General features: G+C 43.9%; 1 long non-coding RNA gene across 1 annotated transcript; it reads right to left on the bottom strand.

Annotated features, from left to right (window-relative positions):
- Positions 1-24,843: 24,843 nt before the first annotated feature.
- Positions 24,844-25,954, bottom strand: LOC310827594. Its single transcript, XR_014556452.1, has 3 exons — positions 25,849-25,954; positions 24,957-25,137; positions 24,844-24,916 (listed from the first exon to the last, which is right to left on the bottom strand). It is a non-coding gene; the product is annotated as an uncharacterized lncRNA (long non-coding RNA).
- Between the last annotated feature and the right edge of the window lie 46,135 nt (positions 25,955-72,089).

Here is a 72,089-nt window from a genome sequence, read left to right as displayed (position 1 = left end):
ATGCTACAAACAGCTCAACAATGCAGGTGTGGAAGGTGGAATGCTCTCCTTTGTGAGAGATTTTCAAGCAAAGCCTCCAAACAGTGGATTTCCTGCATCGGCAGGAGGTTGGATTAGATGCTCTCTGAGGTCCCTTCCAACACTATCAAATCGCACTTCAAGTGCATAAAAAATTACGTTCTTTAACAGACATGGGAACTAAAAGGCCAAGAAAAATCACAAACAAAATGGGAAGGGTAACCATCATCACGGAGGAATAACATCCTAAACCCTAAACCTAAACCCACTTGCAATCCTAAACCCACTTGCGTGTTCAGATCTTTAAACCTTCCCCTTAAATAAATTCAGACAAGACTCAAAATTTTGTTTTTGTTTTTGGCAAAATTTAGGCCACAACTTTATTGATTACAGCAAGTGAGTGGTTGCATGGGCTCTGGTTCGACTAGCTCCCTGCACCATTGCAGGTAGCGCTGACCCAGGGCACCAGCATGGGTCAGCCTAGGGTGAACACCCGGATAGGCGGAAAGCCGGGAACAGGCTATCTCCACCACCCAAATGTCCCCCTGGACTCAGGCACGGGCACAACCCCCTCACAGGGTTGACCAAACCATTGAGTCCCTGGATTCCTTTAACAGAATACCCTTCACATAGGGATGGCGAGAGCGTTCCCCCATCCCTATCACCTGAACCAGAGCCTATCTGCAACCTTACAAGTTGTGAAGATTTGCTACGCGGCAGGTGAAACCCAAATGGCACCAGCCAATCAGCCAAGTGGGGGAAATTCCTGCTGTGCCCTTGTCCCAACGACAGACAACACATGACAGCATAGCAAGGTCAAGCGCATGGCCCTAAATATAGGGAGAGGTGGGCGGGTGTTCCGATGCAGGCACCAAAAGAGGAAGCTCTGGGTCACTTGCATATATAGGTCCCTTGATCCGTTTAGCTTGCATCCCATTGGTCTGATTAAACCCTGCATCAAGGGACCTACCAATTGGGTGTTGTGGCTATCCAAACGTACCCACCCACAACACAGGGTTTGGTTGCCAGGTCTCATTGCAACACGTGCCCTCTTTAAGGGAGGACCCGATTTACCAAGGAGTCAACACTGCTGAACTAAGTGAGACTTACTTATTCAGAGGCAAGCAAAGAATTACACTGAAAGTATACCTACCCAGTCTGTGCAGTGAGCACAGCAACAAGGTTTTATTGTTTGGACACAGATGTGAAGACTGGAGGCAATGAACGTGGTGAGAATGAGCAATATTCCTCAGATGCCTACATCGGAGGTCTCCTGAAACAACGCCTGATCCACTACTAAAGAACTGGTCAGGGATGATGGGAGTTGTAGTCTAACAGCACTAGTCTCCTCTGCCTCCGCTTTTAAGACCTATGGGAATGAGAATGGAATGAACGAAATACATTGAAATAAAATTCACATGGGCATGGATTCTTAGTGACTGGGTTTGTCATGTGAAATATGGAATCTGTTACATGGGTGTCACACAGTTAAAAGCATTTTTAGTCGATGACTCGTTGGATTAATTGATTACAAATCAATAAATGTGCACATTACCCAGGCCTCACTCTCCTGCCACTTGACAACAAAAGCCTTTAAGGTGGCTTACCCAAAATATAATAAATCATGACTACCACCGCCACAACTAACATTAATGTTAATGAAATCTAGTAAGCATATTAGGGTTGGGCCCAAATCCATCCTTCAGTTTCTTAAAAGTGTTCTTCCTTTGTGAAACTGGCTTCCGTTGTTCTGCCCCCTTCTCAAGGCAATTGAAGGTTTCCTTAGAATCAATGGGTGTGTGGTTTGGAGCTCACTTTATCATTGTTAGGGTGAAGGATGGAGGCAGGAGGAGGGCAAGGAGAGGGTATGTCCCTGGCCAGCCCAGTAAACATTTTTTCCAGCACTCTGCAACTTCCCTGGCTTCCTTATCTGAGGAGACCCCATGGTTGGGCTTGTCCTCATGATGTCTTACCCTGGGAAGTGGGAGCACCTGAGAAAGCTAAAGAGAAGAGACCACTGGTGAAATGATCTGTAGAATGAAAGACAGGACACTCGCAAACACCACTTGGCTACATCAAAACTAACTTAAGCCTAAGGAAAGTCCTAAGGGACATGGGTGGCACTGTGGTCTAAACCACAGAGCCTAGGGCTTGCCGATCAGAAGGTCAGCGGATCGAATCCCCGCGACGGGGTGAGTTCCCGTTGCCCGGTCCCTGCTCCTGCCAACCTAGCAGTTCAAAAGCACGTCAAAGTGCAAGTAGATGAATAGGTACCACTCCAGCGGGAAGGTAAACGGCATTTCCGTGCACTGCTCTGGTTTGCCAGAAGCGGCTTAGTCATGCTGGCCACATGACCCGGAAGCTATACGCCGTCTCCCTCAGCCAATAAAGCAAGATGAGCGCCACAACCCCAGAGTCGGTCATGACTGGACCTAATGGTCAGGGGTCCCTTTACCTTTACCTTTAAGGAAAGTCCTGCAACTGCCTTGTGGGAATTTAACCATTGTTTTCTCTCAATGTTGGCAGTTCCTGGATGTAATTTATTTTCTCCATAATGGAGATGGTAAAAGGAACAACAATATGCACTGAACTTTTTGTCGCAGCATTAACATTAGTAGGAGGCAATATCTGAGGCAGTTTTAAGCTTCAATCCAAACACCACCTACTTAGGAGAAAGCTCCACTGAAGTCAATGCGACTTATTCTGAGTAGAAATGATTAAGATTGGGCTGTGAGTTCCAAGCTCAAAAGCCTGGTGAAATGAAACTTGTTCTCTTACCTCTCCCACAGAGCTAAAAGTGCTGTTCTGACATACCTCCTTCAGAGGGAAGTCCCACAAATAAAACTCTACTCCTGAAAAAGATTTCAGCCTTGTTCTCCCTAGTTTTGCCCCAGGAGCAGATAGCAGCCAAAGAAATATCTACCAATCTCATTTTATGGGGGCAGCATATGCTCCAAGATTTCTCTGATGGAAATATTTTGTTGTTGTTGTTGTTGTTGTTGTTGTTGGTTGAGTGGCTTCCAAAAACATAATAAAACATTAAACATTAAAAAGACCTTCCCTATACAGGGCTGCCATCAGACGGCTCAGGGGTCGGAAAACTCTCTAACTACCCTCCAACTAAAGGTTGTATTTCCTTGCCTCAGGGGTCACATAATTCCATACCCTCCAACATTTCTCTAATGAAAATACGGTGGTACCTCAGGTTACAGACGCTTCAGGTTACAGACTCCACTAACCCAGAAATAGTACCTTGGGTTAAGAACTTTGCTTCAGGATGAGAACAGAAATTGCACGGCAGCAGTGGGAGGCCTCATTAGCTAAAATGGTACCTCAGGTTAAGAACAGTTTCAAGTTAAGAACGGACCTCCAGAACGAATTAAGTTCTTAACCCAAGGTACCACTGTAGGGACAGCCTAAAGAAAAGCAGGATATTCTAGGATCAAATCAGAAACTGGGACAGCATCTGTAAATCTGGAACTATCCCTGGAAAATAGGGACACTTGGAGGGTCTGAGGCAGCGAAACATATGTGAGCAGACTCTTCTTTAAATTTAATGTTCATTTCCCTTCTCCATTTCCCACTTCACTAGCTCCCCATAACTAAAATATGCTTTTTTAAAAAAGCCATCCCTATCACACCAAATCAACCTAGCCCACCTTGATTAATTGACTAAAACTTCTACTGATTAAAATGCTAGACTGAAAGCCTTTGTTCACTTAATTGGGAGCCATCCCTATTGAATGCAGTGGGATTTACTCCTGAGTATACATGCGTAGGATCGAGCTGCAAAACAATGAATTGAAAAAGGTACTGTACTTAAGTACACTTTCCCTAAGAAACCAGAGGCCTTTCTTCTGGGCATAGTTGGCCAATTGGTGTCAAAGAAGGATAGAACTTTCTTTATGTATGCTACAACAGCAGCAAGAATACTCATCGCAAAGTACTGGAAGACGCAAGATCTACCCACCGTGGAAGAATGGCAGATGAAGGTGATAGACTATATGGGACTGGCAGAGATGACGAGCAGAATCTGGGACCAGAGAAGAGATACGGCGGAAGAGGATTGGGGAAAATTTAAAGAACATCTAAAGAAATACTGTAAAATTAATGAATGTTAGAAAGACGCTGGATTATAAATTAAGGGGTTAAGTGCGGCAAAGGGAAATTTAAAGAAATTAAATAATATTAAAATTAAGTCAAAAGTAAGGGAAGAATTTGCTGACAATTTAATCAGAAATTAGAATACAGAAAGGGGAGGTATGAGGAAGTCGGGAAAGTAAGTTACAAGAAAGAAAAATCAGAATTTATACGTGTTTTATGTTTGTATTTTTCTTCTATATTGTCTTTCTATTTTGTTTTTTTTTATTTGTGTTGTGTATAAATTTGTGAAAATCTGAATAAAAAAATTATTAAAAAAAAGAAAGTGTGTAGCTTTAATAAATACGATCAAAAGGAATAGAGTTGTAAAATTATGTTAAGATACCTTGGGCTCATAAATGAAGGAAAGAAAGAATTCCTACTACATTGTCTATTTCTCTCAGGAATTATGAGTTTTGATTGTTTTGTCCTCTCTCCCCCCCCCCCCCGTCGCCACCTTTTCTCTTGTATTTATCTAGGTGTCCAAGATGAAGAGAGCAAAAATACTCGACAAGAATAGTGGGTGATGAAGTTGAATAGAACTGCTTAGTGATTGACCATGGCAGTGGTCAAAATTCAGAGTGCCAAATCAGCTAACTGTGGCGGGGATTAGCACCCTGCAAAACCGCTGATTGATGAGCACCCTCCTATTCTTCGTATCCAACACAACATGACACTTTCTCCAGCCGGCGAATTTGAAACATGAGATTGTTGAATGATCTTGACTTGAAGGGGAAGGTGCTCTTCTAAGGAAAAGGGAAAATTAGAAACAAAAAGGCTTGATGATAAGCACCATGATTAGAGGGTCATGAGAATGATAGCACCCAATGAAAGGTTAGTCCTTAGTTTCCTTTTCTATACAGCCATCACAGGCCATCAGTACAACGTTATGCTGTGGCTGTGCATCTTTCTCTCTGTGTGTCTCTGTCTGTTCCAAGGGGAATGTATCTCTCCAGCAATTGCTTTCTCTTTCTTTCTTTCTTTCTTTCTTTCTTTCTTTCTTTCTTTCCCAATCAAACATACGGCACAATCAAAGCAAGCCCCATTGAGTTAGGAATGGGTGGATCTGTCAATTTCAGTTTCTCTCGGTTTCTAATTTTTCCCACTCTTAAGTTGAGTCTCTGCATTTCCTCATCAGTTGTGCTTAAAAAAGAAAAACAGAAACCCTCCCTCATGAAAATTCATCAATGTTTAGCGCACATTTCTCCTCGTTTATGCAATATTTGCCTGCAGTTTTGCCTAATATGTTTATTTATGTCATTATTGATCCAGAGTAGATTCCAATGTATAGTTAGCAGAGTAACAACTTAAACATGTTGCAGGATCCCCCCCCCCCCAAGAAAATAGACCAGAGGCATTTTATCCAGCAGAGCTTTACTGCTACTGAAGGCAAATGTGCATAATGGTCACAAATCCAATATATTCAGGATCGGCACTGTCCATAAGAAATCCAGTTGCAGCAGACTTAACTTAAACTTACAATAACTCCCCCCCCAATATAGTCTGGCCCCCCACAAGGTCTGAGGGACAGTGGACATGCCCCCTGCTGAAAAAGTTTGCTGACCCCTGGACTAAACCTTAACACTACATACAGAACACCACACCAGAAGGAAAGAAAGGCAGAAAGAGTGAGCCAGGCTCCTTCTGCCCTATTATTATAGTCAGCATGAGCTTGACAGAAAGAGATAAGAGAACCATTTTAAACCAGCTGTACTCAGCTTCTCTGAAGGAATAACCCAAACATCATGAAGTTTCTTTCACACAGAGAGGCTTCCAAAATCCTCTTGAATTAATTAGAATAGGAAAAACCAATCACGTTGGCAAAAGATGGGACTCCACAGCTTCATCTGATGTCACAGTGTTATAACGCATATAAAACACTTTTTCTTTACTAATGTAGCTGAGTCCCAGTTGTGCTGCTGCAGATGCACCATGACGTTTCTTTTCTCTGTGCTCCTCCCAGTGGTCATTCCTCCTGTGGCCACTGCTATGGATGCATGACCTAACTATCTGTCTCCAGGCACTGCAGTCAGTTCAGATTCCCACACAGCAGATTAGGTACGGTCACCTTTTAATGTGAACTGAATTGAACTTTCCCCCTATCCCTACTTTCAATAAACTGGAGAGCAGATGTTGGCATAGCATTTGATCATGTAACTTGTTCCACATGCCTGGTCATTTTTGACTCTAGATTCAAAACTAACAGTAGCTAAAAAGGAAATAAAACAGGTGTAACTTCTATGTGTTTGGGAAGGCTTGCCTAAACAAAAATGTTTAAGTAGGCATTGCAAAGAGCAGATTGACAGCACCTGCCTGGTATAATTAGGCAAGGAGTTTCAAAGTAAAGGTTCTGCTACACTAAAATATCTTTTTTTCCCTTGCCTTATTTTAATGGAAAGAGAACTAAAAGCCATACCACCAAGAAATCTTGCTTTGTAGATCAGTGCAATAAGAAATAACAGGGATCATTTCCCCTTGCATAGCTAGAAATCTCTTCAAAATTGTTCTCTTTTATATCATTCCTTCATCCTGAGGTCACTTCAAGAAAAAACAGTGAAACATCCAGGATTTATCTGTGGATCAGACATAGAATATTTTTGGAGCGCTGCCCTGAGCTAAAGTCCAAAAGATAATTGTTTTTTATTAGTAGAAGTAACAGTAATATTTTGTTAATTAGCATCTAACTTTCCTGGCAAAATTGCTTTGGGCCTGACGTTAGAGACAACTGCCTTTTGTATGCCCTCCCCATCCCCCCCTTACTAGACTACCACCTACAAAACGCTCTTAAACTAGACATAGAACAAAATAATAAAGGATTCCAGATGTTGGAGAAACAGCTTGGCTTGACTGAGAGGCACTATGAAGGTGGAAAGTACCATTTCGTTTCCTGGAGCTTTTGCACAAAAGATGCAAGAAGGCGCATGCCTGGAAGCGAAACCTGTCCAACCCGTTATACACAAAGTTGTAAGCCCCATACGTTTGAACAACTCTATTGGTAGGCGACTGCAATGAGGAAAGAGGAGGATGAAGTGACAGTATGAGACATACATTATTGAATGGGCATGGCTAAACTGAAAGGATTCTGGAATTCTGCACTATGAGTTGGAGCCAGCCTAAGACTGCACAAGACTGCACACATTGACTCAGATACTATACATTTAAAGCAGTACAGGCATCCCCCCATGCGCATTCTACTCACATGCAACTGCATATATGTGCAGGATTTTTTTTTCCAGATTTTACAAACAATTATCAAAAATAAAATTCCAGAGAATCTCCTAGACTTCCTTCCTCCCCTTTGTGGGCCCTTGTATTAATCTTTTCCCTCCTGCATCTTATATAATTTACCTTAAAAACCATTGTAAACAATTAAAATTATTAGTAGGGTTGCAGTAACACTTGTAGTTTAATGTTGAGATTTGGGTATAATGGAGACATAAAAGATTTGGATTATCATAAATTTTCCCCATTCCTTTTTAAAATCCTGGTCTTTCAGGAAATAAATAAAGATAATAGTATACCAGGAAGTGGCGGGAGAGAGCTGGAAAGCCCTCATGCCTCCAGAGGAGACCTTCCCCAGAGCCTGAAGAGGACGTCAGCGAGGGCGGAGGGAGCTCCAAAGAGACCGGAGACACAGTGGGACTTTGTTTAGGCTGCTCAGCCTCTCCGCCTAACAGCTGACATGTGGGGTAGCTCAGCTGCTGCTGCTGCTTTCCTGTGCATCGTCCAGCTGGCCCCAGAGATTCAACTCTAGATATTTTGGTCTGGACTGGAGAGAGTGTGTGAGAGAGAGCAGGGGGCATGTAGAGGCTTTTTAGAGGGTGTTCCCCACTTTATGCAATTTCATTTGGGGGGGGTCACCATAACGTAACCCCTGCATAAGTGCAAGGAGGGGCACCCGTATCCAGTGGCGTAGCGTGGGGGTGCAGGGGGGCCAGCCGCACCGGGCGCAACATCTGGGGGTTAGGGTTAGGGGGCGCAAATCCACGGGTTAGGGGGCGCAAATCCACGGGTTAGGGGGCGCAAATTACTTGCCTTGCCCCGGGTGCTGACAACTCACGCTACGCCACTGCCTGTATCATACCACTTTAAACTGTACTGGCTTCCCCCAAAGAATCCTGGGAAGTTCAATCTGCAAAGGATGCTGAGAGTGGTCATTCCCCCTCACAGAGCTACAATTCTCAAAGTGGTTTAACAACCAATTTCTCTTCCCAGGAAATTGAATAGGGGCGTCCTAACAGCTCTCAGCACTCTTAGCCAACTACAGCTCCCAGGATTTTGGAGGGGAATCCCCAACCTTTTAAAGTGTTTTGATGCAGCATTAACTGTATCATACAGATGGGGCATGAGAAGTAAGTCTCATCTAATTCAATGGGACTTACTTCCAGTCCCAGGTAAGTGGGATTAGGACAGCAGCCCAAGTTACTTGCTCCTAAGTGAGCAGAAATCAATGGGACAAGTTAGACATGACTTAACAAACCCCACTGATTTCAGCTGGAAATAAGTGCAACTAATTTACCCTCCATATTATGTGATTTTATTTATTTACTCTGTCTATTTGTATACCACTTATTCACAGAACTGTCCCTAAGTGGCTTACCAAACAAACAAACAAACAAACAAACAAACAAACAAACAAATGGTTGTATCCAACTGAGCACTATCTTAGGGAAGACCCACTGAAATCAGTGGGCTGAGGTTAGCCATGTGCATTATTCTCTATAGGTCTGCTCTGAGTAGGACTAACGTTGAAGACAATAAACGAACACAATAAAGCCAGCACACACACACACCCCAAAAGCATAATGACACACTTTGAAAAGAGTCCTGGAAATGCCTCAGCAGCTTGGCCACAAAGTCCCTGTAAGGTGGATGAAGGCTCAGAGGCACATATGGTCTTCAAAATGCAAATGATATAAGTTTCTCTCCTTTTACTTGCTGCACTTTATCCCATTGCATTATACTGTTTCTAAACCCATAGCAGAGACTATTTATAAACCATCACCCCCAAGGTCTTGCAGGTGCCCCGGACACTTGGAAACATATGGACCACTGATGCTCTCAAACATATGTGGATTAACCGCTTTGATACCAAAGATCTCCTTTTCTGTCCCAGCTGGAGTTCTGTGCTCCCTTGCTAATCTGGGCATAGTGTCCCATTCTACGATGTTGTAACCAAGCCATTTAGAACAGTCTCTTCCATAAAAGCAAGGTAGAAACAGGGATAGGGGAATTTGTAACCCTCAAGATGTTGCCAGACTACAATGGCAAGAAAAGCTGATGAACTATGCAGAATTGGCTAAGCTAACAGATAAACTAGAGAGAAGGGCAAAAAGGACTTCAAAAGAGTCTGGGAACCATTTACAGTTCATTTGCAGAAACAACAGAATGGACTGGATTCACTGGCAGGATTTGAATAAACGTTCACAATTTCAGAGATGTTTTAGAGAAATTATAAGGGATTTTATTTTTGTGTGGGAAAAGCAGGATACAATAAATAAAACTAAATAACTCAGCAGAGGGGGAGTTGAGGGAAGTCCAGAGGAGGGGAGGGAGAATAATTGTAAATAACATGATGAATGAGATTTGCATCATTATTTATTATAAAATTCAATTATTATTTTTTAAAAAAAGATGTTGCCAGACTACAATTCACATAATTCTTTTCATTTTAATGCAAACCTAAATTCTCATTTCCTAAGACAATACACAAAGCAAAATACAACTACCCATTGAAATATCCCAATCTCTGGATTTGGCAATGCACTTCTCCAAACTCCCAAAATGTGTACAAAAATGAGTCTGGAAGCCACCAAGTTGGCTGGCTACCCCCATGGGTTGATGATGCATTTTGTCACTAATTGGCTCAAGTGTCAGTACGAAAGCAAGGCTCACAATTTACAAGTCTTTGTCATAGCCATATGTTCAAAATGGAGCTAACCACATGGCTTGGAGACCACCCTAGTGAGAAAATGAAAGATTAGCGTGAAATGCCATTGCAGTCCCCATTGGAGCTTCCAGTTTAAAACCAAGCTGGTTCTTTATCATGACTTTCAATGCATATTGTATATCATTTTCAGATATTTCACACGTGTTGATTATTCCTGGGAAGGCTTCCAAACATTTAGGAGTTCATTTCGGATAATCATCAAAAGCCTGGCGCATGGGAAATTTGTAGTCTGGAAATCATAGTGAAACTCTCACAAGCTTTCAATTTTCTTCCCTTCAATACTTCTTAGTTTTGCTTGTTTCTCTTCTATTTTACACAACAAGCAACGCAGTGACTTAAAAGTATACATCTGCTACCAGACCTGACCACAGGGAGCCATTAAGCAGATCCCAGTCCCAGCCTCCTGCTCCACAGCAGGTTTACATCTGCTCTGTACATGTTTTGTTTGCATGAATATTAGATACAAAAGGAATGCAGGAGTTTTAATCAGATGACCAGCCTTGTTGCCTGGACATATGGTGGAAAGGAAAGTACCATGTCCAGTCTCCCTGACTGCCATCTCCACATGCTCCTTGGGTTTATGCAAATATAAGTTGTATGCACATGGATTCTAAAATGGGAAGCTCAAATTAATGCAGGAACACAGTGGATGCAATCCTGCTCCTGTCTAGGGCTGTATACACACCATACATTTAAAGCACACTTAAAGCACATCCCACTCACAAAAATATCCTGAGAACTGCAGTTTTCTCCTCCAGAGCTACAATTCCCAGCACCCTTAACAAACTACAGTGTGTCCCCCCCCAATTGATGGGCATAGCCATTCAAATTGTGTGTGTGCACCATGTCATGTGATCAATTGTGGGAAAGTTGTGGGTAAAAGGAGAGGATATACAGTGGACGCTCAGGTTGCGAACGTGATCTGTGTGAGATGCATGTTCGCAACCCGCAGCATTCGCAACCCACATCTGCACAGCTGTGCATGCGCGGGTTACAATTTGGCGCTTCTGCGTGACCACTGAAACCCAGAAGTAACCCGTTCTGGTACTTCCGGGTTTCGGCGGTCCGCAATCCAAAAAAAACACAACCTGAAGTGGCTGTAACTCGAGGTATGACTGTACAGTGGTACCTCAGGTTAAGAACTTAATTCGTTCCGGAGGTCCGTTCTTAACCTGAAACTGTTCTTAACCTGAGGTACCGCTTTAGCTAATGGGGCCTCCACTGCCGCTGCACCGCCACCGCACGATTTCTGTTCTCATCCTGAAGCAAAATTCTTAACCCGAGGTACTATTTCTGGGTTAGCGGAGTCTGTAACCTGAAGTGTCTGTAACCCGAGGTACCACTATATTCATTAATCCTTCCTAACTTGCACTAGCAAGTTTCCTTATACATCAGAGTGCTTTCCCCCTTTTACACAGCAGGAAACTGGTTGCAGACTCGTGTGAGTCTTTTAAGATAATACAAGCTTGCCCAGATTGAGATATATTCGATTGTTCCTGGTCAGACCCCTTTGATCCCTCCTAAAAGAATAAAGACACAACAGTCTTATTCATAAGTAACAAAAAGAAGTTTTACTCGTGATCAGGCAGAGCACAGTGTGATCCCTGAAGGCAGGCTTTAGGCTTAAAGTTACAAATATGTACAAACAGGTTTCCCCCATATGGGAGATAACCAAGGGATTGCTGGCTGACAGTGCAGCAGTGCAGTCCAGGTGAAGCAGGCAGGTCAAAAAGGAAGGGAGGTGGCTACATGACTTGGTGTTTTACCAGGTCTGGAAAGGTCACGCCCACCTACTAGTCACATGCAAAGGAAAGGATGCTCCAAGCCAGGTGTAACAGGAAGTTCAGCTAGCAGGACCAACATTCCCCTGCATATATACTCTAGGCAAACAGGAAGTTTTGTACTTGACTGCTCCAGAGGATTGCATCCCACATCAATTATGCAGGGCAGGGCTTACCTGGCCCACCCCCCAATATTTTATCCAAGTTGGCACCCCTGTGCTGATGCGATCACTTGAAAGCTGGTTGGCAACCTGAAATATACTCAGAGTCGAGAGTGGATTTCATGCTCTTTATTCAGCTCATAGTGGTGAGGAGGAATGAAAGTTCCCCCAAAATATCTGCTTTATATACATTATTTATACAATGGGCTGCACATGATTGGCTAATTCTGAGATTCTCCTGTAGGCCAATCAGGTTGTGGATTCACTTCCACCTGGAGCTGGATTGGGTGGCTCCTGCGGACCAATCATACTGCTGCATTGTTCTAGGACCAATCAGACTGCTGCGTTCTGAATCCTATTGTTCTAGGACCAATCAGACTGCTGCATTCTGAATCCTATTGTTCTAGGACCAATCAGACTGCTGCATTTTGGAACCTATTCAACTCAGTACATAACACCACCAATGTTTCAGTAGAACCATTTCCCCCTGACGGAATGTGCAGCGCCAAATGTGCTTGAGCTGCCTACATAGCTAATCTATCCCACCACCGTTACAAAAGCTGAGGCTCCAAATTCACTGCGGATGCAGGCCGGCTGAATTGATGCTCTCGCAAGGATCTGGAAAACATGCTTGAATCCAAATCCTCATTTTACATTTTAGTTGATTTGGAAATCGTAAAGGTTGAGTACAGTCAGCTCCTGCATCTTTCCCAGTCCCCCGAGCTTCCAGCCTCTCCCTAGGATGCCTGCCAATTGAATTGCAAATCTGGCAGGCCATGATCAACTTCTTTTGAAGCCAGGCCACCCACTTCACCACCAACACTTTGCCTTGGAAATAACACCTATTAGGGAAGAGGAAGACCTCCTTGCCAAGAGGAGAGAGGAAACACACCTTGACTGCCAAGCAGCAATCTGCAAAAAGTGGGGGAGTATTTGGATCCAGGAGGAGGAAATCCCATTGTCCTTGAGGGATTATTTTTTCCCCCAAAACAGTAAAAATAAAGCACTTCAGCTCAGCCTTTGTGACCTGAAATCAGGGCTGCAGGTTTCAATTAGCACATATGTGCAACTCCAATAAAGATCAAGTCTGCACTGCAAATTTTAAATATTTTCATAGATGTTCAAACTGCCCCCAGTCAAGAAAACCTGGAAAACTGTCATTCTTTGGAGGGTCGGGCATATCTAACACAGAATTCTTGGCATGTATAGAACTGCATCCCCACCAGTGTCAGCTCCAGGTTTGGAGTGTAGGTGGGGGCTTGGCAAAAGACTTTCGTGAGTAGCCTCATCTTCCTGATTCTGTTGTTGACTTGCCCATCCTTGTAAACCAAAAATGACATCATCATCATCTAGGGCAGGGGTGGGAAACCTCAGGCCTGGCAAAACAGGAATTGTTGGTTTGACTGCAATAACATCCCCCAAAAGGAGCAGGGTAAGGCCAAGCAGAAGCTGTTTTTGTTTCCCCACTGTCCTGTTACTGGTCACTTACTTAGAGAGGGCAGGTGAACAGGAAGCAATATGATGGTGCTCAAAGTTGCCTGCTTGGTTGCAAATGGTGCAGGCTGGCTCGCCCAGTTCATGTTCGTATCACCCGATAGATAAAGTATGTTTGTTGCTTTTTTGGACACTTTGTTCCTGTGTCAGACGTGGTCCATGAGTGGAGTGGAACCACTATGCTAGCGGTGCAGTTGGCGAGGTGCAAACACACCAGCAGGAGCACCAGATTAGCTCCTTCGCATCTTTTGCACTGCAATGACCTCTATGCTCTCTCGACTCTCTTCCTCTGCCTTCCAGTACTCAACGTTGACTCACCTGCTAGAAAGCTACTCCAGCAGTTCCACCCCCATGTAGAGAGCCATTTCTACTTCCTGTACTGCCATTCATGTGCTGGACTATGGAACTGGAAGCTCAGGCTAAGGAGAAGTGTCCTCAGATAATGCCTCAATTCTTCCCCTCCATGGCGTGTTCTCATTTCATCTGTAGAATTTTGCTGATTTATGAATTTCCTTTCACATAAGTCCCAAGGCAATTTACAACTGTGCAATAAATATGACTAAAAATATGTTTGAAAAAGATAAGCTCCCTCGCCTCTCAAGATAGATACTTCCGCTGGTGGAAAGATTGAAAGGGAAGCACATAGCCTTTCTCCGGCTAGCAGTGCAACACTAAGCCAATGCCAGCTATACTGGTGCTTCCGTCTATTACTCAGGCTGCCCTCTGAGTGATTTCTACAGGAAAACGACCAAACTTCACAACAGGCAATCAGAGGAAGGCGTCTCTCCTTTTGAGCATGCTGCAATCCGGAGAATGAAATATTTCCTTTTTAAAAAGTAACTCTCAATCACACACACAAACTGAAAACGTTTTTTTTAAAAAAACAAAACCCATCATTCAAAAATGTAGAGCTGCAGACGTTCCCATAATAGTGGTGTAGAAATTAAGAGCATCATACTAGGTGTCCACCACCTTCTCAAGTACTGACCTAGCAGGCTTGATTTAAAAGAAAATTTACAAAAATGTAAAAGGTTACAATGAATTCTTAAAAACAGGTGAATAAAATCAGCAAGAGCTAAAATGAAATACACTGGTACCTCGGGTTACATACGCTTCAGGTTACAGATGCTTCAGGTTACAGACTCCGCTAACCCAGAAATAGTGCTTCAGGTTAAGAACTTTGCTTCAGGATGAGAACAGAAATCGTGCTCTGGCGGCGCGTCAGCAGCAGGAGGCCCCATTAGCTAAAGTGGTGCTTCAGGTTAAGTACAGTTTCAGGTTAAGAACAGACCTCCAGAACGAATTAAGTACTTAACCCGAGGTACCACTGTAAAACAAATGTAACTCCTATGTGTCTGGATAGGCTTGCCTAAAACAAAAACCAAATATTTTAAACAGGTGATGGAAAGAATACAGCAAAGGGGCCTGCCTGATGTCAATAGGCAGGGAGTTCCAAACAGCAGCTGCTGACACACTATTTGAACTACCACACACAGAAGTCTTGTTCTTTGTTGCTCTAGATGTCAGGAGGAAATGGCAAGGAATCAGATTCTGGCTCACTATTAGAAGCTGCTTGACCGTGGAAAAGACAGTGTCATGGGACATGGTGGACTCTCCTTTGTGGAGAGAAAGAGGGCCTTCTCAGTAGTGGCACCTGCCTTGTGCAATGCCCTCCCATCAGATGTCAAGGAAATAAACAACTATCTGATTTTTAGAAAACATCTGAAGGCAGCCCTGTTTATGGAAGTTGTTTATGTTTGATGCTTTATTTTATTCATTTTATTTTTAATATTATTAAATATTAAAAACATTATTTTAATATTAATATTTTGTTGGAAGCCACCCAGAGTGGCTGGTGAAATCCAGCCAGATGGGTGGGGTATAAATATTATTATTATTATTATTATTATTATTATTATTATTATTATTATTTCATGTATTCTGCACTGTGGAGCCTGTACTGTGCCTAGGGTTGGGCTAGATTACTGCTAAGGTTCCTCCAAGCTCTACAATTCTGTGATCCTAAGATAACATTCCATGTGCCCAAAACTTGCAGAAGTGCACAGGGGTGGAAGTGGGGGACAGAATGAAAATAAATAAAAGAGGGTGGGAGGAAGAAAAGGCAACTGGACCTAATGGTCAGGGGTACCTTTACCTTTACCTAAGATTTGGAAAGAGTCCTGACCAAATCTTGGTGTAATGAACCAAGCAGGGGTGGTTTAATCCCTGTTTGGGGATCCCACACACACCCCAGCTCTTGGAGACCCCACCCACTTTAGTGTGTGGGGGGGGGAGAAATAGACCGCTGGGTTGGGCAGCAAAACCCACCTAATTCTGCTGCATGCACAGCCACACTTTATGAGCACGTTTCTTTGCTTAACAGCAGAAGCGAACCGTCCATTTGCCTCTCAGTCCGCTAAGGGACAGCATCGCTCCGCTCTTAATCGCCTGCTTTTTCTGAGCCACCATTCGGGTTCCCTGGGAATACGCGCTCTGGCCGCTAAACCGCGCTGTTACACAGGTTTTCCCAGCCGCGCAGATCCAGCCTTGCGTACGATAATAGCTAGGAAACTCGGTATGTAGCAACCCAGAGCGCGCACCCGCCGCCCATCCCTACCCCGGAACGTCGCTCCTTTTTTTTCTCCAGTGGAGAAGCACATTTAAACACCTGTCCCATAAAGCGGCTCTTTCAATATGAACGATGGGGCTATTATGGGAGGAAGGGGGCCTCCTCCCACCCACATCCTATGGATTTTACAACTTGGATCCACAGGTCTGGAGGTTGCATGCATCTCCCCCCACCCCGAGAGAGAGAGAGAGAGAGAGAGAGAGAGAGAGAGAGAGAGAGAGAGAGAGAGAGAGAGAGATTTGGGGAAATAAAACCGTCGCCAGCAACGCGCAACAATGGCCACATTAATCTTGCGCAATTAGCGTTATAACCCTTGGCAGCTCTACAGACGCGAAAAACAAAGCTTTATGCAAATAGACCCTCCTGTCTTCCATCCCCCCCCTTCTTCTTCTGTGAGTGGAACTCTTCGCACCCCCGAACTCCCCCCCCAACTCCCCCCCCAATCATCTCCCTCCCTCCCCTGTGTCTCTCTGGCGCTGCTTTTTCCCCCAGACTGTTTTAATGATACGGTACATTGACTAACTTAAAATTAATTATAAGGTTCTTGACCGAGAGAGAGAGAGAGAGAGAGAAAGGAGGAGGAAGAAGAAGAAGAGGAAGGGAGTGGGAGAATCAAAGGGAGAGACAGGCTTGATGTGGGGTGGGGAGAGGGGAGGCTGCGCTATTCAGAGGGTTTGGTATTCAGAGAATGAGCCACCTGCGCTTGGCAGCGCTGCCCAGAGAAAAACAGACAGTATTGTGCGCACCTCGGGAGGGATGGAGGGCACTTGAGGGATGGATGGAGCCCGGCTCAGTTTGGCTGCTGATGCCGCGGATGCAGCGGGGAAGGAAGGATGTCCAGGAGGGCTTGCAGAGAGAAGCGATTCTCCGCGGGGTGCGCACCGGTGCTTCTTTCTACAGGCCACCGGGATGAAAATATTTCTTGAGCGCCAGAAAGGAAGTTGCGGTTTAGATCTGTATCCAAACTGCCCAGGAGCTGTGGCGCAAAGGGACTGAGGGGAGGGGGCTTCTCTGCAAAAGTTTTTGGCTTTGCTGGGAACCGCTCCTGACCCAGGTGCCCCGTTGGCTCGTCGCTCCCTAGCGCGGCTAAGGAAAGGCTAGCACGACCAGGTCAAAGTGCTTGCGCCATTTGTCTCTCTCGACTCCATTGCAAGGGGGCGGTGGGGGGGGGAGGAGCACACAGTAAGATTCAATGGAGTGACCGGATTTTTTAAAAATGTGTGTGAGAGAAGTGGAGGTAGGACGAAAGCAGGGGCATTTTATGACGGGGGGGGGGGGTGGGCAGAGTTATAATTCTGCTTCTGCACGGAAAGTGGTACGCGGTGCCTTGCCTAGAAGGTTCGTCTGAAATGAGGGATTGAAAGCGATGTGCCGGTACCGGGGTTGGGGCAGATAGTCAAAACAGGGCAGCGGAAAATAATATCTGAATTTCCCCGCTCTTCTTTCCGGTCGATACTCCGATATTGTCTCTCTCCCTCCCTCCCCCCCCCCATGGTTCTGCTGTCAATTGGCTTCCGAAAGTGGCGGGTTTTGCCGCGCAACCGGTAAGTATAAATGAATCTGATTTTTCCACCACCAAAAGAGAGAGAAAGAAAGAGAGAGAGAAAGAAAGAAAGAGAGAAAGAAAGAAAGAGAGAGAGAAAGAGAGAGAGAGAGAAAGAAAGAGAGAGAGAAAGAAAGAGAGAAAGAGAGAAAGAGAGAAAGAGAGAAAGAAAGAGAGAAAGAGAGAAAGAAAGAGAGAAAGAGAGAAAGAAAGAAAGAAAGAAAGAAAGAAAGAAAGAAAGAAAGAAAGAAAGAAAGAAAGAAAGACGAAGTGGAGGAGTTTGCCTTCCAGCAGCAATTGAAACTGCACCTGTCCGCTCCGGATTGAGTTGCCCGTTTCCTCCCTTTGGCGCTGGAGGGGAGAGTTTGGGTGATTTGGCGCAGGGCCTTGATTTATCCCCTTTCTATCAGTGATTAATGCGGCTTAATTAGCTAATCTCCAAACCATTATTTACAGCTGGTGCGGACAAAGGGAAAACCTGATGAACCAGCACTTAAGTCGCTTTGAAATTATGGAGTTGGAGGAAGGAAACGGGCGTTGGGACGGGAGCCACAGAAGGGAAGGGCTCCTGATTTTGAACAATTTGGGGAAGGGGCATCTTCTGAACGCCCTGACCAAAGTGGTCATGCGCTTCCGAAAGGCGACTTGCTGCCTTTTTTAAAAAAAGGAAGCAGCAAAATTGAAACGACCGTTCATGTGTCCGGCTTGCAGCTCGGGGCACCCCTTACCTACGAGTAAGTCCCACTGAAATAAATATGGCTTCCTTACTCTGAATGAGAAAGCATGTAGAGAGACAACGGGCTCCATAATCGGAGCCATAAAGAGTGTGCAAAGGTACTTTTGGATCAGTGTGCGAGGCGCGCATTCCTAGCTTACAGGTGTTTGACGCACACCAGAGGTATATAATTAGGCTCGTATAGGAGTGTGTGTCCCATCCATGTAGGTTCGGTAGAAATGGGAAATGCCCTTCCCTGGGAAATGCAAACAATTTCTAATGTATTGTAGTATGCATCTGTGTGTTTCCAATTTTAAAATCGCCTGCCACTGGCAGATTTCCTCTTGCCAGACTTTCTTCATGCGCTATCAACTATTTAAGATTTGTGACTCAGAATTGCAAAGCAGAGAGGGGCTCCCTTAAATTGCGCTCGCTTGTTTTTGGGATTTATTTCTTTTTTTTTTTTACCTCTCCCTCCCGTATATCCCCTTTTGCCTTTCCTCTCTCTTCCTTCCCAGGTTTTGTAAAATCGTCAACTCGGTTTCAGATAAGAATCTCCGGCATCAGATCAAATCGAAACGACCCAAGGCTTAGCAGTGATGCGGAGAGTTGAGTCCTTCTCTCCTCGTTCGTTCCGTAGTCCGGAGCTTCTCCGTTAATCGGGAGCTTTCCTGCGTCAAATGTTCAGTTGCTTCTTCCGCCAGATCTGCAGAGGATGCGGACGCTGGCAGGGGAATGTGGACGACGGCGACGAAGTTATTTACAAGCAAAAGGAAGGAGTCCGCAATTCTCCGAACTCTTATTCTGGGACGCAATCCCGAACAATGCGCCACCTCTATAATTTTTTGTCTCCGTTGACTTCTAGTGACGAGAAAGGCACAGCCTGGTCTGTTCCCCCCTCTTCTCCTCCCCGCCCCCCATTATTTATTATTGTCATTATTAGGATTATCATTGGGATTGGTGGGGCTTTTTGTGTTTTAATTTGGTTTTTGAAAGCCTATAGGGCTTCTCTATTATTATTATTTAGGAGGGGGAAAATAATCTGAGCATATATATATATATATATATATATATGGCAAACTGGAAATTTCTCGTTGTTCTTAAAAAATATATTTTTTATTATTTTTAAGGGCCTTGAACTGGCGAGGACTAGAATCAAACGCAAACTTTTTTCTTTTCCTTTTTAAAGAAAAGTAGAAGGATTCAAGAGTCGACGTGTTATCTGGACCAACCCAAAGCCAATGGAGATTCTTGGAATAGGAAAGATAAGAACGAGGGAAGGGAAGATATATCCAAATCTTGCTCAATCACGATTTTCCACAAATGCTAAAAATAGGAAAATAAAATCTGGAAAGAATGGAGAACAGATTCCCCACCCACCCAAAACCACAACTCTCTTCCTCCTGTTCATCTTTCCTGGAAAACTCCCCACCACACACACGAGCGCGAGCGAGCGCACACACACTCCGAAAGTAAATTAAAGACGAAGGCTTAATGGAAAATAGTGGATACTAAATAGAAAGGCATATACAGTATTGCTTCAGCGTTAAAGGAGATGTTCTCTCCCAAGACCCAGCTCAAGTATTTGAGGCAGGGTATGGGTCCGCTTCGCCCCTGGCTGATCCAGAAATGTTTTAAACGTTCCGTAGTATTGATTTGTTGGGGGGGGGATATCAATAGGTCGCTTTTTTTAGTAGAACTTTCTCAAATGGACAGCGGCAGTTATTACGATCGTCGTCATCGTTATTTTCAACAACAGGGAAATGGTTCTTTTTCAACTTCTTTCTCTCCCCCCCCCCCGCCCGCCTCCCGTCTTATATTAAATTATGGGAAGTGAGAGTGCAGGAGCGGGTGAGGGGCGGCGGGGCATCTGTTTAATTCGGAGCAACCCCGATCCGATTGTTTTGAGAGATGAATGGGGTGGGGGAGTCGTTTCCATGTTTGACGATTATTAATCCCTCCCTCCACTTTCAATTCTGATGGGGGGGGGCAGGAGAAAAAGAAGAAGAAATGGATTAGAAATGGTATCAAGAGGGATTATTCGTTTATATCAGCCAGATGGAGCCATACGGGGCGATTGGAAAGCAACAAAGGGGAGAGGATTTTTATTATTCTTTTTTGTAATGGTTAGGAGGAATTATTTACGGGGGGGGGGAGAGATTTACAAACAAGCAAGCCACTGAGTTGTTGCAGAGATGGCGAAAGGGGAGTGAAATGCCTCTGGTTCCTTTAACTCTGTCGCTTCCCTTTAACTGGATATAACTGTTTACAGAGAGAGAGAAAGAGAGAGAGATGGCGCAATTTTGGATTTAAAGCAGGGTAAGCGACAGAGGATCTCTCCTCCTAAGCACGCATCTCTCTTTGCTTGGGTTAGCACAGGCTACTTCTATTTTATCTCCCCATCACCCCCTTCCCATCCTTATTTTAAATTAAATACAACCCCTGGAAAATGTTTCGAGTATCATCTACTTAGGACGAATACAAGTTGGGGGGGGGGGAGCGGAGAAGGGATGAGGAAGAGGGGAAATCCATTCAACCACCAGTGACCTCAGAATGCACCTGCTGATTGGATACAAAGAACTGGGGGGTGAGGAATTAAGAGGGAGACCCCCCATCTCCAGCCCTCCCCTCCACCATGCGGGCTTATACGTTTACAAGGGGTGGGGGATGATAGTTAACCAAAGCCAACCCAAAACGTCCTTCAAAGCTGATATCTATCTATCTATCAGTCTATATTCATATCACCTATCTATCATCTATCTATATCTATCTATCTATCTATCTATCTATATCTATCTATCTATCTATCTATCTATCTATCTATATATATCATCATCTATCTATCTATCTCTATCTAAAACTGAGATAATATAAACTGAGGAATATTTTTTTTAAAGAGAGAGAGGGAGAGAGAAGCCTTCGATAAATAACAAATCTTCTAAATCAGAATAAATTGTTGTCGTTGTTCTTGAGGGTCACGGGTAGGGTTTTTTGTTTTTGTCCCCCCCCCCCCAACCTCCTCCTGCTAATTCACTCCAAAACCACCCAATTGAAATAAGCCGCACCACCCCACAAAACAAAACTCTCTCCGGCGCTCGTAACAAAAATGCACTAAAGGGATGTGATCTTTCGGGCTTAAAATGCTTTATTGATTGAAATAATTGAAGCATTATTTGGATTTGTTCTGACACCGACGCTGATTTAAAGATTTCTCCTCTTATCGATCGTTGTCCCGGCGCAAAGAAAACGCTGTCCGATCTGAGCAGGAATCCATCTATCTATTCCCTCTCTCCTCTCTGCTCATATGCAGAATAAAAATAATAATAATGCGCTTATTTATTTGTTTTTATGTCGCGTAGTCCCACCCCCTCTTTCTACTCTTTCAGTGGTAAATCATCCCAATTAATCCCTTCGCCGCTCCCCTAGCCATAGAGCCTCTTATCTTCGGTGCATCTGCTTTCAGTTTGCACGTTCAGTGAACTGCGGCTGACAATAGTTGCAGGGAGGGCGGGGGAGGAAGGGGAAAAAAATCCCTCAACATAGAGGGAAGAAAGATGGCAACTCCCCAGCTGTGTTCCATTTCGGCCGCTCCGGGCCGCGAAGGAAAAGGAAGACGCCCCCTCCGCCCAAAGATCCCCTCCTGCTCCTGGCCTGCGCCGGGAAGCCACCCCCAGGCTGCGGAGGGACCTCTCTAATGGGGCGGAATCGGTGGAGGCGGTGCGTCCGCAGGAAGAGCAGCTCAGGCCAGTGGAAGTCTGCCTTAATGTGGGCTTCAGACCCAGGAAAGGATGCGAATGGTACCCAAAAGTGAAGAGAGCGCGCGAAGCTGGTGGGGAGCGAAGAGGTTAAGTGGGCAAGGAGAGGGAGGGAGGGGGAGGGAGGGGAGAAAAGTAATCGAGCAATTAGGGGGTGAGTATATTTGGGCCCCCCTACAGATCCGACGTTGTGACTCTGCACTATCCAATTCTTGCACATTTATTCCCCTTAAGTCTGCCATATCCTGCGGGCTTTAGCCAACTAGCTTCTACTCAGAGTAGAACGCACTGGATTTAATGGACTCCGTTTCACCATGTCCATTAATTTCAGTGTGTGTATTCTTTCTTTCTTTCTTTCTTTCTTTCTTTCTTTCTTTCTTTCTTTCTTTCTTTCTTTCTTTCTTTCTTTCTTTCTTTCTTTCCACAGCCTCCGGCCAGAAGAACTGTTTTGACTACTTTCTCTAAATAAATACTCGAAAACAAACAGCCCACCAGCTTTTGGTTGGTCCCCCCCCCCCCCCAACTATGCCTGCTCTCCCATAGGTTTCTCCGGAGGGAATTCCCATTGGACGAGAGGGAGGCATTGGAAACCCATCGAACGTGGCTGTCCTCCTCTTTCTCCCCCCCCTCCCGTTCGCTTCGGAAGGTGCCAATTGCGCGGTACCCTAGAAAAGGCAGAGGACCACGGCATTCCCTGTTTGCGGGCGTTCCTTGAAACATAGACAGATGGAGGGGTGGAGTGTGTGTGTGTGTGTGTGTGTGTGTGATGTGAGGGAAGAGGGAATCCGATTGTCTGTTTCCACACACACAAACACGCCCCTCCCCAGCGCAGCAGATCTCGTTTTGGCCTGGAAAAGGCGGTCTAACTCCACTCAAGTCCGCTTGGGAAAGTAAAAGCTTATAGGGCGGGGTGGGGGGAGGAGGAGGAGGGGAGAGATGCATGTGGCTTTAATAGCAGTGAAAGTATTACAGAGGGATCAGATTAAGCGAGAGAGGGGGCTTTTGAACATCTGTCTAATGCAGCCAATAGAGATGACATTAGTGATATTGGAGGGAGAGAGGGAGAGGGAGAGGGAGCAACAAACAGATCGAGCCGGGATTATGAGAAACCCTCCCAATCCGATTAGTCCCTGCCCCTCTTCTTTCTCTCTCTCTCTCTCTCTCTCTCTCTCTCTCTCTCTCTCTCTCTCTCTCTCTCCCTCCCTCCCTCTCTTTCTGCCAGCCGGATCCTGAGCCCAGGGAAGACTAGATTGGATAATAACGTGCTGTTAGCACCCTGCGGTTGGGTTGAGGCTCTGCAAGCCCAGAGGCTGGAGGAGAAAAAGAATAACTCACAAATGCTGCTGCAGCGGGAGAGACAGAGGAGCACGGTCTCATCCTGCCCAGGTACCCTCTTGCCTGCAGCGGAGCTCGGAGGGTCAGGCTACAAGTCGCCCCGAGCTAAAGAATATTAAGAAGAAAATTCTTCCCGCTAGAGTAGAGGGCTCCAGCGTTATATTCCAGGCAGGGATGTTGTAGCTTTGCCCTGCTGACTATTCTTTCTAAGGCAACCTTTCAATATGTGTGGGCTACCTGGCGCCACCCAGATTTTGGTGGACTCTGACTTCCATTAGCCTTGGCTGTCACAGCCAACTTTGGTCAGGGATGGTGGCAATATCTGGAGGACCGCGAGTGAACCACCCCTGCACTGATATTTTGCTCCTATACATGGAGGTTCTGGCCAAGTTTCCTTGGCCAGTGGCCAGTAGAGCTTTCAGCCTGGCTGGTGGTGTACTGACCTAGTTTGGAAGTAGGTCTCCGAAACCCAGCCCCAGAACATTCCCCCCCCCAATCTCTCTCCCCCCCCCCCACATTATCCTTTTAACTGAGCATGGTGCAGAACTGAGTCTGAAGTTTTCTCTATGCAGATTAGTGTGGTTAGGGTGTCGGATTAGGTTCTGAGGGACCATGATTCAAATCCCCACTTAGCCTTGAAGTTCACTGGGTCACCTTGGTCTAGTCACCAACTGGCAGCCTAACCTACTTCATAGGGTTGTTGTGAGGGGAATATTGGGGTGGGGGGCTTGCACACCCCCTTGGGTTTCTTGGAGGAATAGTGGGATATAAATGCAGTAATAAAACCCCCCACAAAAATATAAATGTACTGTAAACTGCCTTGTGAAGGACAGCGTATAAATTTAATAAATAATAATATTAATACTATTAATTATAATTAAATAATATTACTAATAATAATAACAATAATAAAGGGACGTGGGTGGTGCTGTGGGTTAAACCACAGAGCCTAGGACTAGCCGATCAGAAGGTCAATGGTTCGAATCCCTGCAGGGGGGTGAGCTCCCGTTGCTCGGTCCCTGCTCCGGCCAACCTAGCAGTTCAAAAGCACGTCAAAGTGCAAGTAGATAAATAGGTACCGCTCCGGCGGGAAGGTAAACGGCATTTCCGTGCACTGCTCTGGTTCGCCAGAAGCAGCTTAGTCATGCTGGCCACATGACCTGGAAGCTGTACGCTGGCTTCCTCGGCCAATAAAGCGAGATGAGCGCTGCAACCCCAGAGTTGTCTGCGACTGGACCTAATGGTCAGGGGCCCTCTTTACCCCTTTAATATTAATAATGTGTCCTGCTCGGAGAATGACCTTTCTCATGAACTACAAACGATAGGGCCAACTGCTGGAAGGGCCATGGTTCCTGCTGAGAGGATTTAGATTTCCATTGTCATTTCAATGATGCTCTGGCTCCAGACTATGTGCTCTGCCAGGCTGATGATGGACACGTTTTAAGCAACAGTTTGGAGAGGAAAAAGCACCTCTAGCTGCGGCATATCCGGCATATCCGTGGCAGAACACTTTGTCACCCTTTGTATGTCAATCAACTCTGCTGTGCCTACGCTGGCTACTTTTGACTGCAAACTCCGCTCAGGTGGTGGTGTAAAAAGGAAGCCCGAGATGGGACCTTCTTTAAGCAGGGATGTAGTTGTTGTTGTTTAGTTTAGTCGTGTCCGACTCTTTGTGACCCCATGGACCAGAGCACACCAGGCACTCCTGTCTTCCACTGCCTCCCACAGTTTGGTCAAACTCATGCTGGTAGCTTCGAGAACACGGTCCAACCATCTCGTCCTCTGTCGTCCCCTTCTCCTTGTGCCCTTCATCTTTCCCAACATCAGGGTCTTTTCCAGGGAGTCTTCTCTTCTCGTGAGGTGGCCAAGGTATTGGAGCCTCAGCTTCACGATCTGCCCTTCCAGTGAGCACTCAGGGCTGATTTCCTTCAGAATGGATCGGTTTGATCTTCTTGCAGTCCATGGGACTCTCAAGAGTCTCCTCCAGCACCAGAATTCAAAAGCATCAATTCTTTGGCGATCAGCCTTCTTTATGGTCTAGCTCTCACTTCCATACATCACTACTGGGAAAACCATAGCTTTAACTATACGGACCTTTTTTGGCAAGGTGATGTCTCTGCTTTTTAAGATGCTGTCTAGGTTTGTCATTGTTTTTCTCCCAAGAAGCAGGCGTCTTTTAATTTTGTGGCTGCTGTCACCATCTGCAGTGATCACGGAGCCCAAGAAAGTAAAATCTCTCACTGCCTCCATTTCTTCCCCTTCTATTTACCAGGAGGTGATGGGACCAGTGGCCATGATCTTCGTTTTTTTGATGTTGAGCTTCAAACCATATTTCAGCAGGGATACAAAATGGCAATCATGTAATATTGTTGTTGACGTGTTGCATCAGACGGCTTTAAAAAGGGAGCCAATAAATTCATGGAAGTTAATGGTGACTAGCCTTAATGGCTATACAATATACATTCTATATCCAGTCTCAGAGTCAGCATACCTTGGAATACCAGCCACTGGGGAACAGGTGCAAGAGAGGGCTATTGTGTTCCTTGTGGGCTTCTCAGAGGCATCTGGTTGGCCACAATGGGAAACAAGATGCTGGACTAGATAGGTCTTTGGCCTGATCCAGTAGATGCTCTTATAGGGTATCCTCTTTCTTGGAGGCTTAGCATGGGCAGCAGGCTAGAGAGAGTTGGCACTATGACCACTTCTCACTGGCCCAGTATGTGCAATCCAACACAGTAATGCTTCCCTTTTTCTTACCTCTCTTAACCAAGAAATCAGACCACAGACTGGAAAGTAAGCATAAAATATAATTTACTTACTCAACAGTCTTGCATTAGTTTTCAGCTACAGCAGCATTAAAAACTCTGCAGGTAGAATACTTATATTTACAGTAAAAACAGGCTCAAGCCTGGCCTGGAACTGGAGCAAGCATGAGCCTCACAGCTGGTCAAGGGAAAGGGGGAGGAAACAGAATGTTAGATATGTTCCTTCCCTCCCAGGAGAATTGGGGAAATGACATCACACAGAGCCCTCTCTACCCACTACATTTTCTCTGGTTTGTGTATCTGCCTGCCAGCAATGCAGCTCTGTGGTATTAGTGGCACAGTATGCATTTGTTAGGTTTAGCTGCTAACCTTCCACAAGCAAGTAGAGCTATTTGCAACCTTGGCATCTCGTCAGCTATGCCCTTAAAATGCCAAGAGTCTGATGCCGCACTTCTTGCCAGATCCCCTATTGGACTGAGAAGAATGTTGCAAGCTCTACAGGAATACTGTGATCAGCATGAGCTCCAACCCAACTATGCTAAGACCAAGATCATGGTCTTCTTTGCCCGACCGAGACTCCATCGATGGTCGATGAACGGGATCCCCCTAGAGCAGGTTAACTGCTTTAAATATCTGGGACAAGTAATACGGTCAAATAGGTCTTTTCTGGCCCATAGAGACTATATAACAACTAATGCATCTAAAGCAGCCATCCAGATTAGATCTCTATATGCTAAGAATCAGGCTCAATCAGTGAAGATAGCTTTGAGACTCTTTCAAATGAAAGTCCTCTCCCTTCTTTTGGTGGGCATCTCTTTAGGCTCCCGTAGGGATTTTTTGAAACTGGATTCTATTCAAACGCGATTCCTTAGAGCCATCCTTAGGATTCCCCCCTCGGTAGCGGGTGCGGTTATGAGATTAGAGGTTGGCTGGCAAGCTCTACAGTATGTAGCCTTGAAGACGAAGCTCTGGCTATGGCTCAAGCTTTGTTTTAAACCAGTGGGTATTGCCCCCTTGATATTGAGGGACGATTTCCAATCATCGTGGGAAAGGGAGGTCATCAACGAGGTTCAATCCTGCGGATTGTCTCACCTTTACTTTGAGTCTATGACGTACAATCAAGCTAGAGCTGTGATCTCCCGGAGACTGAGTGACATTGCCAGACAAGAGGACATAGCCCAGGTAAAACCAGGGATGTTCCTAGGGGACCAGATTTACCGGACCATACCAGCCCCCTACCTTGCAGAAATCCACTATGTGGAATACCGCAGACTTCTTACAGCGGCTAGATTAAATGTCCTTGACTCTGCGATATTGTGGGGAAGGTACAGGGGAGTACCATATGCCCAGAGAACCTGTCATTGTGCCATGGGTGTTGCTGACTTGCCCTTCTTATGCAGAGCTTAGACAAAATTTTATAAATCCACTCCTATGTCAATTTAGCTTCCTACCCGAAGAAAATCAGGTTTTACACTTGCTGAATAATGTCACTAGAGCTATACCTTCCTTGGTGGCCAAATTTCTTTTTTTAGCTTTTAAGCGTCGCAAGACTATAATTGACTGTACTGATATGGGGCTATCTGTTTAGCCCATTTTAGTGTTGGCTAAGTCCTAAAATGTTCTTGGATGTTTTAACTGTGTATTGACTAATGTATTTTTTTTCTGACTGACGGTCGAATAAAAGGTTGATGATGAATGCCAAGAGTCATTCTCTTCCCAGCACTGGTTCCTTGGTGGAGAGCAGGAACAGACTTTGGTAATATGGCACTCTGAGCAAGGACAAAATTTGGCATTGAGTAGGTACCTGTACAAATGATGTTGTTGTTTTGTCTTGCACCCCCTCTGCTTGGTGGCCTGTGGGTGGGTGGGAACAGCCTGCATCAGCCTACATCTAGTGATGCAGAGTGGTGTAGGAATGTAACATAACAAGGGCACTGCAAATATAGCATGCAGACTACAGACATGCACCAGAGAGCCTTGATAGGCTGATGATCCCAAGCATGTTACTCTGGGAGTTTAAGAACATCAATCTATCCTTTTATAGGTGAAGGAAATGCCAGTGTAGCACAACACTAGCACAGCCAAAATAAATCTGTTTACCATACAAAGCAGTTCTTTCTCCATTGTGATCCTGTTTAATAATAATAATAATAATAATAATAATAATAATAATACCCAGGAGGGTGGCCATGTTAATCTGTTGTAGCGGAGTAAGTGTCTTGAGGCACCTTAAAGACAAGCCATTTTATTTTGACATAAGCTTTCTGGTACCACATTTATCAGATGCACGGAGTGTAATCCTAAAATAGCATGTTGATATATTCAGAGAGTAGCGAGGGTGAGGAGATATAGAGATGTCAGGTCAGAGGGAAAATAAATGCAGAGAGAACAGACAGTGATGACTACCTGAAAACAAAATAATTTAATAACAACAACAAAAATCACAGCACACTTCTAAAGAACAGGGGTGGGGAATCTGTGGCAGAGCAGTGGAGGACTCTCTATACATGATCAATAACTTATCGTGGTGCAGACAGCACTTTGCACGTACAGGCATGCAGGGTCTCCATAGAAATGTTTTTAATTCTTTAAAAAATGTTTTTAATATTGTGTATTCATGCTGTACCTGGCCCTGGGACCTTTGGGTTAAGAGCAGGAAATAAATAAGAGCAATTAATGTGTGTTGGTCCAGGTGGAAAGCCCACTTCTACCTCTATTCTACACAAATGAATGAATAAATGAATAGTTTACAGCAGCCTTGGCTGACCTGGTGCCCTTTGGATGTTTCTGGCTGGGTAAGGGCTATAGCTCAGTGGCAAAGCATCAGCCTTGCATACAGAAGACGCCGGGTTCAATCCCCAGCAACTGCCTGGAGAGCCTCTGCCAGTCAGATGATACTGAGTATGATGGGCCAATGGTTTGACTCAGTATTAGGCAGTTTCCTATGTTCCTCTGACTACAACTCCCATCAGCCCTAGCTCCCACAAAACCTGGTTCATAGCACCCTGGACTGTGGCAGCTTTCACCAAACTGGTACCCTCCATTTTTTATTTGCCAATGGTCAGGGAGGATTGGAGCCCAAAAACAACTGCAGGCAGGGGTGCCGTGCTTTGCTGCTTGAGGTGAAACAGGAAGTGCTGCCTTGCCCTCCCACTGCCACTGCTGCTACCATGCCTGCCAACTCCGCTGCTGGAGGCAAAGCTATGCTGGCATCAGTATCAATTTTGGGTGAGATCTTAGCCAAATTGCACAGGTTCTTTTGTGCTCCATAAGCACTAATATTGGTGCTGCTTCTGTGCTGGCAGTGGAGGAGGCAGGGCAGGTGGGGCACTAATGGGACTCCCGCTTTGGGGCTTCTGCTACCTGAGGCAACCACGTCAGTCTACCTAAGGGCTGGGCCGGCTCTGAATCTAGGGTACCAGGTTGGGGGAAAGCTGGCCAGGGTTTCTTTCACACTAGTACAGTGGTACCTTGGGTTACAGATGCTTCAGGTTACAGATGCTTCAGGTTACAGACTCTGTTGTTGTTGTTGTTTAGTCGTGTCTGACTCTTGTGACCCCATGGACCAGAGCATGCCAGGCACTCCTGTCCTCCACTGCCTCCTGCAGCTTGGTCAAACCCATGCTGGTAGCCTTGAGAACACGGTCCAACCACCTCATCCTCTGTCGCCCCCTTCTCCTTGTGCCCTCCATCTTTCCCAGCATCAGGGTCTTTTCCAGGGAGTCTTCTCTTCTCATGAGGTGGCCAAAGTATTGGAGCCTCAGCTTCACGATCTGCCCTTCCAGTTAGCACTCAGGACTGATTTCCTTCAGAATGGATACGTTTGATCTTCTTGCAGTCCATGGGACTCTCAAGAGTCTCCTCCAGCACCATAATTCAAAAGCATCAATTCTTCGGCTATCAGCCTTCTTTATGGTCCAGCTCTCACTTCCATACATCACTACTGGGAAAACCATGGCTTTAACTATACGGACCTGACTCTGCTAACCCAGAAATAGTACCTCGGGTTAAGAACTTTGCTTCAGGATGAGAACAGAAATTGTGCGGCGGTGGTGTGGCGGCAGCAGCAGGCCCCATTAGCTAAGGTGGTGTCTCAGGTTAAGAACAGTTTCAGGTTAAGAACAGACAAATCTGGAACAAATTCAGTTCTTAACCCGAGGTACCACTGTGTCTGAAAGTCAGGCTGCTGAATTCAAAGAAATTCATGGACACTCCAGATTCTCCAAGTGTTCCTATTTTCCAGGTATAGTCCTAGATTCACAAAAGCCACTTTCGTTTCTGATATGATCTCGGAATATCCCACTTGTCTTTAGGACATCCCTATTTTCATTGGAGAACTGTTGGAGGGTATGTTAGGACATCCCTATTTCATCGGAAAATGTTGGAGGGTTGAGTTATGCAACTCCACTGAGCCAAGGAGATGTGTAACCTTTAGAAGACATCTGAAGGCAGCTCTGTATAAGGAAGTTTTTAAAAACATTTAAAGTTTTATTATATGTTGGAAGCTGCCTAGAGTGGCTGGGCCAACCCAGTCAGATGGGTGGGGTATAAATAATAAAATTATGATGATGATGGAATAGGGCGTCCCTATTTTCATCAGAGAAATGTCAGAGGGTATGACAGTCTCACCTTTTTCTTGAGTTCATCTTCCTGGAGGAACTACTTCCAGGCCAGATCTTTGAGCTGTTAGCGAGAGCAAAGTGCAGCTGTGCCCCTAAAGCATGGATGACTACAAATGATGAATGTCACTCCTTGAATCACCCTTAGCAACAGCACCTCACATTTACAAGTTTTATTCCCCAGTCTTCTTGCCAGTAAGCTGTACCACCCTGAATCATCTATCCGAAGTATGACTCAAAGGCTGATTAGCATCTAGCTCATGAATTACAGAAAAGGATGTCCTGATTAAAATTCACAGAAGTAATTCGTTTTTTGCAGAGGTGGCAGGCATCTTCGCTTTACCTTTAAAGAGAGGAGGAGAGAGAGAGAGGACGAGATCAGGAAAGAAATGACAAGCTCCCTCAAGGGTAGTTACTGTTGCGCACGGGAGGGAGGCCCCAGAGTTACACATTTGTGTGCACAGGCAAAGCATGGGTTTGCAGGCACATCTCCAAAAAGCACTGCACATCAGCTTCATGTTTTCTAAGTTATAACATATAGTCCACATCTATCTCTGAGGAGGACTGTTGTCATACGACTGCTGCCTCTTTCCCCACTGAGTGCGCCTAGTCACTTGATCTTATTAGTCTTTGCAGTAATATGCACCAAAGTGACGACGGAACAAAATTACAGTGGTACCTTGGGTTACATACGCTTCAGGTTACAGACTACGCTAACCCAGAAATAGTGCTTCAGGTTAAGAACTTTGCTTCAGGATAAGAACAGAAATCGGGTTCCGGCGGTGCGGCAGCAGCAGGAGGCCCCATTAGCTAAAGCGGTACCTCAGGTTAAGAACAGTTTCAGGTTAAGAACGGACCTCCGGAACGAATTAAGTTCTTAACCTGAGGTACCACTGTATTTGATTGTCCAGTGTGGGGTATTTGTCATTTCCAAGGGGACAAGTCAGAACACGAAAGCCTGTAGCCAGGAATATTGCAGTTAGGAGGTGGGAGAGTCCACTGAGACGGTGCGTTGTAGGAGCAAATGTCTGTGCAAAATACCTATATGCAAGTTTTCCAAGGTATTTAAATGAAAGTTCTTTGATTTATGGAGGATTCTGAATAAAACTACATTCGATTTTGTACATGTAGACACACCAAAGCTAAATGATATTTGGTTGGTTGTTATCTCTCAGTGTATCCTACTTCACAGGATTGTTGTGCAGATGAAATAGGGAGAGAAGGATCCATGTACTAGTATGTGAGCTCTTTTGAGGAAATGCAGGACAAATGTTAATGATGAAGATGAGTTATATTGTATATGAGTTATATTATATTCTAGAAGGCATATAAATTTGAATTAATTTTATTTAGTCATTTTCTTAATAAAATCACGTTGTGTTTTAGCAGTGTGCCATATAACCTGGGACCAGGTTACCTGAAAGACTGCCTGCCCATGTATAGACCTGTAAAATCACTTAGATCATCTTGGAAAATTCTATTATTGGAACTGAACCCTACAAAGGCTGGTCACTTGAAAACAAGAATCTTCTGCTGTTGCTGCTAAACTGTAGAACACAGCCCCTTTGCCATCCATGAAGTAGAAACCACCAGTTGCTCTCCTCCCCATCTCTGAATTGTCAAAATTCCCATTTTATTTGCTTTTTAAAATTGTGTTTATTTTATATTGATGCTTTATGGAATTTAGCTTCAGTGTTTTTGCTTTAATGATATATTGTTTGTCTTTTAGATTGTACACCGCTGCTCAGGGCAGCTAGCAAAAATTAGACCTAAGTCTGCAAGTCAGGTTGTGTCTATGCTTCCTAAGTCATTTTGGAGAAGGAGCTACGCCATTTGGGTCATCCTCAACATGATGAATTGCACCCAGAAACGAACCTGGTAAACTGGTGCAGCCCTCACAGCTTAGCCTTTTTTGCTGATGGATTCTGGACCACTTGCTGTTGGAGGGAAAATCAGTAGATATGAGAGTTAAGAAAAAGAACCCTTGGGTAATATCAGGTAAGAGACAAAGGCAACACGAGAAACATACGAGTATGTCTGCTGAATTCAGGAAGAACCTCCATCTGCCTCCTGTAAGTTCCTGAGCCTTGAGATCCACTGCACAGTTTATCTTGGATGTGGCTCCCAGCACATTGCCCTGAAGGGAATGTGGTCCTCAGGCTGAAAAGTTTTTCCACCCCTGTCTTAGGACTAGGGGGTAGAACCCATGGCCTCCTGATATAGTAGGACTATATCATCACTGACCAGTGACCACATTAGATGGGGCAGATGGGAGCTAGAAGTCAACAACATGGGAGGGGCCTATAGGGTCACCCACATACCTCAGAAAGCAAATGATTTAACAACATTTAAGATCACACCATATTAACTTTGTGAAGGATGAGTAGAAAATGACAGAGCATGAAGTCCTTATCATTCTATATTTTGAGAGTCTGTATTGCTGCTTGTCAAACAATGGATCTGGCAAGTCTCTGTTATTAAGCTGAGCCAAAGCATGTTAGCTAAATCATAAAAATCCAGGGCTCTGATTCTTTTAGGAACTTAAATAAATTGATTCTCCACTGGTTTTAATTATATTTGCCATTGTAATTTGTTATTATTCCACAGAATGCTTTTGTGTGTGTCAGAGGTTGGCCAGCAAGGCCAGCACACCCATGAAGCAATGTGAAGGAACCATATCAGGTGGCAGGATCCACTGGGGCAGCAGATCCCAATATCGGTGCCCCCCTGGCTTTGCCCATGGTCATGTTGCAATCTGTCTCAGGTGCTAAAATGCCTTGGCTCAGAGCAGTGGTGAAGCTGCATGCTCCGGCACCAGGGGCAGAAAGCAGGCGGGGGCATGGCTGGTGCACGTCCTGGGGACATGGCATGTGTCCTGGGGGCGTGACACGCATCCTGGGGGCATGGTGCGCTGCCTATGGGGGTGTGCGCCCAGCATGGTGGGGGGATGCGCGGCGCGTGTTGGGGGGTGGCGGCCCTGATGGTACCCCCCTCCCCCAGGGCAATAGGTTTGAACTCACCATTATGTACCATAGGTTTCAATGTACTTGCCTGATCTGTGCTGTATCTTCCAGGAAAGCAGCACTGGATTTAGGATGGTGCGGGTTGTTCCCCCACACAGGGCACTGAGCCGAGGGGGCAAAAAATTTGAGAATATCCATAATTGAGAAGATCCATTTGGGGACGCCAAATTTTGGCTTCGCACAGGGCGCCATTTTATGAAAGATTACCAAAGTCTGCCCCTGCATCAGTATGCACTTTGAAGGGGAACCTTTTGCAGTTCAGATTGCACTGAGCTGAAGTGTCACTCCAAGAGTAAATCACCTCTCTGCCTTTTTGACCCTTGATCCAGAAAACCTTTGACACTGCCAGTTTCTCCTTCTCGTATTATTTTAACAGCTCCAGATTGCTCTAGGTGGACCTATTCTAAACTAGGTTGGTACAGGTTTGCCTCAACCACACCAGGTGAATCCCAGGTTGACCCGAATCACCCTGATTCAGGATTTGACTGGAGCCATTGCATAGCCTTCATAATCAAAACAAAGACATCCAATCATTGGCATTGCCCAAATGCCTAGGAACGCATTCTTGAGAATGTCAAGGGAAACTAAACTTTTGATAATACTGGAGTTTCTCAGGGTGGGTTTGAACTATGCACACAGTGGTGTAGCATGGGGGGGGGGCTCCAGGGGCAGTTGCCCTGGGCGCAAAATTCTTAAGGGTGCTGCCTCAGTACAGCTACTTGCTTCTGGTGTTAAGCTTATCCATGTGAATCAGGAAGTGACCTCTCCAGTTAATGGAATGACTTCTCTTTTCTTATCTCTGTGGCTGTGATCTCCTGGGTGACACGGATGCCAATAGGCAGTTGAATGCACATGTGTACTCTGTCCCTTTCTCGCCCCCACCCCCCTGTCCACACAGCCCCAGGTGCTGGTAACCCATGCAGGGGCGCCGACTTATAAAAAATATTGGTGGGGCCCATACCGACTTATAAAAAATATTGGGGGGGCCCAAGACCTCCAAACCGCTGCTGCTGGGGGAACGAAAGGGGCGAGAGGGGCGAGCCCTGGGCTGCCCCGACCTTAAGTGAACCTGTGAGGGCCTGCCGCCGTGGGCGGTGAATATTAATGAGCTAGGGGGAATCCCCGCTTCTCGGGTCGAGAGCCCACAACCCCACCCCCTCTCTAGATTGGGAGTGGCTTTGTTTTAACTCATTACTGAATGTATTTTAAAAGGTAACTATCGTCAAACAAGGAAAATAAAAAATACCAACATAATTTTGTGATTTTACAAAGCATAATATAACTAATAATTTTCTTAAATTATTGGGGGGGCAGAGCCCCCCAAAAGAATTTTTGAGGGGGCTCGGGCCCCCTCAGGCCCCATGGAGTCGGCGCCTATGAACCCATGGTATGCCACTGTGTGCACATTCCCAGGCTGTGAGTGAATTTCACCCATTTCCCTCCTCACAGCCATAAAAACTCTTTGGTGGCCCTGGGTAAATTCCTGCATCTTGACCTCACTTCCCCCTTTGTACAATGGGACTATTAAAGACCTGGCTTGCATAACTGATTTGAGGATGGATGAGGAATGAATTGTTGAAGTGCACTGAAGATAAGAGTTCAGCTATCTGGAGCAAAAAATAAATAAAATCCAAGGAGCATCCCTGCCATCCTACCCTCAGGTCCAAGCTGCAGCTTTTTTCTGCAGCGTTGCTATAATGAAAATATTTAATTCATTTATAATATTTAGAATGTCAGCCCCAAAGTCCATTTGATAACATAAATTTTGTGTTATTTATGTGGCAGACACTTAAGGATTTAAATAATTCTTTAAAATATTTACATTTTTGTCTCCTGACATCTTGTTTCACCCCGTGTTTTATAGGTCTCTGCTTCTATTTGATGTAGGCTTCAACCTTGAGATTTATAGTTCGACACCTCGCAACAAATTTTGTAAATATTTCATGGGGGCTTGATCCTTCAACATAAACACTCCTTCCTATTGGGGGTCCTGAGGAAAGCCAGACCTCCTCATTTATTATGTGATATCCCAAAGTCTAAAGGGATGTTGATCTCTCTTTTCCAAGAACATCTTCTTCAATAAGAAAAATGGAATGTCACCAGGCTAAGGTGAATCATAATAAATGTTATGCCTTGGATGACACCGGAAAATAAATCAAAGAAAGTTGTGAGAAATATTGGTGACTGCCCCCCTCCCCTCCGCCAGGGTTTGGATTGGCTTTATAAATTAAACACTATGTGATGACAGCATCGGGGTAGTAAGTAAACCAGTTGGGAAGATAATCACCATAGTAACCAGAAAAAACCCGTTAACCATCTACAACCAAAATAGCACATCTGGGTGTAACTGTTTAATATAGTAGCAGTGGTAAAGAGTGCTTTTAGCTGATTAAAAATGATACAGAATAATTAGAGCATAAGCGTGTTAGATAGTCTTAGTCTGGCATTGGGGGAGGTCAGGAACCAACGAACAAGAATAGAATGGGTTTGATTTAGGATCTGTTTTCCTTGTGGATGAAATCCCATTTTTTTCCTAAGTGTGCAACTTCTGAAGTCTGAGTTTGGGAAAGGAAGACTGGATTACTATGAAAATGAAGGGACTTGGTCTCATTTTAGCATGACATCTGAAGAATTCAGAATATATGAAGGAAGAATTGGGACTGGGCAGGGCCTTTTGGCATTCACATCCACCCTAATGATCTTTCAGATGTCTTTGTGGCGGGTGTGTGTGTGTGTGTGTGTGTTATTTTTTTGTTTTAGTTTTGTTGTGTATTTTGTGTTCTCATTTTGTGTTTTTATGTTGTGGACTGCCCTGTGTTATTCAGATGAAGGGCAGTATACAAACAAACAAATTTCATGAACTTTACTATGTCCCTTTGCTGTTCACTCCGAAATTCCCCCAAACCTCCCCTTCAGGGACATTACAGAATGTAATAGGCACAGAGTTTGCCCAATTTCTAGCCCATTCTTTACTTGTATGACCACAGAGGCTATTCTTTCACCTTGTCCCTTTAACAGTTCTTGTGCCTTTAACAGTTTTATGACAGAAAGAAATTCAGTAGCATGGAAATGCAGTTATGGGGAAATCTTCACCATTACTATGCTCTCTATAATTCTGTTTTGCCCCTTTGCCCCTCATGGCAACAATTTTGTATCATGCCATGCCCCCATGACAGCCATTTTGGGACTAGTGAAAACATCACTCCCTCAGCATTTGAAATGTGCCCACTGATCCAGAAAGGTTGGCAGGCCAGCCCCTGATTTAAAGTGATCTTGGTATGGGTTCTTTGATCTGTTGTGGCCATATCACATACGTAATTCATAATATGAAGTTCCAGCAACTGAGTGAAGAACGTGTGCAGAGGAACACCATGAGCTACTCAACGAGCTAACCAACACTTGGTTCTAGAATTGGCAAAAATGTGAAGATTCAGTCATCCAGACCCCTCCAGCGCTTGATAATATTACTCTGGCTCAGAAATCCCTTACTAGTGAAGGGGTTAAATTACATTTATACATTATATTTCTGGACTCTGTGGAGTTTCATTTGCACCTGCCAATGGCTTACTGATAAATATACACTGGTAGAGAAATTCAACAGCAGAGGGCCAGAGGGTTAGATAAATACCACATGACAAGCTAAGCACAGAAAGGTTAGTACTTTCCCAGCTCTTATTCTGACACGTTCACCATTGTAAACATTCAGACAGCTAGTGCCTAAGAAACTGAGCTGCAAAGCAGGAAGTCCCTAATTCAAATTCATAGGTGGCCCTAGGCTAGTCACCTCAACCCTCACACCTGCAACATAACAACAGTAGCCAGCAGAGGAGGGTTTAGGGCAGTATGAGGTGTGTGGCTATACTGGGTGCACAGCTGAGGAGGGCGCCTCCTCAAAGCCTGGTAAAAGTTTGTCCGGCTTCGGGAAGGAGGCATGAGGGCTCTGACAGGGTCCTAGAGATCAAGCTTAAACCTTGACAACTGGTTCTCAGGCTTGAGGCCTTGTAGAGCTGTTGTCTGTCAGAAGTTTATAAAATTAGATATGGCATAGAGAAAGTGGAGAACGAACAGTTTTTCTTCCTCTCTTGCAACTCTAGAACTCTGTGAATGGCCCTGAGAGCTACAGAAAAAGGGCAATATATAATAATAATAACAATAATAATAATAGGAGGAGGAGGAGGAGGAGGAGGAGGAGGAGAAGAAGAAGAAGAAGAAGAAGAAGAAGAAGAAGAAGAAGAAGAAGAAGAAGAAGAAGAAGAAGAAGAAGAAGAAGAACAACAACAACAACAACAACAACAACAACAACAACAACAACAACAACAACAACTACTACTACTACTACTACTACTACTCATGGACATCCAATGAAGATGAATGTTGGAAGAGTCAGACAGATTTTTTAAAGTACTTCTTTACACAGCACCTAATTGAACTTTGGAACTTGTTCCCACAGAAAGCAGTGGTGGCCACCAACTTAGATGGAGAGGAGGAGATAATGCTCTTGTGCTCAGATTCTCCTTGAGGGTTTCCCAAAGGCACCTGGTTGGCCACTGTGAGAGCAAGATGGTGAATTAGATGGGCCATTGACTGGCTCTTCTTATTTCCTGAGTAGACCAAGGGAAACTGTGGCTATTTCATACAGTCAACTCCAACTCCATCAGCCTCTGTCAGCCAATGATCAAGGTTGATGGCAGCTGTCTTCAAGCAACATCTGCAGGGCCACAGATTCCTCACTCCTGGAGTAGACAATCAATATTGAGTGAACTACGGTAGATAAATCAACAGTGCAACAATACAAGGCAACTTCATGTGAAGTATTGTAAAGAGTATTGGAATAATGGCTTTTATCCCCTGTTAATCATACTCAGAGGAGACTCCTTGGAATTAATGGGCATGACTAATTTAGGTCCATTAATTTTAATAGGTCTACTCTGAGTAGAATTCATTTGGGTAGAACGTACCCATTTTAAAGTGCTTTGAACAGTCGAAAGAGCTCTATATATGCAATGCTAAGTGTTATTGCTGTTGCTTGGAACTAGGTGCTGCTTGAAAAGATTAAATAATGTATTAGACAGCATAAAATCAATGGTCTCGCTCCATACATTTCCAGCTGCATTTCTCTGGCAGTTTCCTCCCATTTCTCAGATAGACAATTGTATTGTCCTTCTAATTTGTAGTCAGTTTTTAAGTATAAAAGCATCTTGTTATGACTGGTTGCCAATTTTCAAGTCGAAAGACCTCAACCGATATTGCTGTAAGAGAAAAGAAAATATAATCAAAAAATGACCTTCAACTTTAATCAGATATAAACAGAGAATTTGCTTACTTTACCATGGAAACGGATGTGATCCATCACAGTAGCCCATAAATAATGTGTCAAACTGTTGCACTGATCAATGACGATAAGTAATTGAAAAATAATGTGATCTTAAGTCCTCCATGTAAATGTTTGCGGTGCTATTTCAATTTTTCCAAGGAGTGTTTTTTTCCTTTTTGGCTGAATTGTTCCTTACACGCTAAAGTTATAGAATTAAACATATATATTCAGACTTTATCCATTGCATTTCGCTTTATCCAGCACACTCACAAACAGCATGCTTGGGCTTTGGATGTGTGCCTGAGCTGAACTCCCACCCTAGCTGAGAACTAAGTGGGTGGCCTTGGGCAATGCATATGTAGCTTATGAAATTCACCACTAAAAGATATTCTGATGGTCTATACCTTTGGTGGTTTTAAAAAGAGCTTGGACAAATTCATTGAGGGTAAGTCTATCAAGACCTATTGGTCATAATAGCAAAATAGAATCCCCATGTTCTGGGCTGGTGTACCTGTGAATATTACAAACTGGTTGTGTGAACTCTGGGATCAATGACAGAAAACAAAAATAAATAAAATAAAATAAAAGGCAACAATTATGAAAGTTGATTGACTTTTTTGAAGGTGATGGGAGACATGATTTAGCTCCTTTTTTGTGAATTTCACTAAGCCCCCCCCTCTTTTCCTTATCATATGAACCTTAAACTGGATGTAACCACTTGCTACTCAAAATTCCGTATCATTTTAAAGCTGTGGGATTTCTACAATATGTGTACAAATCAGAGATGGACGAATCTGTCAATATGACAAAATACTACCCTTATGAATGAATTCCGCAGCCCACAAAACGTTCCTTTTATTAGGCTGCTACCATGACATGGTATTTCCACCAGTTGCATATTGAGTTCCTCATTAAGTTCACCCCAAAATTACCACATTTACTTGAGTCTAATTTGCCACCGAATCTAATATGCACCACACCTCAATTTTCAGAACCTTGAAACAAAAAAAGTATTTGCTGGTGAATGTGAAAGCCCCATTGAATCTAATCTGCGCCTGAATTTTCGCAATGTAATTTGGCCAAAAAAAGGTGAGCATTAGATTTGAGTAAATACGGTATTTAATGGCCTGTGATTTAAAACAACATCTCTGGTTCATCTGCAACATTGTCTGGTCTCTGTTGTTGCATTGTTAGTTTTGTTTTACTCATTTTCCCTATTACCTGGAGACAATTATTTGTGTAAGGATGGGCTTTTGTACTTCATACTTCCAGCTGTGGGTATCTATTTCCCCATCAGTGTGGAGAAGATATGTGCACATAAGCTTCCTTTCGGCATAATGGAACTCACAATTGGAAGTGCAGCATAATGCTCTATGCCTTTCATTTACAATCCCTCTCTCCCCCCTCTCTCCGTAACACACACACACACACACATGGGGGGAGAGAGACATATGTGTGCTAACTGGTAAGTTACTTTTGTTAGTAATCTTATTTTTAGAAGAAGATGAAGACAAACACGAAGATGAAGAAGATGAAGAAGATGAAGAAATGGAAACATCTGTTGTTAGATGTAACTGTGGCATTATATTATTCTGGCTATCTTTTCTCGACTCTCCCTTTTCTTCTTTAATACAACATGTGCTGTGGGTCAGACAAAGGTTTTTCGTTTTCCTCAATCACTCATGAACCACAAACAAATGTGCAAGTTTCCACTCTTGTCCGGCAGCATTTTATCTCTCACGTTGCTCACGAGATTGGAAGAAGGACCCAGGCGATAGCAATGAGAGAACCGATGGAGCAATCACTGTTAGGGGAATCACGAGAGGCGACCTTGAGATTTATCTACATCTGGCTTGGTTTCTGGCTCCAGTTAAGGGCTGAATACAGGCCAGCTAGCTGAAGCTGGAATCTTGGATCAGACTCCCAAGAATATATGTAAGTAGCTATATATATAAATCCCAGAGCAAAGCACGCCCAACCTCTCACTGGATCTAAGGCAGAGTCCCATTGACTTCAATGAGACATTGTTAAACATTTGTTTAAATATCTATGCAAACCAGTGGGCCTTCAAAGTGCCCAACTTGAGCTGCACTGTGCCTTTGCTTAGGTTCAACCTGCTGGACTCCAGATGTTTAGGACTAGAACTCCCACCAGCCCCAGTCAACACATCTGGAGGGGAGTAGGTTGGCAAGGCTGGCTTAAGGCAGGTTTCATCCTAGCATAGGCAGAAAGTTCATGTGTGGAAGGACTAGCATAGCACACCTGACATAGCACACTCTTATAGCATGTGCCCATGCCAGTCAGGAGCCAGAGACCTATATACCCTATTCCCACCTCTAGCATAGGTGTAAGTTATTCATGCTCCAAATTCAAGTAACTCCCTACAAGTGGAGTAAGAATGACTCTATGTGGGTGCTTGGACCCTAACACCCCAACCCTCCCCCTCAATTGCTTGGGGCTGGGTGCTGGAGTGTGATAACTTCTGGAAAAGCTGGGATAGAAGCTTCTTCCCATGACCATCTTATTAATTTGAATAATAAATCTAAAACAAACCCTATTTTAGAGAAAAGGCTTCTGGGAGTTTTTTCCCCCAAGATTGCTAATGAGTGTGGAATTGTGGTAGTTTAAATGCGGCGAAGGCAGGTGAACAGTTTGTTCCCTTCTGCATTTTGTGAAACAATACTTTTCCGTTACATCACACAGAAGCAGCCACATTTCTTAATGACTTTTGGTACTTTGCAAGTCCAGGTAATACTTGTCAACATTTGACTTTTTGTGTTCGGCTTGTGAGGAGCACATTGACATGGGTGAAAAGTCCTTCAAGCCACATGTGAAGAAGTGCATTAGCACAAACAAGTCCCTATTATTTCATGTCATAAGCCCTGCTTATCCAAACAGACATGGAAATGAATGGTGAAATTAGAGGGAACCTGAGATCATTATGACTCCCAGAATTTGCAAATAATCTATATATATGAAGTCAGAGGCATATTCTGGTCTTCACATTCTGCAAACACACATCACTGCTAATGTGCTCCAGAAAATTAGGATCCTGTAGAACGTTCTTCCATCCCAACAGAGTTCCTTCTCCCTTCCTATCCATTTCCTCCTTACTTTTTCTGGCTTTTTAAAAATCCCCCTCTTCTTTCTATGTCACCTCTGAACAATTAGGCTGCATACACAATGTGCATTTAAAGCACATTCAAAATACTTTCTTGTACTCAAAGAATTCTGGGCATTGTAATTTACCCATTACAGGGTTACAGATCCCATCAACCCTTAACAAACCCCAGTGCCCAGAATTTCTTGAGGCTGGAAAATGGGCTTTGAATGTGTTTTCAAGCACAGTATGCCACCCTAATCTCTGAGATTCCAGGGGTTCCAGATGCCTACCCAGGATTCAGTTTACTTGGGAACATGGGACATTGGAGACTGTGGTGTTTTTATGATATATGGTTTATTTACATACATACATACATACATACATACATACATACATACATATCTATCTATATCTATCTATCTATCATCTATCTATCTATCATCTATCTATCTATCTATCATCTATCTATCTATCTATCTATCTATCTATCTATCTATCTATCTATCTCTATCTATCTATCTATCTATCTATCTATCTATCTATATCTATCTATCATCTATCTATCATCTATCTATCATCTATCTATCTATCTATCTATCTATCTATCTATCTATCATCTATCTATCATCTATCTAATCTATCTATCTATCATCTATCTATCTGTTTATCTATCCACACAAACTGAGCCTACGATAGAGAGGTTCACAACATTAACACCCAAGAAAATCTTGCTTCTCCCATAGCCATAGCATTGAATTCCAACAGAAATCAGGTGCAGCTCTGTCTCCCAGCTGCCAGCCTGCAGTCTGCAAGCTTCTAGCTTCCAACTTGCACACACAACTTTGTCCTTCTAACTAATAGAGAGTTGAGGGAGTTATACCTTAATGACCCATACTTAGAGGGCCATTACCTTACCAGAAGGCATGTCCAAAGTCCATTCTGGGGGCCTAATCCGTTCTGTGGCAGTTTATTCCTTGGGATAAAATCCTAAAAAAAACCTCAACAACCTTGGTTGGCCCTTTCACTTCATCAAATCTGGCCCTCTCTGAAAAAAGTTTGGACACCACTGCACCAGCAAGCTAGCCTGGCTATTCCAGGAATTGAATCAAGCTTAACATGAGTCAAGAGTGTGATGCAGCAAGCCAATGCTATTCTAGGATGCATCAATGGAAGTGTAGTATCCAGATCAAGAGAAGTCATAGTCTTGCTCTATTCTGCCTTGGTCAGACCACACCTGGAATACTGTGTCCAGTTCTGGACACCACAATTTAAGAAGGATGTTGACAAACTGGAATGTGTGCAGAGGAGCACAACCAAGATGATCAAGGGTCTGGAAACCACGCCTTATGAAGAATGGTTGAGGGAGTTGGGTATGTTTAGCCTGGAAAAGAGGAGACCGAGAGGAGATATGATAGCCATCTTCAAATATCTAAAGGGCTCTCACATGGACGGTGGAGGCAGCTTGTTTTCTCCTGCTCTGGAGGGTAGGACCTGAAGCAATAGCTTCAAGTTACAGGAAATGAGATTCTGACTAAACACCAGGAAGAACTTTCTGATGATAAGAGCTGTTCGACAGTGGAACAGACTCCCTTAGAAGGTGGTGTACTCTCCTTACTTGGAAATTTTAAAGGAGAGTTTGGATGGTCCTCTGTCATGGATGCTTGAGATTTCTGCATTGCAGGAAATGCAGAATGGCCTCCAGGGTCCCTACAATTCTATGATTCTATGATTCTATGAAGTCCTCCACTACTCTAGGCATAGGTCTCCCTTAGGAAACAGAGAGTATACCCTTAGCTACTACAGGGATGATCACAGTTGCAGACCAGGTGCAGTTCTTGCATTCTCCTCTATAATGGACATCAAAGAAGGTACTAACAGTAGACAGTATGCAGGAAATAAGAGATGCTGGCTAAATGTGCAGAAAGGCCTTTCCCCTACATACATTTATGTGACATGTATGGACATCATGGGAAGCCCACATGACAATAGGGGTGTGACCCCCACTTTGAGCTCCCTTGTTGATGTAAATGGAAGCAAATATCACACCAAAAGGACTACAGTCCTTTTGAGTTATCAGTTTTTAGTAGCTCTCTCCCAGTCTTCTTCAGTGTCTTAATGAGATTTGATATTCTTTTCATACACAGTACAGTTCTCTGACTTTGAGGGAAATGCACTAAAAATTTAAATGAAACTCCACTCCTTGCCCAGAAGTGGATCAACAATAACAATACATCATACTTTTAAAGTGCATTTCATTAACAAAAGCATGAGAATTTAGTGGTTGTTATAGATCATTTAATTGTTGTGTATTTAAACAACAACACAACCCCCCAAAACATATCCAGTATTCTCTCTAGGCTTTTCATAGCTTTCAAATTTATTATGTCAGTCATCAGCCGCTATGACATCACAAGATGAATTCAAAGCAATGATTACTTTAGCATTTCAAATGTTCGTAGTGTTCCAATTATTCAGGCCACTAAGTGAAAGTAAAAATGTCAGTTTAGCTATCTATAATCCTGCACCGTTTAAAGCTTCATGAATTACACATGGGGTGGAAAAAATGAAACAGAGTTTGACTAAGAGATGTTTTTCTGCACCATATTTGCTGAAACTGTTCCTTCTAATGTAGCCTAGTGATTCATCATCTTGATTTAAAACATTAGACTTATTTAAGGCACCGGACTTGGGATTTACACTGAACTTAAAGCAGGCGTGTGTTTTATTGCCATAAGCAAGTAAACAGCGATGGAGCTAATGGTTTTAAAATGTCCCCTGCATGCATAACTGAAGGAAATCAGCCATGGGCGTAGCCAGGATTTTTGTTGGGGGGGGGACAAACCTTTTGTTGGGGTGGGGAGAACCTCAGTTAGCTATGTATTTTTATTGGTTTTTGTTGATTTGGGGGGCAGCTGCCCCTCCCTTCCCCCCATTGGCTACACCCATGAACTCAGCCTCATGCTGCTTTAAGGTGACAAAATTCCAATTAGAGCTGAAGAAAAAAGGACCCAAGAGGACCCACTGCCTTTAGTGATTTAGGCTAGGACCCTTTGATCACCCCCAGGATATGAAACCAGGGGCAGATCCTCAACATGCATTCAAGACAAATTTACAGCACATAACTCCCTGCAAAGAATTCTGGGAACTGTAGTTTCACCTTCACAGACCTCCAGTTCCCAGGACCTTTAACAAACTACAGTTCCTAGGAAAGTCATGCTTTAAGTCTACTCCATAAATCAAAGGTGGGAAGCCATTTCCAAGCCTGAGGACCTCATTTCCTTTTGGGCAACTTCTGGGGCCACATTCTGGTGGGCAGAGCCAGAGTCAAAGGTGGATGGTGCAGGAGATGCGAATTTTATCATCGTTATATTAGAGTAGCTTCTGCACACACTCTTCTGTCTCCTCCATCCAGACAAAGAAGAGGCATGATGAGCATTCAAGCACACATTCCAGTCTGGCAAAAATGCTTGGAGTGTGAAGCAGGAATAGTGAATAGTGTGGCTTGGGGAGGATTCCAAGGGCCAGACAGAGGTGCGTGGAAGGCCACAACTCACCCCCGTAACCTGAGCTTTCCCACCACTTCCTTGGATGCACAAACATCTTGTACACAAAATTATTGGGTGCAAATGATTTTCTGTGAGGGTAATAAATATTGAGGCCTATCTAGGGTGTCCGCACACACATGAAGATTAAACGCACAGCCAAAAAACAAAACAAAATAGGGACCCAAGGTGGCATCACATTTGCATATGATAATTTACATGTATTGATACAAGTTTAGGAATGCAGTGCAGCTCACTGTCGTGGGCAAGACTGTCACTACAAGAATTGTGTAGTTCAAGTGCTAACTGTTAATGGCAACTTCAAGTTCCTGGATTTTGCTTCTTCTAGTTCTTTTCATACACCTCAACTGTCCTGCTCGTTAAGGGTGCTGGGAATTGTAGCTCTTAATGTCCTTTAAATGTTTTAAATGTATGGTGTAGATCAGGGGTCAGCAACCTTTTTCAGCCGTGGGCCGGTCCACCGTCCCTCAGGCCATGTGGTGGGCCAGATTATATTATGGAAAAAAATATGAATCAATTCCTATGCCCCGCAAATAAGCCAGAGATGCATTTTAAATAAAAGCACACGTTCTACTCATGTAAAAACACCAGGCAGGCCCCACAAATAACCCAGAGATGCATTTTAAATAAAAGGACACATTCTTCTGATGTAAAAACACACTGATTCCCAGACCATCCACGGGCTGGATTGAGATGGCGATTGGGCTGCATCTGGCCCTTGGCCTTAGGTTGCTTACCCCTGGTGTAGATCAGTGGTTCCCAATTATTTAAGTACTGTTGACCCAATATTTTTCCAGAAGCCAAGCCATGGACCCACTATTTTTGAAAATTTTGATATCTCTGTAGTAGTTTTTGTTATGTGAATGGTGCCACAGACCCCCTTGGTGGGTTGTTTGGACCCCCTGGGGTCAGCGGACCACCAATTGGGAACTACTGGGGTAGATGAATATTTCCTCAAATAAAATGGTTAGAATCTAACTTTATCATTTTTTTAAAGGAAAGGGACCTGGAAAAGGACACAACTCAGGCTACAGCACTGTACTGACTTTATGATGTCACATTCAATTCCTTTACGTAGTGATGTTGTTTTTAAACTAGATGTTTTTCCTGAATAGATAGCTTTTTATTTTATTTTTTAAAAGAATATTTATTAAAGTTTCCAATAACAATACAATAAAAATCAAAGAGGAAAAAAAGAAAAAATAACATACATACAAAAATGAAAATGATTAAAAACACATAAAATTTCCGTTACTTATTTTTCATTAACTTATTTCCCAGACCTCCTCATACCTCCCTTTTTTGTATTCCAATTCAAATTGTTGATTCAGCAAATCCTTATTCAATTCCTTTCTCAAACATCTTATCAACAAAAACCTTGATTTTACCATATTTTTGAAAACCACTTTTTTACTTTATCCAAACTTAATAGATAGCTTAATAGATAGCTTTTTAAAAGAACAACGACATCAAGTAGTGATTGTTACGAGACATACAAAACAAAAACAAAAACAAATCACTAGGCAAGGTGATATTTGCACGTTCTGCTGTTTAGCTTCACTAGCGTTTCACTAGCTACAAAAACATATATATATTTTTAGCCCAATCATCATTAACTAACAAACAATAGCCCATTTGCATGTTGAAAGTGTCTGCCTTGCTTGTCATTAAGGACCACTTAGTATGCTGCATTGCTGTTGCTGTTGTGTGTGTGTGTGTTGTTGTTGTTGTTGTTTTAAAAAAACCCTCAAATGAAATCCACTCTGCATTTTCCATTTAAAATGTACATGGCAAAGTGCATCATAACAGGATGTAACTATGTATTAATCAAATTAGTGCAACATTTCAGAGGCCCCAAGCTTTCTGCTAGGCTGCTGTTAGATCACAATTCACGAGGGAGAGAAGCAGTGAAATGAAGGGCTTGGCAAGGGAGTTGTTTATTTTCTTTCCAGAAGAGGGGGAGAGAGGGGAAAAAAGAAGATATGCTGTGGGTTAATTTTCATGACGGGAAAAAATGCAGAAGAAGAGCATTAAGCTCAAGTGCAATAAATGGAATTTAAAATACTACCACAGTTTTGCTATTGATGGACATAAATTCAGTAATTAGCTGATGACACAACAGAGCTCAAATGACCTATTGTTAAATTATTCAAACCTCCCGACCCAAGTGAAGGCGAATGAGATTATTCAATATTTACATTGTGAAACAAGACAGCTGGGGAAGGGTCTCAGTGCTTCATATGACAGGGTTTCCAAAAGGAACTTTGCAAACAATTCATTTACCTGTACCATCAACAGACCAAGAGGCATGTGTGTGTATAGAGAGAAAGAGCATATAGAGTATGTAGATATCATATAAAGGCAGTTTCAGAACACTGGAATGCAACTGAGCAGTCATAGAAAACTTAGAGGACACACCAATCCTGAAGCTTGACAATAGAAGTGTTTGGATTTGATATCCCACTTTATCACTAAGGAAATCAGCCCTGACTGCTCACTGGAAGTTGAGGCTCCAATACTTTGGCCATCTCATGAGACGAGAAGACTCCCTGGAAAAGACCTTGATGTTGGGAAAGATTAAGGGCACAAGGAGAAGGGGATGACAGAGGACGAGATGGCTGGACAGTGCTCTCGAAGCTACCAGCATGAGTTTGACCAAACTGCGGGAGGCAGTGGAAGACAGGAGTGCCTGCCATGCTCTGGTCCATGGGGTCACAAAGAGTCGGACATGACTAAACGACTAAACAACAACAAAGGAGTCACAAAACGGCTAACAATCTCCTTTCCCCTCCTCTCCCACAGCAAACACTCTGTGAGGTGAGTGGGGCTGAGATACTTCACAGAAGTGTGACTAGCCCAAGGTCACCCAGCAGCTGCATGTGGAGGAGCAGGGAATCGAACCCGGTTCACCAGATTACAAGTCCACTGCTCTTAACCACTACACCACACTGGCTCTCAACTTAATTGTTTTCTCTCCAATAAGAACAGAAGAGCAACAGGAAACAACAGACTCTGTCCAAACACAAGTCCAGTGCCACCTAGTGACTATACTATATAACAACACTATCCGCACAATCCCAAAATGCAGGCAAAACCCCATTTCATCATAGAACTGAATGAGGAATAAGTGAGAATTATGAGGCGACTATAGTAAGATAATTTATTATGTCATATTAGGAATTTGGATCGTCACAGAATCCAACAAATCAGATTCAGAAAAGAAATCTGACAAATCAGAACAGTGACCAAAACCAGCTGCCTGACCCATTCAGAGTGCAAAGGTAACATCTAAACAAGTGTCACGGAGAATGAGAGATTTCCCAAACTTTGGACTACATTCTTGGCATACATTCATTAAAAGGTTTAGGGATTTCTTTTTTAAAAAAGTATTTCTGGATGTAGTGTATCAATTTTATTACCTGATCACACCCTTCACCATTTCATGGCATCACTAGTTGGGCTGCTGTTCATTTGCTGCCAAAGAGGAAATCACCCACTAGTTTGCATACATTATATCATGTAAGAGCCTTTTACCACCACATATCTCTTGTTTGGATTGAAGTGAATGAGTAAAAGGAAACGAGCACAGCTTGGGTTTTGAAGAGCTGAAAGCCTGAAAATTTATAATACAGGTAACTTCCTTGACACAACTTATTTGAGAAACACATCTGCTGCTGAAAAGGGGATAATGTGGATCGTAACAGCATCTTAAAAAGCGGAGACATCACCTTGCCAACAAAGGTCCGTATAGTTAAAGCTGTGGTTTTCCCAGTAGTGATGTATGGAAGTGAGAGCTGGACCATAAAGAAGGCTGATCGCCGAAGGTAAATCGGCGGACCATAAAAAAGGTAAACAGTGTTTCCGTGTGCTGCTCTGGTTTTGCTAGAAGTGGCTTAGTCATGCTGGCCACATGACCCAGAAGCTGTCTGCAGACAAACGCCGGCTCCCTCGGCCTATAGAGCAAGATGAGCGCCGCAACTCCAGAGTCGTCCATGACTGGACCTAACTGTCAGGGGTATATTTACCTAATCTTTTGTTGGAAGCCACCCAGAGTGGCTGGGTAAACCCAGCCAGGTGGGTGGGGTATAGATAGATGATGATAGATGATAGATATAGATAGATAGATGATAGATAGATAGATAGATAGATAGATAGATAGATAGATAGATAGATGATAGATAGATAGATAGATAGATAGATAGATAGATAGATGATAGATAGATAGATAGATAGATAGATAGATAGATAGATGATAGATAGATAGATAGATAGATAGATAGATAGATAGATAGATATAGATAGATGATAGATAGATATAGATAGATAGATGATAGACAGATGATAGAGAGATAGAGAGATAGAGAGATAGAGAGATAGAGAGATAGATAGATGATAGATAGATAGAGAGATAGATAGATAGATAGATGATAGATAGATAGATAGATAGATAGATAGAGATAGATGATAGACAGACAAACAAGCAAACAACAACTATTATTATTATGTGTATAGTATTATTGTCCTATTACAAATATCTTTATCAATATCAATATAACCTAATATATTCTGTATAAACTCATTCCAAATATCATTATACTTATCCAAAGAAATTCCACATATATAAACGGTCCGTACATACATTGCTAATACTGCCATGTTGTCAAGACACACATCCCTTCCACCCAGGCCAGCATCAGAGGATGCAGTGATATCCCAGCCATTCTGCTTTGCTTCACCACTCCCTGACTCCCTAATTTGGATCACAGCCTAAAGCAAACCAGCAAAACAAAATTTAAAATGCTGAATACTACAGAAGGCCAGTACTGTATATCTGCAACAGTTCAGACTGAAAAAGCTTGGTGGGGAGAGATTGTAACCTTATGTGATTTCTAATAGCAAGGGCCAACAGACCTCTCTGGGCAGTTGATAGCACACCAGAGTTCAACATAAACTGAACATGAGCCAGCAGTGTGCTGCTACAGCTGCCAAAAAAAGCTCATGCAATCTGAGGGTTATTTAATGGAAGCATAGTGCCTAGATGACTGGAAATAATAATTCTGCTCTGTTCTGTGCATCAGACTCCGAGTACCATGTCCTAATCTGGCTGGGTGGACATTGAAAGAAGGCTTGTGACAAATTACAACACATCAGTAAATGGGGGCTCCAGGATGGGATCAGGAAGAGAAGCCCTATGATGAACACTCAAAAGAGATGGATATCATGTGTAACTTAGACAAGAGAATATGAGATGTTTCGACCGAAGAAGGGAAAGAGAGGCGTGATAAAGCTAGACTTGTTTTCTGTTGCTTCAAACAGATTAGGATTAGAAAGAAAGGGTGGAGGGAGGCAGATTCTGGATGGCACCATTTCTGATGGCAGATCTGTGTCCATTTATCCTTTTGCATAGATCCTGGCTGCTTTGTCCTATATAGGAAGTGGAAGGGTATTGCTATCTGGTGAGGATTTTACATATCATGATGAAGAAGCAACATTATGTTGGATGTTACTAAGTCCTGGGTACTGGGAAGGGCCATAGAACATCTGTTCTACATGCAGAAAGTTCTTGGTTCCCTCCACAGCATCTCCACATAAGGCTGGGAATGTTCCCTGTCTGGAGAGATGCTGCAAGTCAGTGTAGACAATATTGAATTTAATGGATGATCCTATTTGGAGTACAATATTTATACCCCACCCACTAAGCAAAGTTCTTTAGGTGGCTTACAGTATGTTTAAAATATTACTGTTACTTTCTAGAGCAGTGCTAGAATCAAATTGTACTAATCACTCTCCCCATCCTCCAGGGAAAGATGGCATGATCCTCTTCTTTCAAATACACTTTATCCAACGAAACAGATCTCACATTGGCAAATCACACATGCACTATTATTATTTGTTAAATTTCTATACCACCCTTCATCCATAGATCTCAGGGCCGTTATAGCATAACAATACAAGATAGAAACACAAAATACACAATAAAAAGAACATGTATTGGTAAGGGCTGTAAAAAAAATATCTTGGTTAAATGTTTCTCTTAAACAGCAGAATGTTTTAATCAGGCTTTTAGCTTATTGCTGAGTTTAATTGTTTTATGTTTTAAAAAGCTGTTTAAAACTGTTTTTAAAATAATAATTTGATTCTTTTATTCTTTTTGTAAACCACTTCGTGGTTTTATTACAGTCAAGCGATATATAAACCTTGTGAAACAAATAAAGAAAATAAACATTTTTTTAAAAAAATACACAGTTGCCTGTCAGAATACACAATTCATGTCATGATCACACTCCCCATCTCTGAATGGGGTTGAGGGAAGGGGGTGAAGGAGGGATCAAATAATTTCTATCTCCAGGCATTATTTGATGACATCAGCAATTTGAGTGAAACCCATGGATTAAATTCTGCCAGCTGACACTTTTGATGGACACAGAATAATACGGGCAAGAGAGCCTGTCGTTGCACCATGTAGAGATGGATAATGACCTGTATTTTTACATTTACTGTGGTATTTTCTAGTTTGTATGGAATAATAAGACTTAATCTGCAGTCTTTATCCTACCAGAAATCTCAGTGAAATCAATCAAAACCAATCTGAATATAGACGAAAGGCTGCTGATTTATCTCGGAGCCACTAGGGCTGTTTTCTCCAGACCTCTGCCACTAACAGATGAATTATGGTTCTGATCTTACTATGATGTACAGTTTTAAATGAAGCTATAGTAGAATTGGGGGAAATAGTCTAAATCTGATATGCCTTAGTGTTGAGAATGTGGTCTATTTTAAGTTGATCTGTCTCAGTGTCCTTATATTTACTCGTAACATGTTGTGGTTATGATTTAATGCATTTCCTATATCTAAGAGGCCTTGTGAAATCAAGGTTTTATTTTCCCCATTGCTGTCTATGTGCACTGCAACAATATAGCATTCCTATTAATAAAGTGAAGAAGGGGAAGTTTTTCTTTTTAAAAAATTGCCATTGCAATTCCCAGAGTATAGCTCTGTATACAAGCTCAGCAGTCTAATGGAAATGAATGGAGAAATCTTGAAAGATGTGTCTATGATTCTGCCTTACAAATGCTAACTTGTTCCTTACAAGATCCCACCCCCAAAAAATAAAAACCCCAAACTGCTGCTCTGGGCACCTGCCACCTCTTGCCCCCCCCCCCCCCAATGTAGGATGACATGAGGGCAAGTATGGACGCTTGAGATTAAAATATAAACAATCTAAAGGAAAAGAAAAACCACAGACCTTTATTATCTGTTAAAGCACAATTTGCTAGATGTCTCACTTCAAGCATTGTAATGCAATGCATTTTCTTAATCTATTTATTACATCTATATTCCACCTTTTCCCCCAAGGAGCTCAAGGTGGTGGTGTACATATTTCTCTTCCCCATTTTATCCTCACAAGGTAGGTTAGGATGAAATCCAACACTCTAACCATTATGCCACACAGGCTCTCATTCCCTCTCCTGCACCAGCCAAACTGCCCTCTGAAGCCCACTTGAAGATCAAATGAATGTTATGTTGTACGTTCCAAATTTCATTGGTTTGGATCTAGACTTCTCTCCCTGGAAGGGAGCATCCTCTGAGCAGAGTTCCCTGTAATCCAAGCACCATTGGAGACTATCAAAGTGTGCAGCTTGGCCTCTGCTTTGCTTGTCCAGTGAGATACCGCCCTCTCAGCCACACACCCCTTTTCTTCTCATCTCCATCCAGCAAAGCAAATCTGTGCACACAGAATGATCTCTTTCAGGCAGCTTGATCCATTGACTGCGCTTCTCCTTCCCCAAAGAGTCAGCTGTCTTTTTGACGTACATTTCTACTTCTGTGTTAGGTTATAAAGGGATGGCAGTCTTCCATTAAAACAATGCCCCTTTTTCAGGCTGGATGAGCAGCTTGGATGAGAAACCCGCTGAACCTCCTGCTTCAACACTTTGAGGTTCACTGAGCAGGAACTAGTCGTACTTACATGTTTTGTGGCAGCTGAAGAGTAGATTCTGATTTATCTGAATTAAACCCTAAACATAACCTAAAAACAGTTCGGGGGGAAAGGGAGGTGTACGGAGGTGTGTGTTTTCATACCAGGAAAGTCAGTCTTTTTTCTTTTCCTTTTTTGGGAAGACAGATCGCTCAACTCTTACCTAAGGTTCCTTCTCATTAATTTATATAGTGAGTATCTGGGTGCAGGGCCATCCTTGAGGAGTGGAAAAATAGGGGTGGACCACCCTGTGCCCTGTGCTTTGCCCCCCCCATATCAAGTGTTGGTGACCATGGCCAGTACCACAGCCTTGTCATCTCCCACTCACCCAGTGCTGTCTGGTGCCCATCTGGATTGGTAGGGTGGGAGGCAGGGAGACCAACTGTAGGTGGCGCCAGAGCTGATGACAGGCAGAGCTGCTCCCTGACTGGACATAATTAAGAAGGCCAATCCATCTTCTAAGCCAGTGTTTCCCAAGCCTTGGCCGCCAGTTGTTTTTTGGACTACAACTCCCATCATCCCTAGCTACCAGGACTAGTGGTGAGGGATGATGGGAGTTGTAGACCAAAAACAGCTGGAGACCCAAGTTTGGGAAACACTGTCCTAAGAAGACATGCATACTCTGAAATCTTTTCTCATGTGGAGTTCCATCCCAGCCTGAAGGTTCAAACAGTTGTGATGAAGGCTGGTCCTCTTAAAAAATGAGGTGATGTTCCAAACTCTGTTTGGGTTTTGTCTTGGCTGGAGCAATTGAGCCATGTCAGCCCATTAGCATCCTTCCTTCTTAAAAAGTTTACTTAACCAAAAAGGCCTTTAATTATATATACAGCTGTCTGTCATTAATATCACTGCAAACTAAAAGAAGAAATACAGCAAATGACCAAGTTGTGTGCTAAGAAAGCACATCACCATTCCCCAGCCCTCTCCCACCAGCATTTATTGATTTTGTTTTTGTCATGGTTAGAATAATTCAAACATTTGTCAGCTGCATCCTTGAGCCTGACATGCTCAAAGTTGCCCTTATTGGTTGCTCTCCATAGAAAATGGCACCTCCGCCCTATGCCTGATGATGTCCTCCTTTTCATTTTGAAAATAAATTTCAACTGCAGACTGAAGACTTAAGAAATTCCAGTTTCTATCAGGCGGCAATGAGGAGGATAATACTTTTTGGTGATGAATTATGCATTAATTGTTTTGTTGTGTGTGGGAAGAAGAGGGGGGGGTGGAGATGAACTTTATTTATGACTGTCTTTCTCTAAAAGGGTTACAAAGGTTGCTCTTTTATTGTATGCCCCAGGTTTTCAAATCAATATTTATACATTTTCTCCAATGCTAATGCACGCGGATCCATTTGTTAAAATAAACAATAAAATCTGACCTATTTACAGTGCTCTCTGTTTGCTACCCAGGGCACTCCATAAACACCAGATCACGCGAATATTTCAGGGTGGGATTCTAGATGGAGTTAGGCAATATAATATTTCTTGGCTTGACTATTAAAAAATTTAAAATTGCAAGCATTGCATAGCTTTTGGAGGGTGTTTAGATTGTGCAGGGGTTAAGGATCCACTCTGAGTATCATGTTACTCCCAGCATTTCAAGATATTCCTGTGATGAAGGCTGTTGTTGACTGTAATTGCAGAGCCCCAACATATGGTGTGGAGGTTGGAGGAGAAAGCTGCAGTTTACTGGAGTCCAAGTGTTCAGGCCCAAGCTGCAAACCCATAACTTGAAGGGCAAAATAAGGCTAACAACGCAATCTAGACGTGGCTATTCAGCAGTCAGCCCCCATGGAGCTGAATGGGATTTCCTCCAGGTAAATTGACACAGAATTGCTGCCTAAATGGCAGTTTCTGTTTGAAGGTGCTTATACAGACTTGCCCCGCTGAAGGGTATGCAACATTCACAATTTGCAAGATCTTGTGAGATTTGCTGGAGCCAACAGGACAAGCAACACTTTGAACAACAGCTGGGCCAGGAGAGATTTACATGCAAAGGATGCTCTACGATAGGAATCGGGGACCATTTCAGTCCAAGAGACACTTTTCCTTCTGGGTAACCTTCCAATAGGAGGCAGGGCCAGAGGGGAAAGTCTCAAAGAGAGAGACTTTGTGCTGTCCTCAGGCAGATATGGGAGATATAGATAGATTGATAGATGATAGATAGATAGATAGATAGATAGATAGATGATAGATAGATGATAGATAGATGATAGATAGATAGATGATAGAGATAGATGATAGATAGATAGATGATAGATAGATAGATAGATAGATAGATAGATGATAGATAGATAGATAGATAGATGATAGATAGATAGATGATAGATAGATGATAGATAGAGATAGATAGATAGATAGATAGATAGATAGATAGATGATAGATAGATAGATAGATGATAGATAGATATAGATAGATAGATAGATGATAGATAGATAGATATAGATAGATAGATAGATGATAGATAGATAGATAGATAGATAGATAGATAGATAGATAGATAGATGATGGATAGATGATAGATAGATAGATAGATAGATAGATAGATAGATAGATAGATAGATATAAAGTTGTCCTTGTTTCTCAATTTCTTAACGTTCTTCTCTACACGAACCATTGTCATGGGATGGTTTGCTAATGAAAATAATATATAAAAATAGCTTTAATAATACAAAAGATGATACGTGGCATAGTTCTTTTAATACAGTTCATTAAAGTTTCCTATGATTTACCATTCTCTGTGTTGTTGTTTTTACATACAGCGAGGGGGGAAAGTATTTGATCCCCTGCTAAATTTGCCCGTTTGCCCTCTGATGAAGAAATGACCAGTCCATAATTTTAATGGTAGATTTATTGGAGCTGGCTTTGGGCGACCCCTGTGAAAGGGTCGATCGACCTCCAAAGGGGTCGCGACCCACTGGTTGAGAACCGCTGGTGCAGAACAACCCATGCAATGTTTACCTTTGTACAATATGCTTGCTTCTACACACACATTGTCCATCCTCCACTCAGACAAGCAAGAATTCAATGACACATTCCAACCAGGCAAAAACACTTGAGGTGTAAGGTAGGACCAGTGAGGGTTGTAGCCTGGGGAGGATTCTGAGGGCCAGGTATAGTGCTGATGTGGCCCCTATTCCTGAGGTTCCTGAGGCTCTAGGATTTGTAGTCTGAGAGACAGGGTGTCATCTTGTGTCAACAATGTCATCATTATATTGTTTAGTCACAAGGTGATACTGGGCTTAGTTGTCTCTGGATGGAGTTGGGCATTTCATATAGCAATCCTGTTGTCAGGAACTGTGCTGAGGAGGACTGCAATGAGGAGGAATGGTGGGAGCCTCCCCTTCCCCCCAGCTCCTGTTTTGGATCCTGAATCGTCCCAGGAGCAGGAGGACAGTATTGATTTGGAACAGTGGCTTGCAGAGGGGCACAGTTCAGAAGGCAGAAGCTGGGATATACTGAATGGGGAACAGCTAGGAGAAGAAACACTGGGAATAAGGGGATAACAGATTCACTATCTCTGGAAAGCATTCCTCCACTCAGCCCAGGGTCAAGAAGACCTGAGAAAGTGGCAGAACACAAAGCACACAAAGCACAGCAGGTACAAGCTCAGATTACAAGACGTAGAAGTGACATGGATTAATAGGGGCATAAGGGGGTGTAATTCTTAATTGGGAGCACCGCCATTCTAGGAGATGGGTTCTTTGTTCTCTCGCTATGATTATTAAAGTTTCCAACTGGTAAGAAGACTCCTTTTTCTTTGTTCTGCTTGTCTGCTGCCATGGAGGGGGGGGGGGAGATGATTCCCTAAAACCTGACACCTGTTCTCATTTAGGGGAGGCTTCCTGGCCACGCACAAGGAAGAGGAACCAACAGGTTATGGTAGCTGATTGGAAGCAGGAAAGGGAGACAAGCACCAGAATAATTAAGAACGTTTCTTCTTTTCTTTTTTGCCCTCCAGAGTGCACCAGAGAGGTAGCACTGGATCTCTGGGTCAGCGAACTATGCCTAAAATGTATTTGTCATTCATGTATTATTAACATGAATTATCTGCCATGCTGTGATGAGGAGCTACTGATTTAATATCAGGGAGCTAGAAATGTAAGATTGAACAAAGGGAACTAAAAGATGCTGGAAGGCACTCATCGATCCCCCATTTAATGACAACAAAAGAGACAAGGGATCTTGAGGGGTAAGGCATCTTACATGTTTGTACCAGGTGCAGAAAGCTAATATTTGGGCAATGGGAGGTGGCATTGATTAACTGGCATGTGGGCCTGTCCCACTAAGCCCCCACCCATTGGTTGGATCTAGTTTCTCACTCCTCATTTAAAGACAAATACAATACAGTCATACCTGGGGTTGCGAATGCTGTGGGTTGCACATTTTTGGGTAACGGACCGCGCTGAACCTGGAAGTATCGGAACGGGTTACTTCTGGATTTCAGCGCTTGTGCATGCGCAGAAGCACTAAATCGCACTTTGCGCATGTGCAGAAGCACCGAATTGCATCACACGTGTGCGCAGACGCAGCGCTGAGGGTTGCGAATGCGCCTCCCTCATGGATTACGTTCGCAACCTGAGGTTCCACTGTTCACATCTCAGCATAACTGTGACTAGTTGACCTGTGTGCTGGCTTCCTTTCCCACAGAGGTTCTGTGCTGATGGGCTATTTCAAGTCGGACCCTGCTCACCCTTTTTATAGTACCTGTCAGGGAACTGCCATCGGAGGGACAGGTGGTGGAGAGGCTCCAGGAGAATAGGAGAGACTCTACAGCAGAAGAAGGAACCAGTAGGGGGAGAGCAGGAGTTCCAGCGGAAGGGGAGTCGGGGGAGAGGCTCTGGGATACTTCTAGTGAGAATAGTGAAGAGGTAACAAGACCCCCGTTAGGAACTCCCACCCTTCGCCGGAAACTGTCACGCAGAGAGTCACGAAGGCGCATGTCCGTCAAACAGCTTTTATGTTGGAGTAAGTTCCGTAGATGCCCACTGTCAGATTCTACCAGCGACTGACGGAGTCATGCTTTGGGGGCTCCGTTAGTGCCTAGGTTTGGGTGACCAGCCAAACCCCAGAGGGATCAAGCTTTTACGCACAAGCAGCTCATTATCCCATCACAGCAATCTGACAGTCTTTGAAAGCAGCTTCTGCAAGCAGAGGGCATCATGAGCGAACCAGCCGGAACCGGAGGAGCTGGAGCTGGAGCAGGTCCAAGCCTGGAAGAAAGGTACAGGGCGTTGGAGGTCCAGCTCGCGCTGCAAACGGCGAGGCTCGAGGAGAGGAGGGCTCAAGATGCGGATAAGGGAAAAACCACCCCACTTGCCAGAAAGGCGCCTGGATTGGTGCAGAAATTTGGGGGGGATCCCAGGAACTATCAAGCCTTTAGGACAGAGATGCAATATGCTCTCAATCTACTGTTTGATGACTTCCCCGATGAGAGTGGCGTACGTGATTGGCCATCTAGAGGGAGGGGCGAAGGACTGGATTAGGCCCCTGATGGCAGCCAATAATGAAATCTTAAAGGACACAATGAAATTTTTTCGCGCCATGGACTTGATGTTTTCCAGCGAGATTGAGCAAGGGGTGGTGCGCAGGCAGTTAATGGCGTGTAAACAGGGGAGCCGATCTGTACGTGAGTACTGGACTGAGTTCACCATGCTGATTCATAGACTGGGGTGGGACCTTGCGAGTGAACCTATTCAAATGCTGTTTGAAGAAGGGCTCTCCCCGGCAGTGAAAGATGAACTTTCCCGGGCGCCTAGGGCAGAGTCTATGGACCAGCTGACTAAATCTGCGCTGTCCATAGGAGCGTGCCAGGAAGCCAGAGCTTTGGAAAAGCGGGAAGGAAAGGGGGAACGTTGGAAGGACTTCCGCATTCCGGAGATTCCGGAGCAGCCTTTCCCGCCAGCAGAGCCGATGGAACTTGGAACAGCGCGCGCGCGCACAGTTTCAAACACCAGTGAGGGGCGGAAGAAGGAGGGAAAGAGCGCCAAGAGATGTTATCTCTGCCAACAGCCAGGTCACTTTGCCAGAGTCTGTCCGCAAAGGAAGGAATGGCAAGGGATGGCGGGAACTATTGGGGGAAAGGAGGAAGAAGAAATCAAGGAGCAAGTAAAAGCCAACGCCTGGCTGCCAACATCAGGGCACAGCAGCCAGGCCAGGGAGTAGTGAATGTGCCCACGCCGGAACCTCCAAGACCAGCGCTTGTGATAGAGGTGTTGCTGGAACTGGCAAACAGACACCCACTAAAGATAAAAGCGCTATTGGATTCAGGTAGTTCCTGTAATTTCATGAGTAAGGAGTTTGCAGCTGAACACCAGATACAGACTATCCCATTAAGTAAGCCTTTGCAGGTTACCACGATTGATGGGAGGGAACTGTTGGGAGGAGAAGTGAGCCAACAGACTGTACCAATGATAATGAGGGTGGCAAGACACACAGAACTGATAGCGTTTAACGTAGCAACCTTGGGAGGAGCTCCTATTATTTTGGGAATGAGCTGGCTGGCACTACACGATCCGCTAGTAGGCTGGCATCAGAGAGTGGTTTCCTTTGGATCAGCACATTGCCTAGAACACTGCAAGGAGGGAGAGGCTCAGGCAGGGGCCAGGGCCACTCTAGCAGGGATGGAAGTGATGGACAAGGGGAAGGTGCCACCACAATACGCTGACTTGATTGACGTCTTTAGCGAAAAGGAAGCAGATAAACTGCCCCCGCACAGACCCTTTGACTGTCAAATTAACTTACTCCCAGGAGCACAATTGCCAGTGGGCAAGCTGTATGCAATGTCAGACAGTGAGATGCAGGAGTTAAGGGAGTTCATTGACAAGAACCTCAAGCGAGGTTTCATCAGAGAGTCGGTGGGGGGAAGCCCAGTGTTCTTTGTGGACAAAAAAAACACGGGTAAACCCAGGCTTGTGTGTGATTTCAAGGCCCTAAATGCAGTGTCAGAACCAGTGACGTTCCCTATGCCTAGAATTGATGACATTCTGACACGGGTGAGAAAAGGGAAAATTTTTACCAAGCTGGACCTTAGAGGGGCATATAACTTGATACGTGTGAGAAAGGGGGATGAGTGGAAAACCACTATGTTCACCCCCTTGGGGGCCTTTGAGTACCTCGTTATGCCCTTCGGTCTACAGGAGGGCTCGGCCTGTTTTCAATCGTTCATGAATCACGTCCTGGGGCCATTGCTCTACAAGAACTGCGTAGCGTTCTTAGATGACGTCCTGGTATACTCAGAGAATGAGGAGCAGCATGTGCGAGATGTAAGAGAAGTACTGAGCAAACTGCGAGAAAATCGGCTGTGGGTGAAACTGGAGAAGTGTCAGTTTCATACCAGGGAGGTGGAATTCCTGGGGTACCGGTTGTCTGACAAGGGATTGGCCATGGATCCCAGCAAGGTTCAAGCGGTACTGGAATGGAAAACACCAAAGACCAAGAAGGACGTGCAAAGATTCCTGGGCTTCGGAAACTTCTATAGGAAGTTCATCAAAAACTTTGCCCATTTAACAGCGCCCATCACGGATTGTCTTAGCAGCAAGAAAAAATTTGTTTGGACGGAAGAAGCGCAGCGGGCGTTCGAACACTTAAAGCAGGCGTTTGCGTCGGAAGAGCAACTTTTGCACGTAGATCTGCAACAACCAATGAGGGTGGAGACTGACGCGTCAGACCGAGCGGTGGGGGCCGTGCTTCTCCAGCCGGGAAAAGATACGTCCAAATGGAGACCGTGTGCGTTCTTCTCGCGGAAGTTGAACAAATCCGAGAGGAACTACACAGTATACGACCGAGAACTGCTCGCCATTCATGAAGCATTCCGGAGATGGCGGCACTTGCTGATTGGGGCGCAGCACAAGGTTCAAGTCCGAACTGACCACAAAAATCTGGAATACTGGAGAACAGCACGAGTGCTGAACCAGAGACAAGTGAGATGGGCCCAGGAGTTCTCCAAATTCCACTTTGAGATTCGTTACGTGCCAGGCTCCGAGAACGTGAGGGCGGACGCTCTCTCCAGGAAACCTGAGTACTTAGAGGGGGAGGGAGCGCCTGAGGCAAGGCATGTAATCCCTGAAGACCGCTGGGTGTGTGGGGCGGCATTGGTGGGGCAGAGGGAACTGATAGAGGGTACTGAGAACGATGAATACGCCCAAGAGAAATTCAGAGAACTCAGGAGGACAGAGGAGGACACAGGGGGGTTTGAAGAAAAGAACGGGGCGTTGTATTACAAAGGGGCACTGTACATACCAGATGGGGAACTGAGGGGCAGAGTACTCAAGCAGTTGCATGACAGCCCCACAGCGGGGCATTTTGGACAGCACAAAACCATGTGGTTGGTTACCAGGGAGTTTTGGTGGCCCAAGGTGAGGGAGGACGTACGGGAATATGTCAGGGGTTGCGACAGGTGCCAGCGAGCGAAAGGGGAGAGGGTGGTGCCAGCGGGGCTATTACAACCCTTACCCACACCAGAAAGGCCATGGGAGGCAGTATCCATAGATTTTATGACGGACCTGCCAAAATCCAAGGGCAAAACAGCTGTCATGGTGGTGGTAGATCTATTAACTAAGATGTGTCATTTTATAGCCTGTTCCCATGCGGTCACCGCGGAGGAAACCGCCAAGTTATTTGTAGAGCATATTTTCAGGTTGCATGGCGCCCCCTTGAGGGTGGTCAGCAACAGAGGGAAACAGTTTACTTCCAGGTTCTGGAGGAAACGTATGAGCTTACTGCACGTGGAACTCAATTTCTCAACTGCCCGGCACCCAGAAACAAATGGGCAAGCGGAAAGGGCAAACGGGATTTTACAACAATACCTGAGGTGTTATGTAAAAGACAGAGAAAATGATTGGGTAGATAAGTTACCTCTGGCAGAATTTGCCTACAACAACGCGGAGAACGTGTCCACAGGGATGAGTCCTTTTCTGGCAAATTATGGGTGTCATACCCGGGCATTTCCAGGAGAAGGAGGGGAGAGGTGGAGCGTGCCGGCGGCGGAACACTTTTTTGAAGAGATGGAAGCGATCCACCGTCAGCTTCAACTTAACTTAGAGAAAGCCAAGGAAGAATATAAGAAGCAAGCAGACAGAAATAGGAGGGAAGGTGAAACTATAAGGGTGGGAAACCGGGTGTGGCTATCCACCCAAGGACTACCGTTCAAGGGAGGGAGTAAGAAATTGAGACCCAAAAGATTGGGACCCTTTGAGGTCATACAGCAGGTCAACCCAGTAGCATTCAAACTCTGACTGCCCAGTCACATGAAATTGCACCCAGTATTTCACAGGTCATTACTGTCGCCGTACCGAGAGGGACGTGAGTGGGGGGAGCGTGAGAGAGAGGTCACCCAAACGCCCGTGATAGAAGAGAGAGAACGCGACATGAACGTGGCAGGAATAATTGATTCCAGGTGGAAGGGGAATCAGGTGGAATATCTGGTAGAATGGGAGGGGGAAGTTGAGTCGGAAAACACTTGGGTACCAGCAGAGTTAGTCAAGGACGAGGTTTTAATAGAAACATTTCATCAGCGTTTCCCAAAAAAACCGCAACCCGTGGCACGATTTAGAAGGGAACACTTTGGGACCACCGATGAGGAAAGGGAGTTTGAAGGGTTCCCAGAGTCAGGGGTGGGTGAGGAAGCCGACTCCGACGAAGAAGAGGAAGACGAGGAGAGAGACGGTACGCCGTGGTTAGAAGTGTTTGAATCCTCGGGCGACGAGGAGAGTTCCTTCAGGGGCTTTCCGCCCTCACCGCCAGTGGGAGAGGAGGCGGGGGGGTGAAGGGGGCCCTGGGGGGGAGGTGGATGTCAGGGAACTGCCATCGGAGGGACAGGTGGTGGAGAGGCTCCAGGAGAATAGAAGAGACTCTACAGCAGAAGAAGGAACCAGTAGGGGGAGAGCAGGAGTTCCAGCGGAAGGGGAGTCGGGGGAGAGGCTCTGGGATACTTCTAGTGAGAATAGTGAAGAGGTAACAAGACCCCCGTTAGGAACTCCCACCCTTTGCCGGAAACTGTCACGCAGAGAGTCACGAAGGCGCATGTCCGTCAAACAGCTTTTATGTTGGAGTAAGTTCCGTAGACGCCCACTATCAGATTCTACCAGCGACTGACGGAGTCATGCTTTGGGGGCTCCGTTAGTGCCTAGGTTTGGGTGACCAGCCAAACCCCAGAGGGATCAAGCTTTTACGCACAAGCAGCTCATTATCCCATCACAGTACCTTAGATTTGAACTGGGCTTGGACTAAACAACCCTTCAAACTGAGGACTCCGTCAAACAGAGGACTGTTCTCTGTAAAGTGGGACACCTAGTGGCCCTAAATCCTGGGAACGAGCAACAGCAAGCTATGGAGAATTTTGCCGTGGAAAGTAGGACACATGGCCACCCCGTCCTCATAAACTGAACACTGGTTGGGATATGATGCTTGTGGAATGCATGGGACATCCAGGAAAAGTTCTCTGTGAATGCTACATAAAAAATATTTATGAGCACTCAAAAAATTAAGAAATAAAAGTGTTTAATTAAAAACAGAACATGAGGGGTGCAGGTGGGGACGACAATGGCATTTTTGTGACAGTGATGTCAATCAATTCGATTAACATTGAGCTATGCTTTCTGATGATATTGTTTGTTTGTTCATTGTAACTTGTGCATCTGACTGGGTTGCCCCAGCCACTCTGGGTGGCTCCCAACAAAATATAAAAAGGACAAAACAAAGACTTAGGTAGACCAGGACCATGGCACAGTGTGTGTGTATGTATGTGTGTGTGTTTATGCCTCTTATTCCTCCTTGCCACAGCCCCAATCTGGCTCCCGCATTCCATTTAAAATCCGTGCAGCACCAAACTACATGACATATGTCAGATGTTGACTTTAGTCTTCTCTCAACTCTCACTGCTATACTTAAGCTTCTCAGTGGCTCAAAAAAGTAGAAAGCTGATCTTCATATTACTAGTTCAGGCTAGATGCAGAGGATTTAAGCCTCATTTTGGGGTGGGGGAAGTTAAGTTCTCTTCTTCTTTGAGCTGATTCTTGTATTGCATCTGAAAAACGGACAGGGGCTTTCATTCATCACTTTCATTCTTATCACAGAAAGACGGGCACGGTTTCTAAATCATAGATACTGTATGCTCACCTTCCACATTTAAGGGTAATATTTAAATGGAAAGGAATTTTTTGGGTGTGTGGATGGCCTCCACAATTTGCAAAGCCCATATGAAACCTTTCCATATGCAGGACAGATATAGGGTATGAGTATCAGTGCTCTGCCAGGCATTTCTCATGCACTTTAAAAAAGAAACCCTATTCTCCATCTGTTAATGAGAAAAGAAATTGCATTTGAAAATTATCACAGAGAAGAGGAAAGGGTAGAGAAATTATCATGGGAGGCATGCAAGGGTATTTATTATGCTTCATTTGCTTTTGAAGTGGCTAATATTCTCAATATTCTCTCTGCCATCCTGCAAATTATCCCTCTGGTGTGTCTGTAGGCTTCAGCCTCCCTAGGTACCATCATATCCTGATAACACCATGGCAGTTGGCCTTTCATGTTAGTGCAGAAGACAGGGGTACTGCTTATTGCACACCTGGCCAATGCTCATTGTTATTTTTTTAAAAGCGAGGTGTTTATAGTTAAAGAGCCTATATATCTGTTAAAGGGAAGATTGTGGGAATGTTCAGGGTGGCAGGAGAGGATATATTGTTTATTAATATCCTTCCTAACTTGCGCTAGCAAGTTCCTTTACTTAGCAGAGTGCATTCCCCTATTACCCAGGAGAAAACTAGTTGCAAACTCATGTGAGTTTCTTAAGACAATATGCAATTCAATTAGGCTTGTCCAGATTGAAATGTGTTCTAATATTTCCTGGTAAGACCCCTTGAATCCCTCCAAAAAAAAAATAAAGACACCACAGTTATATTCATAAGTAACAAAAAGATGTTTTACTCACGATCAGGCAGAGCACAGTGTGATCTCTGAAGGCAGGCTTTAGGTTTAAAGTTACAACCTTATACTAACAGGTTTATCCCATAAGGGAGATGACTGGGGGGGACTGCTTGGCTGGCAGCCAGCAGTTCATTCCAGGAAGTTTGCAGAACGAAAGGAAGATGGAGAAGAGAGAGAGTGGCAGCATGCCTTGTCCTTTTACCAGGTCTGGAAAGGTCACGCCCACCCACTAGTCACATGCAAGGGAGGATGTTCCAGCCAGGAGGAACAGGAAGTTTTGATTGGCTGGACCAACCATTCCCTTGCATGTCCACTCTAGCAAAACAAGGAATGTTGTATTTGACTGCTCCTAGTGGATTACATCCTACAAAGATTTCCCTTAAAAACAAAAGCAGCAGCCATGTTGCTGTGAGATACTCAGTGGGGAAAGCAGCTAAGGAGGCTGGAGGCTGGATAAATGTCTAATGTGGGAGAATACCCACTACTAGGTTGGGGGAGAATTTTGGTTTGCTTCACATTTCAGAGCAAGGCTTCCCATTTTACTGCCCTTGGACCCATGCACAGATCGGAACAGTGATCTGCTTTTTAAGCCCCATAAACAACTGACCAAACTGCACTTGGGTGCTGTAGTGTACTTATGAGATGGTCCAAGGGTTGCCTCTCTCTTCCTTTTAACTTTGTGCAACATTTTAAGCTGCTTAGAGGGCATGTGGGTGGGTCTAGCGGGGTGGAGGAAGGAGAAGAAGAAGCCTCCATTGCATTGTTGGTCACCAGCTCACACCGTGTTATATTCCATCCAGTGATCATGTCAACAGTCCAAACCTACAGTGCTCTTTTGTCTGTCCACCAAAGCATTCAGGGAAATATAGAGGTAGCTGAAATTGTCTGTGAGAGGTTCTTAGCCCTTCTTACAGAACCAGAGCTCTCAGGGCTCTCTAGGAAGAGGAACAGACCCTTAAACCAATTTAGACTTGTAGTGTCAATATGCCCTGTTTAGGACTTTGCTCCTACTCAATCAGCATGTCGACTTCACCTCCGGAGGCACGTTCCATTGTCTCTCAAGACAGATGGATGCTGATGAAGAAGGACTTTGCTCCTACCCCTTTTCTACATGTATTTGTAAATAATCCACAGGCAATGGAAGAAAACACAGTGCCCTGCAATTTCTCTAAGTGTCTTCTGTGTATCTTCGGAGTTTGTAAAATGACACATATACTCAAGCAAGTTCCATTATCCATACTTTGATGAGTTGAAATCAAGTAGAGGACAGGAGTAGAATATGAGGTTACGAAATGAAGGGACACCCACTTTGCGTTTAATGGAGAGCGTCAGCTACATTTGGAGTCAGAGGAACTGGACTAGGGTACTTCAGAGATATTATTCACTGTTGAAAACATTGCTACAAAGGTCAATATTGATCTGAGAACAAGGAAACCCAAGTGGAAAGGATGGGTGTAAGTGAAGACTCAGTGAAAGTGTGAGTTCATCTTTGTAGCCTCTTTAACAATCCCCCAAACACATTTAAACCCTTTGAAAGGTCACAGTGAGAAATAAATACTTCTTGAAATGTGAGGATGAGTGTCTTAATAACTCTGAAAGTTGAAACGAGAATGATTCTCTGTTATTTTTTATTGTTGTTCTTATTAGCACAGAGTGTCAGAAACGGTACAATAAGATACAACAGCATTATATCCATTACAGCATGCTTTTATGCTAAGAAAATATTTTTAAAGGGGGGGGGGATGTTTCCCAACAATTCACTATTTTTTTAAAAAAGCTGTTAGTTTATTTTATAAATTTATTCAGAAACAAACTAGGGGAGACAGGGGAAAATCTGGGATAATATCTCTGGATGTTTTTATTTTTCAAAGTTGAATAGCAGCCATGGCCAGAGATATGAAACATCTTCAGGATCATAGTGTGGGTAGAGGGCAGCTTAACCCTTTCCCCTTTTACCAACAACCTCCCTCCCCAAACTGCTATCTGCCTTTTGGAGATAAGCAAAGAAATACTGTTCAGATACCTAATTAGATTGCTTCACCCCAATGGCTCTCTCAGGGACTGCCTACTGTATGATGGGTTATTGTTATTGTTTGTTATTCTGATGTGTATTTTTGTGTTTTTATATTGTAAACCACCCTGTGACCTTTGGAGGACGGGTGATATAGAAATTTAGTAAATAATTATAATAGCAATATTTTCTTTTCTTGCGAATTATGGTGTTTTAAATTTATTTGACTTCTTTTCTCTTGAAATGTTTAACATAATATTTTAGTTTCCTGTTAATTGTGTTGCTTTGAATGTGTACTTTATATTTGATTTTCTTCAGCAATGATTTATTCTAGATGGTTTTATTTGATGTTTTAATGTGTTGTAAACTGCTTTGAGATTTTTTTTTTAAAAAATATAAAGCAGTACAGAAATTACAAATAATAACAACACCACTACTTTCTTATAAGACTTCCTCTGGAATTTTTTATTGCATGAGGAAGTGGGGGTTGTGAGTCTTGCACACATGCACACATTTGTGTATAAGGGAAAGATAAAAAAAACATTCAAACAATGTGGCAGGCGCAGAGGCGTAGATCACAAGGCAGAAATGAACCCTGTTAGCCTAATGCCTTTCTGATTAATATTTAGTTGACTTGGTAAAATTCAGGCGTGGAATTTGAAAGGTCAGAGGCTAATTCGCTATGTCATCTGTCACAAAAAGGAAGATGTTGAACAACTATGTGTATAGACTGATTATTGAGCTTTCCACAAAAGGAAGACTCTGTGTGGCATGTGGGGAGTGAATATTATCCCCACCACCACCCATTTTTCACTTGGCCCTCATTCACTGAATTTCTCTCACTCCCACACCCACCCACCCTTAAAAAAAACTCTTTGGAGAAATAATTGCAAGTATTTTCACTTCTTGCAGAAAAGGGGGGGAAAACAACCAGCTCTCAAAAGTTATTAAAAAAGATGTGAAAACCTAGCCCTGTCTCATACATTTGTCTCAACAATACTACAGGTGTGTGACACACTCATATTGTCTATGACACTGACCGGATTTAGGGGGGAAAAATGAGAGAGAGAAAGGGAGAGAGAGAGAGAAGATGGAGAGAAAGAAACAGCATAAAAATACTAAAAATTTTATGGAATAACGTATAACTTTGTGCACAAGCTTGCTCATAAATTCCAAAAAAGTAGTTCTTAATGATACACTTAGAGTAAATCATTTGCCTTGAGAGACAGGCAGTCTCTGGTGACCCGTACGGCAGTCACCAGAGACTTGCAGCCTAGCTACTTTCAGCTAAATGTACTCTCATATTAATATTTTAAAATGCCATAATGCCTCTCTGAAAACCTCAGAGGACAGATACATCAATTTGCGAGGTCTTCACTCCAGGAAATAGAAACAGGGATAATCTGCCATTAAAAGAAATAGTTCATTATGCTGGCTTCTTGGGAGCACATAAACTATGTCCTGAACATACTTAAGTTGCAAATCCTCACTTTAATGGGAAGGGAACCACCGTGCCCTAGAGCATTATTGCCCCACTGTTTATTAGTACAAAAAGGTTTGTTGTGGTATGAAATTTTAAGTGCGTTGCAGTGATCAATCAGCTTCAAAGAGAAGCTCAACCCTCAGCCAGAAATCATTACAGATACATCAATTAAACATAAAGTTTCTATTTTCAGAATGACTCGCAGTACAAAGGATCAGCAATGCATCATAGTTAAAGGCAACAATTTTACCGGTGTGGGGCTCCTGTTGTTATGGTTTCCCTCCCTCCCCTTCTTTTCTCCCTCCCCTCCAAGTATGGTATACAATTATTTCCCTTTTTATTTCAGTAGCATACCGAACACTCCTGCTTTACTCTCACGTGCATGCAGGGGAAAATATATTCACATGAAGATGAAAATATATAGGCTTAGCACTTCCTTGGAAGCAGAAAAAAATAAAAAAAAGATTCATCAATACCCTATAAAGGTACCCTCAAAGAAAACCTCTCCCTCATGGTCAGGATCCACATTACAGCAGGTAAACATGCAGGTCAAGGCAGATTATGAGTTTACAAAAGCTAATCTAGACATTGCCTTTTTAATACCAGCAGAGGCAGTAGTTAATTTGATGGGAGTTTCCCTGTACTGAAGCAGCTCAAAAGGAAGACTGCTGGAGGATGGTGGGCTTACATCATCTAAAGTGAGAGTTTACATTTTTGGGGGTCACCACTTTGTGGGTCGCCATGAAGGCAAAGGTGTTACTCACTCAGACATCATTTACGGCTCCCAGCTTGGATCAATGTATAGCAATTGGCAGGGCCATGGGGAAGGAAAGGTTTTGGCTACCAGGTGGGTTGTGAGCCCGTGGTAGTGAGCATAGGGCCTCTCTGGGTGAAGTGAGGGTGTTGTGTCTATGCTATGCCAAGTGGGAGATGGGTGGATCCCGTGGCTGTTTGAAGATTGAGTTTTAGATGCGAACAGTTAGAAACAAGTTAGTCATCTGGAACAGGGTGGTCTTCTGTAATGCTGCTATTGTATTTGTTGCTCTTGGCATGTTTCGCTCTCCTGTTTAGTTGAAATCTTACAAATTAGGTTGGATTACTTGTTGCCAAGGAATGGCAGGGTTCTGATGAATGTGTGACGGAGGCAGAGACCCAGGAGAAGGGACCACCTATTTATTGGGTTTGGTGCCACCCGTGAGGCAGGAACCAGGGGGAAAGGGGAAAGGGGAAGGGTCTGAGCAGTCAGAGATGGAGGTGGGGACACAGGACAGGTCAGAAGTTGAGGAAGAGGAGGTTCAGATGAGGTGTGGGCCAGTTGAATCCCCGCCATCTCCTACCCCACTGTCTCCTAGAACCAGGAGCGACTTGAAGAAGAAAGTACAGTGATGACTTCCATGCAGGAGAAGTCTCAAGTTGCATGTGTACACTCTGCCAGATAAGCCGGGGGTGGGGGGGAGTGGGACATGATCCCACTGTTGCTTCAACTGCTCTGCCAGGCACAATCTTGTAAAATAGCTACAGTGGTACCTCTGGTTTAGAACTTAATTCATTCTGGAGGTCCGTTCTTAACCTGAAACTGTTCTTAACCTGAGGTGCCACTTTAGCTAATGGGGCCTCCCGCTGCCACTGCACCGCCGCCGCACAATTTCTGTTCTTATCCTGAGGTAGAGTTCTTAACCTGAGGTACTACTTCCGGGTTAGCGGAGTCTGTAACCTGAAGTGTCTGTAACCCAAGGTACCACTGTACATAGATGTTAGAAGCATGTGTGCATGTGTATCCAGTGAATCTTAGGGAAAGTTAGCATATATGTGAATTACATAATTTTGTGTGGAATCCTTAGGATAGTCCAATGAGGGTCTGTAAAGTCCTGATGACTTAACAAAATTGGGGTTTATAGAAAAAGAGTTCTGATACTCTCAGCAGAGTCATGATAAAAAAAAATGCATCTGTAAAATATATGGCCTTCCTAACAATAGGGAGGTCAATATTTTACGCCACACAGAGAGACATGCCAATGCATTACAAATCTGAGAATGCAACATTTGCTTTTATGCAACAAAATTTAAAGGATGCAGAACAGCCTGTGCCAAAATATATTTTATGTTTGAAACTGTGAGGCTTTTTAAAATAATCATCCCTGTATTTTAGTTTGTTGTAAATTTTTCATTGTGATAAGCAGTTGCTTGTGTCTTGAGCAAGCAACTTTCTGGAAGTGAGTCGGGGGCAACTTATAACTGCCAGGAACAATAACACAATGCCTTCCACATGCACTGTATTAGGAAGATTTGGGGGATCACTTGGCAAGACATAGTCCCAGAAAAACATGGGCTCTCCCAAGCCCAAATTCCCAGTATGTTCGCACTCCTGTCTCAGTGACGTCTATGCTGGCTTGTTCATGTCTGCAAAATGGAAGATGGCAGGATCCCCAAGGACACATTCTATAGGGAGCTGGCTTCAGGTACCAGGCCCCTTGGCAAACCAACTCTGCATTACAAAGATGTCTGCAAATAAGACATGAAGGCTGGCAACATTAACCCCGCCATGTGGGAATCTCTTGCAGACGACTGCAGCACCTGAAGACAAACAGTCAGGTTGTGTATCCGCAGCTGTGACCAGAGGAGAAATGACTGCTGGGAGGAGCACAGAGAGAAGAAATGCCATGGTGCATTTGTAGCAGCACAACTGGATGTCTTCATCTGCCCCAACTGCAACAAAACATGTCTCTCCCTTATCAGTCTCTACAGCCACAACAGGCGCTTTAATCTTCCAACAGTTTGACT

Source organism: Podarcis gaigeae (genome assembly GCF_964106915.1).
Source record: "Podarcis gaigeae genome assembly, chromosome: 11".
In the NCBI taxonomy this organism is placed as follows: domain Eukaryota; kingdom Metazoa; phylum Chordata; class Lepidosauria; order Squamata; family Lacertidae; genus Podarcis; species Podarcis gaigeae.
Note: the sequence above shows the minus strand (reverse complement) of the source record. Positions and strands in the feature narration are given on the sequence as shown.